This window comes from Urocitellus parryii, chromosome 2 (assembly GCF_045843805.1).
Source record: "Urocitellus parryii isolate mUroPar1 chromosome 2, mUroPar1.hap1, whole genome shotgun sequence".
Classification (NCBI taxonomy): Eukaryota; Metazoa; Chordata; class Mammalia; order Rodentia; family Sciuridae; genus Urocitellus; species Urocitellus parryii.
This window is the reverse complement of record NC_135532.1, coordinates 199,430,612-199,502,700: the sequence shown is the minus strand read 5'-3', so window position 1 is coordinate 199,502,700 and position 72,089 is coordinate 199,430,612. Positions and strand designations below refer to the sequence as shown.

At 32.9% G+C, this 72,089-nt stretch overlaps 1 protein-coding gene across 1 annotated transcript; it reads left to right on the top strand.

Annotated features, from left to right (window-relative positions):
• Positions 1 to 12,729: 12,729 nt before the first annotated feature.
• On the top strand, positions 12,730 to 39,700 carry Lipi (lipase I). The gene is made up of 9 exons (XM_077795546.1): positions 12,730 to 13,026; positions 14,978 to 15,086; positions 16,459 to 16,560; positions 20,339 to 20,428; positions 21,393 to 21,560; positions 23,495 to 23,599; positions 30,291 to 30,402; positions 37,124 to 37,300; positions 39,667 to 39,700. The coding sequence occupies exons 1-9, from the start codon at positions 12,730 to 12,732 to the stop codon at positions 39,698 to 39,700; spliced, it is 1,194 nt and encodes a 397-aa protein (XP_077651672.1).
• Positions 39,701 to 72,089: the final 32,389 nt, after the last annotated feature.

The window sequence follows — 72,089 nt, the reverse complement described above, 5'->3', positions numbered from 1 at the left end:
GGAAAGAGAAGTAAGGAGATTTTCAGGTACACTTTTTTGGGATGAGATTGTGGTTTAGGGGGATTATCATAGAATAATGGATGAAATTCAGGACATGTGTGAGGATTTGTAACTTTTTATGCAAGTGTTGGTCAACACTGAAAGTCACAAGATAAAATCATTTGTCTTAGTAGTTTACCAACCAGGAAAAATGTGTTTGGAGTCAAATAATATTATAGTAATAGAGGACATTTGTCTCAACTCCTTCCATTTAAAGATGAGGACATTATATTAAGTGAGTAAGTCAGAAAGATAAATGTCTCATGGCATGATCTTATTCATATGTAGAATCTTTAAAAAGTTATCTTGTAGAGGTTGAGAGTTGGATAGTGGTTACCAGAGAATTGGGAGGGGAAGTGGGAAAGGAAGATCAGGGAAAAGTAGTTCAACACATCCAAAGTTACAATTGGATAAGAATAAGCACTGGTGTTCTATCACCTGTTAGGGTGACAATATCTAATAATATATTGTATATTTCAAGATAGCTAGAAAAGAGGACCTAGACTTATCACCAGAAAGAGGTACTAACGATTGAGGTACTATATATGCCAATCTGATTCAGTTTTTTTTTTTTAAAGGTTTAGGCATTGAAACCAGGGGCACTCTTTGACTGACGAATATCAATAGACTTTTTATTTTTTATTTTGAGACAAGGTCTCAATAAGTTGTTCAGACTGACCTTGAATTTGTAATCCTTCTGCTTCAGCCTCTGTACGGGCATGTGCCAGTTATTCAGTGTATATATGTATTGAAATTTCATTCACACTGTACTCCATAGACATGCAATTATTATATGGTTGGTTATGCAAAGTAAGGCAATAAAATACTTCAAAAAGTGAAGAAACCCGGGCTCAGGGTTGAGAGGCATAAGAATTTGTTTAGAGCTGTAAGGGAAGTACGAGAGGGACTAGAGGCCCTTGGGTTTTAGATGTTCATGCCAAGGGCACTGTTCATTCTTTGGAATGTTGTGATCATTCTGTTCTCATTATTACAGCCATTGTAACTATAATGAGAATGTATTGTGAAGATACAGTTAAACAGTGTAGAACGATTTTCCCCAACTTCACCACGTATCTGACATTTTTTAACATTTTTCTGCTACTTTATATAAAATTTGAAACCTAAAATGATTTTCAGCATTCTTTATCAGTGTACCTCTCTTTTGAGCCAATTCCAGAATCATTATCTTCCTAAGAACTAGCAATAAAATCCTATATTGTTTCCTGGTTCTCAATTTTTAATCACAATAATGTTACATAATCTAGTCCTTAGACCCTCAGTTTGTTATTCAAAAATTAATATTTCTTTTTCTGCTTTGATTTCTTTGGCTTTTTTTTTCTAATAACATTACTTTGTGGTGTTTTCAATTTTAATTCAGTGGGGTCTATGGTTTAAACATTTTAAACATTTTTCCTCATGATAACAACAAAATGTGAATATTTTAGGTCCAAAAATCTAAGAAAATATAGAAATACAGGAAATAGAAAACACAAAAGTACAAATAAAGAGAAAAAAATTGCTGTAATATTAGCATCACCATAAACTATACTTTGTATCCTGGTTCTATTACAATAAATATGTATGGTTGTGTAAGTGCACATGTACATGTATATATTTATATTGTGCATACATATACACTAAGTATTACAGGTGAAATTAGGACTCTACCTATGTACTACATATAGAAATATATTTATGTGATTTATTTATATGTTTTTGTAATCTTGCTTTTAATTTTATTTTATATAAAAAGTTTCATAATTTATCTCTAGTTTTTATAAATGATTTTTAATTTGTCTCATAGCCTTCATCTTAAGGATCCACTATAACTTATTTTATTAGTCTCTCATTGCTATAATTTAGTTGGTTACTAAATACTGACCATTAAAATTATAATACACCTTGATGTATTAATACCAATTAGGTCAATTGGTATGATAGTAAAAATAATATGGTAACATTTTAGTTAAATTTTATTTCTTTGATCATATTTTAATAATTTTGTGAGTCCTTTACTTTGGATAATATCTGTTTTTCCCTTGCTTGCAAGTATCATTTTCCTTTACTCATTTATGGTTCTTATTTAAAATACATATATACATATATTTGTTTATACCTTATATTGAAAATATTTTTCCAATTTATTTTTTACATTTTAGCTAGTTTATAGTTTCTATATACAGACATGTTAAGTTTATGTGCTGTGGAATATGTTGGCTTGTATTTATATTTCCACCTTTGTTTTTATGCTTAAGATAATTTCTTAGTCTGTAATTGTATTAATTGTGTCCTTCTAGTTCACACAACTTGTCTTTTACATGGAATGATTTAGTATAGCTAGACTCGAATAATCATCTTAGCATTGTTTATTTAAAAATCTACTGCCTTTGACTGTTTTAATTGCCCTAGTTTTCATGGCTAATATGATATACTTATTGGTGTCCTCATTTTGTTTCATCTATCAGTTCTTTATTCAATTTTACAGGCCTCTTTATTTATAATATTGGGATAATTTTAACCATGCCCCTTATTATCTTCAAAAGGTCATTCTTTTTAAGTACATTTTCCCCTTCCTGTGACATCTCATTAACGTCTTAATTTTAGAATTGTATTGCACATGTAAATTAACTTGAATAAAAATTTTTTCATATTAAATCTTCCATTCTGGATTGTGGTATATCTTAGTGCTTATTTGAATCCATTCTATTTCTGTATAAAGTTTCTTTGGCTTCGTAGCTTTTTTTTTCATTTAAAAAAATGTTTATTGTATATATTTTTGTCTTTGTTTTTTTTTCCTTTCTTCCTCCTTTTCTTCCTCTTATTCTTTCTCCTGGTCTCCTTTCTCCTTACACTCTGCTTCCTCTTCTTTTTTTGAAAGAACTAGTTGACTTGTAAATTATAGAACCTTGTTCAAACTAGGTTAAACAAAAACAGGAGTTTATTATCTTCCATAACTTAAAGAGTTTTGCATCAAATACCACTGAATACAAGTACTCAGAAAATAATAGCTTCAGGATGTATTTCCTTCTAGCTTGAGCTCTCAAAAGAATAAAGACACTTTTTTACTTCAATGCCTCTCTCAAAAGGTTCCTAAGTGGGTCTGCTTAGATTTCACACACTCCTGTGGATCCAATCCTAGGTCTAGGCTGTTTGAATATTCAGAGATCTCTGAGATGGAGAGAGAATACACCTCTGCAAATTAGCTTAAAAAAATCATTTAGGATGGGGAGAAGTTTCCAAAAATGTAAGGCAGGAGAGCTGAAAAACAAATTATACAGATAGTAATATCAATATTTTTTGTGGTTCTGAATATTTTTAAAATTATATTTTATATTGACTACTGTTGCTGTGAGCTAAGTTATTGATTTTTATATATTAACACTAAAGTTTCTCACTGGATTACTTTTTCAGTTGCCATCTTCATATTTTTGGTAGAACATCGTGTCACATGCAATAATAAAGAATAATATCTGCATTCTTTTGATTACATCATATTTCTTTTTCTTATTGCTAACTTAAAAATATTAAAAATGCATAGTATAATAGTATTTATTTTTATATTTTTATTATTTTAATAGATATTTGCTATTATTATTTCCTCATTAATAGGATAATGACTCTTAGCATGAAATTCATAGAATTTTCTCATTTTTTTTTAAAGAGAGAGTGAGAGAGGAGAGAGAGAGAGAGAGAGAGAGAGAATTTTTAATATTTATTTATTTTTTTTAGTTCTCGGCGGACACAACATATTTGTTGGTATGTGGTGCTGAGGATCGAACCCAGGCCGCACGCATGCCAGGCAAGCACGCTACCGCTTGAGCCACATCCCCAGCCCAGAATTTTCTTATTTTAATAAATAATATATTTTTTAGCTTATGTAAAATACTTTGTAAAATTTATTTGTTCTAATTAGTTATGCATGACAGCAGAATGCATTTCAGTTCATAGTACACAAGTGGAGCACAACTTTTCATTTCTCTGGTTGTACAAAATGTAGAGTCAAACCATTTATGTCATCATACATGTATGTAGGGTAATGATGTCTATCTCATTCACCATCTTTCCTATCCCTATGCCTTCTCTCTTTCCCTTCTTTGCCTTTGCCCTATCTAAATTTCCTGGGTTCCTCACATGCCTCCCCCAGCCCCCATTAAGGATCAGCGTCTACTTATTAGAGAGAACATTTGGCCTTTGCTTTTTGGAATGGGCGTAATTCACTTAGCATGATATTCTCCAACTCCATCCGTTTACCTGTAAATGCCATGATTTTATTATCTTTTAATGCTGAGTAATATTCCATTGTGTATATAAATCACTGTTTATTTAACCATTCAACTGTTGAAGGGCATCTAGGTTGGTTCCACAATTTAGTTATTGTGATTGTGCTGCTATAAGCATTGATGTGGCTGTATCACTGTAGTATGCTGATTTTAAGTCCTTTGGGTATAAACTAACAAGCATCATTGTTGATCCATTACATTTTTTTTTTAATTTTGCCTAATGCCTTGTATTTTTGTCAATATGTTATTTTGGCATTTTGCTTTTAAGGGGTTGCATGGCTTAGAATGATTTCTAATTCATGTATCTGTGTATATGTGTGTGTGTGTGTGTGTGCATGCATGCGCTTTGTGCATGTGTGTCTTTGTCTTATTTTCATGTTTGATATTAAGGTTATTGAACTTTTTAAAGTGATTTTAAAAGTTTTTTTTCTATTTGCTGCAAAATATTGGGTACTTACTATGACATTTTTATAAAATTAAGGTTATTAGGTATAATTTAAATGCAATAAAATATATACTTTATTCATATTTTGATGAGCTTTGAATATATATGTGTACAGTTTTATAAGTCTTAGTAAAAACATATTAAGATTTAAACTTTTATTTTACCCTAAAAGTTAGCTCTTTGCAATTAATTCCCTTTTCTTTGATTCCTTATAAACTGGACATATTTTCTGACATTCTAGATTAAAGATCCTTTTCTAGAATTTCATATAAATGAAATATTCTTTTCTATAGTTTTTATAGCTATAGTTTTGCTTAAAATATATTTTTTGTGATTCATCAAAGTTGTTCATGAATAAATACTTTATTCCTTTATATTGCTGGTGGCCTTACATTATATAGATAATCACACTTTGTTTATTCATGCACTTCTTGATTAGCATATGGGTTCTTTCCAATTTAGAATTTATATGAAAAAATAGTACTGAGTGGTACATGCCTGTGATCCCAGCAACTCAGGAGGCTGTGGTGGGTGAATTGCATGTTCAAAGCCACCCTCAGCAACTTAGCCTCAACAACTTATTTTGAGTCCTGTCTCCAAATTAAAAATAAAAAGGGCGGGGATGTTGCTCAGTAGTTGAACATTCCTGAGTTCCATCCCCAGTACTGAAAAAGAAAAGAAAAAGTGCTACTATGAAGATGTACATGTTGTGGTGAGGACATGTTTTCACTTCTCAAGGGTTAATACCTAGATGTGAGCTTTTTGTAGTTTTTTATTTTAAGTTACATATTTAGCATTATAAAAAAGTTATCAACCTTTTTTCCCAAAGTATTGTATTATTTTGTCCTTTTTCTTCAGTAATGTAGAATGGTTTCAGCTTGCTTTTGCCAGTTTTTTAAAATTCTAGTGGGTGAGTAGTGGTGTATTATTTTGTTTTTGACTTGCATTTTTTGAATGACTAAGGACGTTGAGCATCATTTCTTGAGATTCTTGGCCATTATTACAATCTTCTGTTAAGTGTCTTCAGTTCTTTTGCCTATTAAAAAATTGATGTGTCTTATTATTATATGTATATTCTACACACACTCACACACACAAATCATTTGAGCCCAAGTATTTGTCAGATATACATATTGCAGGTCTGCATGTTTGTATCCTTGACACTGTTCTTTGAGGAGCAAATCTGTTTCATTATGAGAAGGTCCAATATATCACTTGTTTCTTTTTTGTTTCATTCTTACAGTTTCTTATATGAGAAATCCGGGCTTCACTCAAGATTGTTACTGTTTACTCTCAATTCATACACATATCCTGCTTCCTGCCATTAAATGAGACTGAATCAAAGCAAGTAGAGCTGAAAACATGAGAGGGAGAAAGGGCGTGTCTAAGTTCTCTTTTACTTTATATGTGGTTTAACAGCATGGCAACTAATGTGTGACTTTCTGGGGTCTCTAGAGGATGGACATGCCTTTCATTAATGTCCCTCTACTCTATCTAGTTGAGACATTAGTGTCTTCTTTCCCTGCATGACCTCTGGAGTTGTTCAGCTTGTAGCTCCTTGTGCTTTATTCTATGCATGCATAGGTTTGCATACAGCAACAGACACAAAGAAACTGCCCTATACATTTCAAAGCTCTTCTTCTTCATGGCTTCTTCCTCTCTAGAATTCTGCTCATCAAACTTCAATGGCCAAACTCCAGCTTTCTCCTATGTTAGCAGGATCGCCATGGCCATGCTCTAACTGGATTCACCCTTCCTACACTGCAGTCAAGAAAGGACCTCCTAGCAGAAAGATATTAGATTATAGGATTCAAATAATTTGTTTATCTTCTTTCAGGGAACACATTCCTGTGATTGTTGTTGTCCAATTTTAAACTTATTTGTTCCAATTCTTATCCAGTATTTTGTTTTTAGAGAAATATCTGCAATGGATATCCATCATGACAGGAATTGGATTCTGTTAAGCATTTACTTATCTATTTATTTTTGTTCTTAATTGAGGTAAAACACATAAAAATTTACATTTTAGCCATTTCAAGTGGCATTAAGTATAAAAATATTGTCATGTAACCATCATCACTAACCATCTCCAGAACTTTTTCTCCTTCCCAAACTGAAACAATGTTCCTTTGAAACATTAACTCCCCTTTACCTCTTTCTGTTCAGCCTCTGGAAACCACCATTCTACTTTCTCTCTGAAATCAACTATTTTGGTCATTGAAACTAAGTTGATCATGTAAGTGGAACCATAGAATATTTGATCTATTTTTGACTGTTGTATTTTCACTTTATCATATCTAGTCAAGGTTTTCCCATATTATAACATGTATAAAATTTTCTTCCTTTTTAAGGTTGAATAACATTCCATTGTATATTAGAGATTTTGCTAATCCATTAATTTATTGATGGATATGTAGGTTGTTTCCACTCTTTAGCTATTCTAAATAATATTGCCATGAACATGGGCATTGAAGTCTATCTTCAAGCCTCAGCCTTCAATTATTTGGTTATTTACCTAGGAATGGAATTACTAGATTTGTTTTTCTTCTTTCAGGGAACACATTGTGGTAATTCTATTTAAATTTTTTTTTGAGAAGACATCATGTTGTTTCCACAGTAGTGGTACCATTTTGCATTCTCATCATCAATGCAAAAGAATTCCATTTTTCCATATCTTTATCAATAGTTGTATTTTTTATGTTTAAAAAAAACAGTAGAGGTTCTAAAGAGTTGGAAGTGATATTCAATTATGGTTTTAATTTAATTTTCTTAAATTTAGTATTTTTTAAATCAGTTTATTGACCATTTACTTTTCCTTATTGATATGTCTATTCTAGTCCTCTGCCCGTTTATTTTTTTAAATTTGAGTGTTTGATTTTTATTTGTTACATTGTGGTATTAATCTGAAAATTATCTGTTTTTTTATGAATATATTTCCCCATTCTGTGGGTTGTCTTTTCATTTTGTTGATTCTGTCCTTTAATGCACAAAAGCTTTTAATTTTGATAAAACTAAACTTATCTACTTTTGCTTTCATTGCTAGTGCTTTTTAAAATCTTTTTGGTAGTCTTTGAGAAATCAGGGAATCAGTGCTAAATCCAATTTAATAAAGTTCTATTCTGTTTCTATTTCTGTTTTCTTTGGAGGTTTTATTGTTTAAGCTTTATAGTGTTTTTCCTAATCTTTTAACAATTTTTAATTTATAAAGTTATTTTGTCTGGTATTAGTGTAGCATTTCTACTCTCTTTTGAATTGAATATTTTTTTTTCATCTTTTGACAAAATGAGTCTGTTATAGATAGAATATAGTTGGAGGCTAGATTTTTTGTTTTGTTTTGTTTGTTTGTTTCCCATTCTGCCAATGTACATCTTTAGATTAGGGGTTTCAATACATCTACATTCATCTGCGGTGATCTACTCTTTTGTCATTAGTTTTCTACATGTCTTCAAGTCTTTTTTTGTTCCTCATTTCCTACATCAGTGCCTTTTGTTGTGTTTAGTTGGCTTTCATACTGACATGCTTTTAGTCTCATTCCCTTTCTTGTAAATCCTATAGATAGTTTCTATGAGGTTACGATGGAGACCACAAATAACATACTAAAATTATACCAATCCAACTTAAACTGATACTAAATTAAATTCAATCCCATAAAAATACTACCTCTCTAAAGTTCCACTCCACCCTACTTAATGTTACTGATGACAAAACTTTTGTCTTTATACATTGTCTACCCTTGAACATGCACTTACAGTTATTTCTATGCATTTGTCTTTTAAATCCTTTTTTGTTCTTCATTTCCTACATTATTACCTTTTGTTATGTTTAGTTGATTTTCATACTGACATGCTTTTACAGAAAAGTAAAGTTATAAACCAAAATTATGATAGTATTGTTTTCTGTATTTGTCATGTGTTTTGTCTTTACTGGAGAACTTTATATTTTCATGACTTCAAATTACTATCTAGTGGACTTTTATTTCAATTTGAAAGATGCATTAGCATTTCTTATAGGGCAAGTCTAGTAAGTAAAGGAGCTTCCAGCTTGTTTGGGAATATTTCAATTTATACCTAATTGTTAATGTTAATTTTATGAGGATTCTGATATATTTTTGATGCCTAGAATTTTATTCTTCTTTCTACTCCAAAGATCTAGAATTAAATCAATTTAATGCTCTTTAAGTCTAACAATACACTATGTTAACTCTTTTGTATTATTTGGTATCTCTTGTTTTCACTCTCTTTCCTACAATATTATAATCAGGCAAAAATAAAGCCAAAACAAAATAAAAGCTAACATCCTTAGTGGCACTTGATGTGAATCCATTATTCTCACCTGTGGACTCAGTGGAACATAATAAGGAACAATTATTATTCTTGCTTTTGGTTGTGATCACCAGCATGTCTGACTGTTGAGTGGCCATCATCTGGACTGACTAGTGCCTAGCACAACTGAGGAAATAAGCTTTTCCACACCTGTCTCATCTTCTAGCTGGACAGACCAGGGTTGTTTTCATGTGATGGCAGAGGTGTGGAAGTGTAAGTCGCCTGGTACAAGTCCATTTCAAGCCTCTGCTTCCTTCAAGTCTCTTAAGGTACTATTTGTCAAAGAAAGTCCTATTTTTGTTTCTTCATTGTGGGTTTGGGGCAAATCACCTCACTTAAATGAGAGAATACCTCAGTGACACAGTAAATGGCCCGGACTTGGGAAAGGGTGATGAATTGGAACCATCATTGTGCTCTAACAAAGCTGCCTATGCCCCTTTTGTGAGGAATATACTTATCTGTCCATTTATATTCTTATTTATTTTTAAAATATTTTTAGTTGTAGATGGACACAATATCTTTATTTTGTTTATTTAATTTTCTTATGTGGTGCTGGGGAACAAACCTAGCGCCTCATGCATGCTACGCCATGCATGCTAAGCAAGCACTCTTACCACTAAGCCACGACCCCAGCCCTGTGTTCTTATTCTAAATGTGTTATTCTTATTTATTTATTTATTTATTTTTACAAAAGCTGAAATTGATTGCTTTTTAATAGGTCAACTTTACAGTTACATGTCTATTTACATATCATATTTTTTTTTCTCTAGTGTAACTTTATCGTTGTCTTATGCTTTCTAGTTTCATTACTTCAGTTTTCAAATTTTCTTTTCTTTTGTATATATATATTGTTATACGAGTAAATATTTAATTTATATTCTAAATATTTTTATATTTAGAAATTTATGTGTTATGTTTTACATAGCATAGCAGTTGACATTTGGGTTTTCAATTTTTTTTTTAAAACCCTGTTTTTCTATTTCTACAGTTACAAATTTTGAAATTTTACAAATTCCTCTATTAAGGACTTTTTGCACCAAGCCCACTTCCTCTATACTCCTTTTAATATATTCTTCTATCTTATTAGTTTAATTTGGACATACAGAAATAACTCTTGGTATTGCTTTTCTGTTTTATCCAATTTTGTAACATTCAGCCTAAATCAGTGTTCACCTTATTTGCACATTCACTTTCAATCTTTTTTATACTATGAAATTCTGTCGATCTCATCTCCAATAAATCCAACATTTTTAAGTAACAGTGATGATTCAGAAAGTGTGCTGTATTATTCTTAGTAGAGTCCTCTAGAAAGACATAGACTTCTTAGGCCCCAAACTTTCCACTTATAACTTTTGTCTGTCTGATGTATTCATTTAAAGGAAAACATGAAGTCATCATTACTTCATTCCTCTGTTTGTAACCTATATTTTCTGCCTTACTATTTTTAGGATATTTCTCTCTTTCATGGAACTCCAAACGAATTTCTAGGAAACCTCTTGGTGAGTCTGATTAACTGGCTTTCTCTGCATTGTAGTGAACCTTCTCAGTTTGCAACTCCCGGTATGCAATTCCCTTAATTTTTGTAGTTTCTGCCTACCCCCTCCCCAATGCCCCAGCCCATGGAACAACAACATTTTAAGATTTGAATCATCTTTCTTTCTCTTGTATGTATGTTTCCCTTCATAATTTTAATTTTTCTTGTTTTATTTCTTGCTATAAGAGAGTTCCATGTTTGTTATAACATTTATAATATGAATTTTAATTCTGTAATTGCTTCTTTTTAATTTCATAAACTAGAATATTTCATTATTCTGTTCTCCATGTGATGCTGTGTTTTTTTTTTTTTAACCTCAGTTAATTCTCTCTTAATGGCTTCCTGCTTTGTGTTTCTGAAATGAGATTTTTCTTCGCATTCCAATGGGGATGCTATCTCTATAGAAATTATTTCTGCAATTATTTGTACATCTGGTAATAAATAATATATTTCTCTGCTGGTGGTTTTGGATGATAATTTCTTTCCTTTAATTTTTTTTCACAGTAATCCTACTGAATAATTCCCCATTATTCATTCTAGGGCCATGTAACAGCTACCTAGAGTTGGAGTGGGTCAGCAGTTTGGATTCATTGATTGCATTTGGCCCTTGTCCAAGTTCTGCTGATAAGATAAGGTGGAGGTACAGAATTTCTTACACAACTTGAACAGTGTAGCAAGCATTCATAGGCACTATGATTCAATCTATTCCTTGTCTTCCTCATTCTCTAGTACTTAAAACATATAAAGAATCAAAGTTTTAACTTTTCCAAGGATACCTTAGTATTTTTGCCTGGGAATTGAATGTATAACTTGCTTCTCCTTCAATGTCTTTCTCCTTTTATTGTACCTCAGTGATTATGACAATATTGTAAATATATATTCACAATTAAGATCATTATAAAATATATATGTCCAGTAATAAATTTGTTAGTTCATTTCTTTTTTTTTTCTGATAGATTCTTAGAAGTAGATTTGCTGAGATAAAATATACTAACACATTTGTGAATATTTCATATATGTTGACAAATTCTCTTCCGAATATTATAGAGTTAATGTTCAAGAAGGAATATAAGCACGCATTCTCATTAAAAGTTCATTTGGAAAAAAATTTTTGGGATTATGTTGTTATTATGAAAAGAGTTACAATTCTGAAAATCTATGAAAGAGAAAATAAAAAGCGGCTGTTGTTTTACTATGTGGCAATGAGCATTTTTAATCTTTCTTAGTTATTTTATTTTCTGCCTTGGTTTCTTCTGGGAATTATAAAGGGAGAGAGAAAGAAAGAGAAAGAGAGAGGGAGAGAGAGAGGGAGAGAACACATATAGTTTCATAATGACATTTAAAGTGATTTATAATTTTGTGCCAAGAATAAGTGTGTGGTGCACACATATGGAGATACACACATAAATATAAATTTTTTAAAGACTGTGTCATTTTATATGTTCTCACTGTTTGTGTTTATCAGTCATTTGGTATTTACCCTTATCAATGGTATAGGAAGATTTTACTATTTTTATTTGATAGGAAAATGTTATCTTGTTTTTATTCATATTCATTAGAGAACTGGTCAAGTAAAATGTCTTTTTACCTAAAGCTTATTATTCATATATAAGTACTATTCTATAAAGCTATTGTTAAAGTTCATAATTCAAAATCATTTTATCTGTCTTATTGGTGGTGGGCTCATCACTTCTTTATTAGCAATATTCATGACTTTAGTCACAAACATTGCTATAATTTCCTATTTTATACAGATAAACAACTCATGATTTTTAACCAATCATATTTATTTATATTTTTATTGTAACTTTTTAATTATTTCTAGTTTAGAAATTATAATTTTTTGCCTAATCAGTGCATTACTTTGAACAGTGCAGTTGATTAGTGAATTATATTTGATTGCTAATAAAATTTTGAAATCCCCCAACCCTCATATTCAATTCTGTTCTTTATAACAGCATCAAAAATCCAATAATATCTAAGTTCTCAGCTTGATTGACTTTTTTAATTTTAATTTCAGAGAATAAAAGACCATGCATTGAATTCTCTCATCTAAGTGTAAAGGATTCCTTAAAAGATTTGTTTATTCCCAGATTAAAGATAGTTCTGATGATGTATACAAGAAACAACCTGAACTGTGCTGAGCCACTTTTAGGGCTCAATAACTCACTCAATGTTAATTTCAACACACAAAAGAAAACAGTCTGGCTGATTCATGGATACAGACCAATGGGCTCCACTCCATCATGGCTTTCAAATTTTGTAAGGAGTTTATTGCATAAAGAAGATATTAATGTAATTGTAGTAGACTGGAACCATGGTGCTACAACTTTTATTTACAACAGAGCAGTTAAAAACACCAGAAAAGTTGCTGAGGCTTTGACTGAGTACATTCAATATCTTTTGGTAAGTCTGGAAATTTTATCATTAATCTTGCTATACAATATATAATGTGTTATGTAATACTACTTGTGATAATAAAAGTAATACTTTTTTCATAAGCATTTTAAATTATAGCTTTGAAATTCTAATTTGTGCAGTCTTATTATTTTGCATCAAAATATAATTGTATATCTAGATTTTACCTTATTTTAAAATAATTCTCATAAACACTTGTTATGATTAATTTAAAACATTGTAAGACTTTTTGACTCTAACTAAATTAACTTCAGAATAAAGTAGTGATCCTATGTGGGCAGAGGGGATAAAGTATATAATCTTTTCATTCTTTAGATATTCTCCCTAAAATATGTCTTAACATGTTTACATTAATCAAATATGAATTTGGTAAAAGACAGGAGAAAACAGTCTGAAAAGTAGATTAATTTTATCAATGTCAAGGGAAATTCCATTCAGGTTTGCTCAAAGTGAGGGTCAGGTAAATTTAGGCCAGTTCTGGGTCATCTATAGTTTGAATGATTTTTCTTAACCATGTCAACATTTATGGAGACTCATGTTTGTCCTGAGAGGTGGTGGTAATGGGTAATTGAAAGGCAGAAGGGTTAATTTGGTCTGTGGTACATTCTTGGGCTTGAAATTGCACATGTTGTGCTGAACTTCCAAGTCTTTGCTGAAATTAAACAAACATAGCAAATCCAAGAAGCAGCTACATCTAGTGGCTAGAAGTCAGACTCAGCGGTTCAAAGTCCAAATCCTTCACTAACCATCACAATTCGTTAGCCTCTCTATGTGCATTTCCTTATTTTTGCATTTAAGATAAAATTTTATAATAATGTTTATAGAAATATTAGAAGAATACATAGATATATAAAAAGTGTTAATGTGTATGTATGTGTTTAACCAATGAATAATATTTAGTAATCATTGAATACAATCAACTTTCATTATTATTTTTATGTTTCCTAATTTGGAGAAAACAATACCATCCCTGTGAAAGGCAGAGGAGATAATTGCCTTACTCATTGCTATCAGTAGGTTATAAAAGTGCACAATCAATTTTTTTTTGGTTATAGATTTTACATAATAGAAATGAACCTCAAAGTATGGAAAGGGTGAGAGATAAGTAGAGAAATTTGGGAAAATTTGAAGCATAGATAAATTTCTAGCAATACTTCAAAGTTCAGTAACTGTTTTAAAAAATAACATAAATCGTTCAGTAGCACTACACTTTGGAGAAATATTTCCTTCAAGTTTTGGGGCATTGCTCTGAAGTATTTGGAGACCTTTATTGCTTGTTGCTGGGAAAACCTGTCTAGTTTTCCCTTAGTGGCAATTTACATCTTTCTGTAAGCCTTCAGGCATGTCACCATTCTATTCAAGCCATTAATAGTCATTGATTTGATCCTCTACAATTTCCTTATGAATATGGTGGAAGAAATACACCCTCATGTAAGCTCCTAACACCTCCGTCCTCTCACCTCTACCCATTGACTAATAGGTTTTCAAACCCTGACCTTGGCAGATTAGATTCCATCACTATCCAGCTTGTGATAGGGGAAGCCACTTAAAATCCATAATCCTCATTTTATCATCTCTGAAGTAGAAATGATTATTACACTTTCACCAGCTTTTCTAGGATTTTTGATAGAATCTAACCAGAGAAAATGGAGAGACAGATTAGCATAAACTTTGGAGTCAGATTGATCTGGGGTATGTCTTAATTCATTTGAGCTGCTGTAACAAAAAGCAAGCTATACATAGTGACTTACCTTTAAAATAAGTTTAATGATAATTAAAGTTTAACTTGTTTCAGAAATTAAAAAAGTTATCTTCTCTATCTCCCAGAAATGAATTAAGCCATGAGAAAAAAAAGAATGAGTTTTAGAATATGGTTGTGTGAGACAAGATTTGTAAATACCCAAAATGAAAATTGTGACATTCTTATTTTCAATTGTAGACACATGGAGCATCTCTTGACAATTTTCACTTCATAGGCATGAGCTTGGGAGCTCATATTAGTGGTTTTGTTGGAAAGATATTTCATGGTGGACTTGGAAGAATAACAGGTAAAACTATTTTTAATAAATTATTATTTTAGCACACTTTTAAGTATCAGAAGTTATTTAAAATTTAGCAGGTACAAAAACAAAGCAATACAAATTATGTATGCACATTTATTTTTCTGTACTTGTCTTCAAATATTAGATATAAATAAGATTCTAAAATATTTTTTAGTTCTGAATACAGCTCATGTGACTTGAGATAGAAATGAGAGGAAAAGATCTATCCCTGTATTTCTATCTAAATTATTGTTGTAAGAATACACAGGAAAATTCGGCACATTAAATTAAACTTTATTGTACTTCATGTATGCTGAGATAAGAATGATAAGAATATGGAGATGTACTTAATTTTCACAAAACTGTATTTCAGTTTTTAAAGTGTTTTACTTGAGTGCTAGAAGAATCAAGAGTCGGTATCCAAGTTTGAGGAGTTCTGATTCCCAATTTCTCACATATTCCCATGACAGAGTTACTGTATCCACAGAACTCAGTAACCAAATAATGCCAACATAGACTTTCTTCCTTCCTCTAGAAGTGGTGGTGATTTTAGAAGAAGTATAATATCCTTCCTTGAACAATTTATGTTATTTTTAAAACAGTTATTTATATGTATGTCCATAGAATATTGATAACATTTTGAAGTATTAATAAAAGACAATAAACTTTTAGTTGAATTTTAGAAAAGAGGAAAAGGAGAAGTGAAAAAAACTGGATGGATGGATATATATTTCTACCTATTAGTCAAATTTAATGGCTACATATTGGGGCTATTTAAATAAAATAAAATACTAGAAGGGCCCAAGATGAGCAATATATTTTTCAAATAAATTTTTAAGATGGTACTTTCTTCCACTGCATAGATGCTTTCAAGGAAATTAATTTTATCTCCCCTGACTTTTGATACAATTCAGAAAGTCATGAGTCTAGAATTTTATGTAAAATTTAAGCTACTCTATAAGTAATATTTATATTATATAGAAATTTTAAATATTTTTTTTCTTAAGAGAATGTGAACACATACTATTTATTATCTTTTCCCCTCCAGGAGAAGTCATAGTTGTTATTAAACACAGAACTTCTAATTTGCTAACAATTGTTACCTAAACGAAAATTCTAGAAATGTTTCAAAATATTGTGTGTAGGTATCTTTAAGGTGGTTTAGTTTGACTGTCTTCAAATGTTGATATTAAATATTCAAATAATGAAGATTCATGCTATTTATCAAGTTTTACTTACCTTTAAATATGGTTTTGGGGCAGATTTCAACTTAAAGTGCTTAGTATGTTTCTAATGTAAAAATAATAATACAACCAAGCAATAAATGAGCATCAAAGTAAGACTTGATTAGATTAATCATTCCTTTCTTGAATTTCAGGTCTTGATCCTGCTGGGCCAAAATTTACTGGAAAGCCATCAAATAGTAGATTAGATTACACTGATGCAAAATTTGTAGATGTCATCCATTCTGATGCCAAAGGTAAAGCAGTGGCTTAATGATTTAAAAATGAAAAATTAAATGTAGATCCTGGAGAAGAGGAGATAATGAGAGGAAGAAGGGATGTGGACAAGATGTTTCATGTTAATGATTTCCTGCATTGTCGAATGCACTGCTCGCCTCAGTTTGCCTCATTCAGGTTTCAAGAAGTATCACATCATCCTAAAAATGAAAATTTTGGGAAACATAATTTGTTCTATTCAAGCCATTAATAGTCATTGATTTGATCCTCTTCCCCCCTTTTTTAAACCTAAATTCCATCTTTTAAAAAATAACTTCAGAATCTAAGTATTAAATTAATTTGGAGTAAAAAGGGCTAAGTATTGCTAAGGCAGTCTTGAAGAAAAAAGGTACATATTTTTAACAGATGTCAAATTTTATTATAAACTCATAGAAATGAAGACAGTGTGGCACTAACATAAGGAAGACAAAAAAATTCAATAAAATAAAATAAGTTTCTTGTAAAACTTCTGAGATTTATGGCAGGTGGGGCACAGCTGGGCAAAATGAAATGAAAATGAAATTTCAACAAGTATTTCTGTTTCAACCTGTTAATTGTTGAAGTTTGGAAAAAACCCTCTAACTCACATATAATTAAAATCCTTTCCACATTTTTCATATAGAATGGAAAAGGAAAAGCAAATAGTTTATGTAGTATCAATTTTAAAATATTCATAATATTGGAGTAGAGAATAGTATTTTTCCCAAATCACACAAAGTTCATAACCCAAGTGAGAAGACTTAAATATTTGTTTACATTAAGACTGATAACTTAATAAAAAAAACTTTCAGAAAGTAAAAAGCAAGGGGTTGGGGTTCTGGCTCAGTGGTACAACACTTGTCTAGCATGTATGAGGCACTAGGTTCAATCCTCAGCACCACATATAAATAAATAAAATAAATGTCCATTGACAACTAAAATATATGGAAAAAAAAAAAGAAAAGAAAGAGCAAACCAAAAATATGGGGACAAAGAGCTTTAAAACAAGAGTGCATTAATAATAAGGACAAAAATAATCAAATTTTAAAAATCAAGGCTTGGGCTGGGTTTGTGGCTCAGTGGTAGAACACTTGCCTGGCATGTGTGAGGCACTGGGTTCAATCCTCAGCACCACATAAAAATAAATAAATAAATAAATAAATACATAAATAAAGATATTGTGTTCATATACAACTAAAAAAATATTTTTTAAAAATCAAGGCTTGATCAGGCATTTTTATAAAGGAAAAATTCCAAATAAACAATAACCATATGGAACATTTTTAAAGTTAGTAAAAAGAAAAATGCAAATTAAAACTTGAATGAAATACCACATGCTTATAAAGAGACCCAAAATTCAAAACCCTAGCAAGACCATTTGTTAAAGAGGTTATAGAACAACAGAAATATTCAAATGTGGTTGATAGAGGCTTAAATTGGTGCTGCCATTTTGGAAACACTTTTGCATTATTTATTAAAACTGAAGATATTCATGGTCTATAAAACAGCAATTCCACTTCCAAGTGTACAGTCAACAGATTTGCGTTTGCATGTACATGAATATATGTTCAATACTATTCAGAGTATGAATGAATATTATCCCGAAAATAGAAACAACACAAATGTCTCCCAACTAGAGAGGACAAATAAAGCTGTGGAATGCTCATACACTGAAGGGCTACGTAGCAGTAAATAACCTTCATACCTGATCATGTGGAGTAACATCAAAAACAGACTGATCATTAGAAAAAAACAGACACAAAAGCATATGCATATGTTTTATGTATATGTAGTGTCTTGTATGTATTCATAGTGTATAAATTTATATAAAAATGATTTCATTAAAGGAAAGGATGTTTGTTATCTTTAGAGGATACATAAAAGCTTGTGATTGGATAAAGGCCAACTAGGTGCTGTTCCTTGACATGAGTAGGTACGAGGCTACTTGCCTCAGAATACTGTATTTGTAGCCCTTTATTTTATGTTACTTTCTTATGTTGTTATAATTTAAAATAAATAGAAAATGGAAAGGCCATATTTGTTCTCCCCATCATTCTTAAAATCAAGGGAATTAATGATCTAAACTGACCAAGCCACCCTGTTCCCTGCATCTGATAAGAAGAAAAATAACATGCCTGAATGAAGGGCTGTTTCTAAGTTTATAATAAGTATCTTTTGCTTCCCCTTGATCCTGGAGCTTTCCTGTTTGGGTCAAACCCAGTGGCAGATTGGAGAAATAGTGGTTCCAGAATTAGAACCCAATGTTGCACTTAGGTATTAGGAAACTTCAGAGAACTCCAAATTGTTGGATTTCATATTTGCTTAAATGCCATAAGCTGAGCATAAGATGAGATGTAAAGAGGGACTGACTCTTCTTTCAGTCATACAACGCATAAGCTGCCCTGGAATCTGGAGACGTTAATTAAAGTCATCTAAGTTGTCTTTTATATTTCCTTATATGCTAAAGGTCCTCACTTCCCCACCATTATGTATATCACCAGTGCTCTCATGTCCCTCTAATACTTCCCTAGCTGTTACTGTGTTCTCTTAGTATTATATACTAGTTAAATTTCCTGGATCTTAATCTTTGGCATTTTATTTTTTTGTACCAGAGATTGAACCCAGCTTAACCACTGAGCATATTACCATAGATATAGATATAGATAGATATGTTTTTTAATTTATAGAGAGGGTCTCATTAAGTTTCTTAGGACCTCACTGAATTGCTGAGGCTGAATCTTTGGCATCATAATAGTTAATGTCAGACTCAATTATTTTATTGTTATGCTAAACCTTTTGCCGATTTCTTCCAAGTGTTAACTGTGTTAATTTCTTGTGCCTTAAGCCAAAGCATTTCAATCTTACTTGGCAACAGGGTTTTATAATTGTAGTCCTGAATTTTCTGAGCTTGCTACCCTTTTTTCATTCTAGTGGCTCCCTGGGTATTAGACTGCATAAGATAATGGACTCAGAATTTCAACCTTCACCAGTGCCCCAAAGATCTACAGATCTACAGAATCCTGGGACTCATAGCTGTATGTTGCAAGCCACCCTGACCCAAGTCATACCAGCTGAGGCAGTGTGCTCTTTAGGTTTTACCAGTTAGCATCAGCTGTTCCCAGGCATGAAAACCCCAAATGAGAATAAATCCTCACCCTGACCAGAAGGGTCATATATGGTGTGAATTCTTGTCTTCTGATGATCCTTCTTACATGTTATGCTCCAGTCACCTGGCTTCCTTAAATACCCCAAGTCTACTGGCACACATATCACCCGCGGCTTACTGCTCACATCCTCCATATCTTTACTCACTTTCAGCCTCCTCAGTGGGAAGCACAAACTACTGAAAAGTTCAGCTACCACCCTAGCTAGGTGTGCTCTGCGCCCTGTTCCACTTGCTCCATAGCACTTATCTTGAATATTATATTTTTATTTGTCTCATATTTTTCTTCCACTAGAAAGTATATTCCACTACAAGGATTTTTGCTGTATTTTTAAAAAACTTATTTATGCACTAATAGCATAAAGAACTGTGATTGGCCCATAGTAAACTGGTGACTGGTAAATATATTGAATCAATAAAATATAATCTCACAAAGAATTAATTTGAAAAACTAACATGATAGAAACTCATATCTGAAAAAAATAGCTTTTATTTTATTTTCAATTTAAAAATTTAAAGAGTACTTTTCAATAGATTTTGTAAGTAATTTTGTTTTAAGTGATTGTTGCCTACCTGATTATATATACTTTGTGATTCTTGGGTACTTTTCTTCTTAGGTTTAGGTATCCAAGAGCCATTGGGACATATAGATTTTTATCCAAATGGAGGAAAAAAACAACCTGGATGTCCTAAGTCAATTTTTTCAGGTATATGAAATAGTATTTGCAAATGAACTGCACATGATTGGAAATGGTAAAAGAAAATAATTTATTTTTCCTTTTTAATCTTTGAGCAATAGTTTGATTTAATCTTCTTTTTCCCAAGATTCAGGATAGTTATTGATCATAAATACTTTAATTTGACCCTGAGTCATTCATAAAGATTGCCAGTAGTCATATCATTTGTTTATGAATGAGACCTATTATGTAATGGTTCCAGTGATTTTAGTTCATCATTTTAAATGTTAGGAAAATTTTTAAGTTATTGAGAAAGTACCATGTAGCTAAAGTATCGTGTAATACACATTTGATCTCAAAATTCAACATTCACCATCACCATTTTACTGTAAAAACAAACATTCTCAACTCTTGATTGTCTTATATATAGAGATAAATGAGCAGCTGCTACAGGTGTGGAATTTGGCTCATCTTAGAGCCATGGTGATAAATATTCTTAGGTCCACAGCAGTAATGAGTAAGACATAACAAAGGGGCAAAGGCTGCTGAAGATAGGTGAGTTTGACCAAAGGGAGAGGATGCTAGACCTTGGGAAAGGAAAGAGAGGTCATAAAGTTTCATTGTCATCTGCTTCCATAGGTATTTCTTAGGCTGGGTAGAAATCTTAGAGGTAGAGGATTAGAAGGGAGAGTTGTACACTAGTTACTAAATATGCTAGCTTTGTGTTTTTACAACCTGCTTCTATTGAAATTAAACATCCTTTCTGTATTAGTAATTACTTTATGAAAAATTTTATTAATTTTCTGCAAAAGACATGCTAAAGTTAAGTTTTTAATGGTACTCTGTTAAGGGGCTTGAGATATAACTATATTGTAGTCAAAAATTTCATATTTATGAGGTGCACAGAATTTAGTAGAACTTAATCTTCAGTTTTTCTCTAATTGATCTCAGTTTAATACATCTATAGTTCTTTTGCTTTTTTTTTTTCTTAAAGGATTGGAATACATTAAGTGTGACCACCAGCGAGCAATTCACTTGTTCATGGCAACTTTGGAAACAAACTGCATTTTTGTTTCATTTCCTTGTTCTTCATACAGAGATTACAAGGCTAGTTTATGTGTGGACTGTGGCAGCTTTAAGAAAAACTCATGTCCTAGGCTAGGTAAGAGGGATTGGTATAGTTACTGTAATTCCTTTTGAAAATGAATACCCAAATTGTTAGTATTTTCTGTTGAATTTAAATCATAAAATCAATTATTTATATTTATGTGTTAATTTGCTAACATTTTATGGAAAATGTATCTGTGGAGATGTGGTACTGTCAGAATAAATATTCACTACTAAATTTTAAAAGATAATTAATGAGAGAAATAGATCTGCCCTCTATACTTAATATACTCTTATGACCCATGTTCTTGATAGCCAAATGGATCTAACTATTTATCATCAAATTATATTTACATTTAAATAAAAAAATTTGCACATTCTTTGCATCCCTGAGAATTTGTTTTTAATGTGAAGTTTGAGGAGCAAGTGAAGAGGTGTGAACTACAGATAGGTTTCCATTTGGTATCAGCAAGTAGTCATGAATCCTACATGGTTCACACCTTCTAAATCAATAAAGCTTGGTAAGAGCATTTAAGCATTGCAGCTTCTGAAAATTAAAGCCTTCCAGTGGAAAATTATAAAGCAAAAAGAATGTATATGAAAATAGAATGTTAGAATTTCAGGTACTGTTCAGTGTTTTCCAAAGAAAATACTAGAGCCTAGCATATAAATGTCCAGTCAGTATCAAGGAAAAATATTCCAGAAATGTTTCTAAAACCAAAGGAGCTCTAGTAGTGTTTACAAAGGCTGAATCCAATCATATGCAACCAGTTTTCTTTAGCAGGACTAAGGTATATGGAGAATCTCTAGGCAGGCATGCATTATACCAAATTTTTATTATCCTAGTTCACGTCTGCCCACATGACATCATGTGGGTTCATTTTCTGCAGAGTTCTTTTGGGATTGGTTTTTTGGTCTCATTGTTTTTTCATATTTGACCCAGATTGGTTAAGAGCACAAGTGGGGGCTGGGGTTGTGGCTCAGCGGTAGAGCGCTCAGCTAGCACATGCGAGGCCCTGGGTTCGATCCTCAGCACAACATAAAAATAAATAAAAAAAGATATTGTGTCCAACCAAAAAATAAATGTTAAAAAAAGAGAGCATAAGTGGGAACTAAAGTTAAACTTGTGAAATCTCCATTAAGCATTCTTTCTACTTCATTCAAATCTCCAATGTTGGAGGTAGGAGTTGGGAACAAAGAAGCATTTGAAATATGTATGTGTATATATTATTAATAAATATTTAAATTTTATAAATATGGAAATCTGTTATATATAATACACATTCTATGTGCATATGTGTACATTTATTAAATATATGTTATCTACTATGTGACTGTGTATAGATGCCCTTTATGCTTATATTTATATTGTATATATTTATTTATATTGTATATCATATTTATATTGTATATCATATATATACATGCATATCATATGTGTATGTATGTATGCATGTGTATATAGGAAAACTGAGGGCTATACCCAAAGAACTAAATTATATGTTCATTTACTACATTGTATTCTGCAGAACTTACTAAAGAGTTACAAGTAAAATTATGAATTCATAATATAGTAGTAAAACCTATTATAAATAGACTATAAGTTTTGCGACGTGTTAAATTCTGATTAGACTTTTAGAGAGTGGATTTATTAATGAATCCTGAATTTGAATTATTATTGTAATTGAAATAAGTAGAATACTACACTTTTTTTTTAGTTGTCAGTGGACCTATTTATTTATTTATATGCAATGCTGAGGATCAAACCCAGGGCCTCACACATGCCAGGCAAGAACTGTACCACTGAGACCAGCTCCAGTTACCAATACCGCATCATTTGAAAATATTTTTAAATTATTAAATAAATCTATGACTGTGATTATCGCAATGATTATGTTTATTAATTCTTTAGTTATACTTTAGTGATTTGAAATATGCATGTTATTTGATAGAAGTTCAGTATCCAATGTTCTGTTTCTTAAATCTCAGGTTATGAAGCTGAGCTATGGAAAATTGGCATGAAAGGAAGAGTGGAAGGATGGCCTCATAGGACCATTGTGTATTTGGATACTAGTAGTGCAAGTCCATTTTGTAGTAAGTTGTTAACATTTTTAACAAATGAAAAAAATATTATTTTTTTGTATTCCTTTTTTAAAAAAAATTGTACCAAAGATTGAACTCAGGGGCATTAACCACTAAGCCACATCCCCAGTCCTTTTTTATATTTTATTTTGAGACAGGGTCTTCCTTAGTTGCTGAGGGCCTCCCTAAATTGCAGGGTCTGGCTTTGAATTTGAGATCCTCCTGCCTCAGCCTCCCAAGCTGCTGGGATTATAGGCAAGTGCCACCGTGCCTGCTGTAGTCCTTTTTATTTTATTGAAAATATGCTTTGCACTCTCCCAAATTCCATCACTTTAAAAAATTTGTTATAGATAGTTGAACAAATTTGACTAAGGACTTTATTTTTTTAGATAAGTTGATCAGATGCTTGTATAATATTTTCCCAAAGAAATCATCCTAGCCTCCTTCAAATTCACATGATTTTTTTTCCAGAAATCATTTCAGCATATAACATGTTAGTAAGCTTAAGACTTTTGTATATACTACTTATACCAAATTAAGACTTAAACTATATACATCTGAAAATGGCAAATGAATAATAATCTCCCTAATACATTTAGAGTTAAATGAGAGAAAATGTGTAGAACAGGAGAGAACGTTATGCTAGTTGTATTACATAATTAACATAAAGAGGACCTATGAAAGATAGCACAATTATTTTCTTTAGAGATGAAAAAAATGGAAGTGATTTATAAAGAAATCACTTTATGTGGATATTATGAGGTTAGTTTCTAGTTAGTGGCATTGACTTTGGTGTCTGAGGTATTTAGGTGGGCCAGTTACTGTTAAGGTTTTGAAGTTGTACTCACTGTCATTTCAAGATACTATAATCCTTTAAACCTTAATTGTATGTCCTGTTATACTGAATTGAGTCTGTCCATTAATGAATTAAAATTTTTATTTATTAATTTTAGATTTGCAAATAGAAGAATTAATACAGAGCTACACACCTTTTATCCAATTTCCCTCCATGGTAACATTTTATAATACTATAGGTAATATAATTTCATTAGCAGTGTATTGATGTTTGTACAGTCCATCTACTTTATTCAGATCTTTTCTTAAATTGTGTGTGTGTGTGTATGTGTGTGTGTGTATGTATAATCTGTATACAGATTAGTCACATGTATATGGTATGTCTCTACCACAACAGTTAAGATACTGAGCAGTTCCTCACCACAAGGATCCCTTATGTTGTGCTTTTATAACCATATATGCTATTTCCCAGCTGTCTCTGACTTCTGACATCCATTAAAATATATTTCTAAAATTTTGTCATTTCAAAAATGTTATATAAAAGGAATTATTTAGTATGTGATTTTGTTGTTGGCTCTTCTTCATGTAACATAACCTGAAAGGTCATTCATGTAACATGTATGAATAATTCATTCCTTTTCTTTAGTGAGTAGTATTCCAGAGTATGTATGCACTATGGTTTGACCTTTAAGCTATTAAAGAGCGTAAAGGATGAATTTAGTTTTTGGCTATTACAAATAATGCTATTAAGAATTTTGTGTACAAATTTTTGTGTGAATATGTTTTCATTTTTGTCACAAAGGCTCAGGAGTGCAATTTTTGAATCATAAACTAATTGCTTGCTTAGGTTTATAAGAGACTGACAAAATGGCTATATCATTTTGTATTCCCCTGAGCAAACTATGCGTGATCTATTTTCTCTGATTCCCACTTGGCTTTGTCATTATTTTTGAAATCTTACTGATTCTGATGAGTATATACTGACACCACATTTGACTTTAACTTGCGTTGCCTGATATGTGATTATATTGAATATCTCTTTATAAATCCTTTTTAGGTGAAGAGTGTGTTCACGCCTTTTTGGCATTTTCCAATTGGATTATTTTTTAACTATTGAGTTTGAGATTTCTTTACATATTGTAGAAAGTAGTACTCATTAGTTATTTGGTCTAAAAATATTTTCTCAGGTTCTGCAACTCGTCTTCACAGTTTTTTTTTTTTACTGTTTCATGTTAGTTATACACGACATTAAGATTCATTTTTACATAATTTAAAAAAAATGGAATGTAAGTTGCTTAAATTCTGTCCCCAGTATTTCCCCTTCCTCTTGCAGTTTCCTTTCCTCTACTCTATAGACTTTTCTGCTATTTATTTTTTAGGTTTCTTTTTGTTGTTGTTAGTGTTTTGTGGAGATACCTGATGGTGAGATTCATGGTGGTACATTCATATATATGCATAGGAAAGTTAGGTTAGATTCATTCCTTTATTCTTCATTTATCCTGCCCCTTCTCCCTCCCCCTTAGTCTCCTCCATATAGCTTACCCATCTTTCTTTTATTTGATGGAATCTCCCCACTGTTCCCCGCTTTCTTTCTCTCTCTCATTTTTTCCTGCTTACTTTGGGCTTGATTTCACATATGAGGGAAAACATTGGGCCTTTCACTTTCTGAGTGTAGCTTATTTCTCATAGCATCATAGTCTCCAGTTCCATCCATTTACCAGCAAATGCCGTAATTTTATTCATTTTTATGGCTGAGTAAAACTCCATCGTGTACGTGTACCACATTTTCTTTATCTGCTCATCTGTTGAAGCACACCTGGGTTGGTTCCATATTTCAGCTATTGTGAATTGTCCTTCTGTAAACATTCATGTGGCTGTGTCACTGTAGTACGCCGATTTTACTTCTTTTGGATATGTGCTGAGGAGTGGTGTAGCTGGATCATATGGTAAATCCATTCCTAGTTTTTTTGAGAAATCTCCATACTGCTTTCCATACTTGTTGCACTAGTTTGCAGTCCCATCAACAATGCATGAGTGTACTTTTTCTCTCATATCCTCACCAACACTTACTATCATTTGTATTCTTGATAATTGCTGTTCTGACTAGAGTGAGATGAAGTCTCACCATAGTTTTGATTTGCATTTCCTTGATTGCTAGCAATGTGGAACATTTTAAAAATAGATTTGTTGGCTAATGGTATTTTTTCTTTTCTGAGGTGTGTGTTCAGTTCGTCTGCCTAATTATTAATTGGGTTATTTGTTTTTGGTGTCAAGTTTTTGAGTTCTTTATATATATTCTTAATATTAATACCCTACCAGAGGTGTGGGTGGACAAAGATTTTTATTGTGTAGGAATTCTTAATTCTTTCCTCTGCTGTATAGAAGCTTTTTAATTCGATGAGATCTTACTTATTGGTTTTTAAGTTTATTTCTTACATTTTAGGGGCCTTGCTAAGCAAGCAGTTCCTGTGCCAACAGGTTACAGTGTTGGGTCTACATTTTCTTTGAACAGTTGGAGAGTTTCAGACCTAATTCTGAGGTCTTTGATCCACTTTGAATTAACTTATGTGTAGGGTGAGAGATAGAGGCTAAGTTTCATTCTTCTACATATAGGGTTCTAGTTTTCCCAGTTCCATTTGTTAAAAAGCATATCTTTTCTCCAGTGTGTACTTTTAGCAACTTTCTTTAGTGTAAGATAACTGTATCTATATGGATTTGTCTCTGTCTTCTATTCTGTTCCATTAATTTTCATGTCTGTCTGGGTTGTCAGTACCATGCTGTTTTGTTACTATAGCTCTCTTGTGTATTTCAAAGTCTGGTATTGTGATGTCTCCAGCATCATTTTTTTTTTTCAGGATTGCTTTGGCTATTCTACATCTCTTATTTTTCCAAATGGATTTTAGAATTGCTTTTTCTAATTCTGTGAAGAATATCATTGGCAATTCAATGGAGATTGCATTGAATCAATATAAAATGCTTTTGGTTATGGCGATTTTAATAATATTGATTCTCCAGATCCAAGAACAAGATGTAAAGTGTTCCTTTACATCTCTTGCATTAGAAATTTTCATATTCTAAGGTCTTCTTCAGTTTCTTTCTTCAGTGTTCTATAGTTTGCACTGTAGAGATTCTTGACATCTTTTGTTAGAATCATTCCCATGTATTTTATTTTATTTTCTGAGGTTAGAGTGAATGGGATAGTTTTCCCAATTTCTTTTTCAGTGGGTTTATTATTGGGTTTATTATGTGTGTTGATCTTGTATCCTGCTGCTTTACTAAAACTTTTTATTAGCTCTAGAAGTCTTCTGGCTGTAACTTGTCTTTTCAACCTTTTCACAGTCATTTGCAGAGCAAAATGTTTACTCTGATAAGGAATAAATTCTATATTGATGCTTGATATAAACTTATATTCTGCTTTTGCTGTTTGGAATGTATATAGTGCTGTTATGTTTCCCTGAATATATTATATATCATATTTGCTGCTTTTATTTTTGCTTTATATGTAAAAATTTATCTTACCCCCATGGACTATTTTATTAGATTATATTCACAGCAATAATTTACCTCACAGATTCTTTGAATCTTTTCTTTTTATCTATCTTTAATATTTTATTCTGTGGTATTTTGCTTCCATTTATTTAATACTCAATATTAATTATAAATATCATTATTGCATTAACTATTCAATTTTATTTCCAAATTTATTTTTTCTATATTTGTGTCTGGAGTTCTGATCCTGCATTTCTTCCTTTCAGTGTTGACTTCTTCCTGACATATACCCTATCAGTGACTTTTCACTAGTGGTCTCTACCTCTATTTTTTCCCCTTGAAAATATTCTTATCTTTTTCTCACTTAGAAATGAAAACATAGTTTGAGATAAGTTCTATATCAACATTTTTGTTCAGCTTATTGAAAATATTAATTCTTTTATGTTCATTCAAGCTTTTATTCCCCAGGTTTTATGAACCTAATTATTTCCTGAAGATAATCTGTCACTTTCCTCTTATTGTATTTATTAATTTATTTTGTTTTGGTGTTATTTTTCAATATTGACGCTCCCTTCAAGTCTGGATTAATTGTTAATGAAAAATCTGTGCTCTTTTAAATCAGAAATTCATGTGTTTCATATATATAGAAAATGTTCAGCAGCCAGCTGTTTTTCAAAATTCTCAGAGCACATTGGACTCCTTTTTTTCTAGAACTATATCATTACAATCCTAGAGGACTCTTATGTAAATTGTTTGGGGCTCTTCATTAAATGACTTGTCTTAATTTAAATTTCATGTTGTTATTATTTTCTTAACCTTAATACCTGCTGGGTTTGTACCTCGGTGGTACAATGCCTGTCTTGCCTTGGGTTCAATCCTTAGAACCTCAAAAAGAAGAAAAGAAATGATTTTTAAAAAGATTCATACAGGCACAGAACCAGGAGGAGTAATTTCCCCTTTGATCACTTCAATGATGAGGCAGGAAATTGAGGTTCCTGGATCTCTACAGGAACCTGCATTTCAGCTCTGTCACTTAGTACCAGGTCTCTTTTTCCTTTGTGGAGGTTGATACTTCAGCCTCACTTTCCTTCATTCACCCAGTTCTCAGGTCCCAGGGCTTCAACCCTTATGGCCTTGAATTTTTTTTCTTCATTTCTACTTCCTCCTTTTGGGCTTGATTTTGTATGAAAATATATATCGCTCACCTACCACTTCTACATAGTTATAGTAGGATGGTGGCTTATTCTGTAACATTTTAATATACGGTGCTGCCAGAAATTACCTGAGCCAATTTATGGGTGAGGGGGGTGAAAATACTCTGCCTGAAGCTGGGCATAAACTTCAGAATAAGAAGTGTTTCTTTATATCTCTTGCATTAGTAATTTACAAGATGCAGTCATAAATGCATTACATTATTTGAGGTAATTCTAAGCACAATGAATGATGTTACTTCTGACTGTTTAGTGGAAACGATTACCAGGAGCATTTATAACTTTTGTATATCTCACAGGAAAATTTACAGATTTCACATTGTGTTTGAATATGTATATTGTCTTCTAGGGAAGACTCAAAATAACTGGCAGAGTCAGGGCTTCCAGTGTAATCCTGAAACTGTTGAGAATAGGGGTGATTTCACTAGTTTTGCCTCTGGAAGGTATACTATACTAAATTTTCATGAGGGCATTTTGAATAGGAGCTACAGTGAACTTACTCTACTGGAGTTATTTAATTTAATAGAGTCATTTAATTTACTCTTTCAGCTGCCAAAAAATTAGGGATGATGGTAGTCAAGCAGATGTAGCTTGGACTATTAATCAGATAATTAAGAAACCTTATCATATTTACCTTAGATATCTTATTGAAAAGTACAAATTGTTTATTGGCCCAAATTTTGAATGTTGTTTATTTTCTGATTTGCAGATTAATTAGAATTTATTAGGTATTTGGCCAAATCCTAACCACAATCATGACTAGGTTCTTATTCTTTGTTTTTAAGACTAATCAAAAGTTGACAAACAAGCCAGGTGCAGTAGTACACACCTTAAATCCCAGCAGCTCAATAGGCTAAGACAGGAGGATTTTGAGTTCAAAGCCAGAGTCAGCAATGACAAGGCTCTAAGGAATTCATTGAGAGACTCTGGCTCTAAACAAAATACAAAATAGGACTAGGGATGTGACTCAGTGGTTGAGTGCCTCTGAGTTCAATTCCTGGTATTCCCTCCCTCAAAGAAAAAAAAAAAAGCTGACAAACAAGCAAAATATATTACTTAAGGACAAAAAGAGAGCTTCTAATGAATATCATTTAACATATATAATATAGGACTAAATTAAATAATATATACCTCTGTGTATTTGTATATGTACCAAAATTAAAGTTTAAAAAATAATGTGAATGGCCTTTTATATTTTTATTTCGTAGCTTATTATTTTGTTCTCAGTGTAGTTGCTGTGGGTGAAGCTATGAGTGATGGCTATATTTCATTTAGATTATTAAACCAACTTGGAACCATTGAAAATCCAAGGCTCTATGAGTAAGTACCATTTCATGTTTTCTTCTTTCATACATTAAATGTTTGCTATCTTGAGTATCCAGTTTAGAAGATAGTCCAAACAGAGTAAATTTCTATCCAAAGAGTATTAAAATGTTAGATATTACAAGGATCCATGTGTCACCTTTGGATTCTTTCATTTTAAAGAAGAAGATATTGACTGTGAGCCCGAATACCTAATTAATATTATAGAACTGGTTACTACCTCAGTTACAAGAGTACAAAAAGAAATGTTTTCTGTCTTTTCATTCTTTTTTTTAAATTTGGATGTGGGCATGATACCTTATTTATTTTTACGTAGTGCTGAGAATTGAACCCAGTGCCTCACACGTGGTAGGCAAGTACTCTACTGCTGAGCTATGACTTCAGCCTCATCTTTCCATTCTTAATTCCAGTATTTTTCCTAACAATCTTGCTTTCCCAGTTTCTCCAGTTTTCATGCAACGTCATGTTCACAGTGGCAGAAGTGAAGGTCCAGTGGCATCAGTTAATAACCAAGTGATGCCATTTTAGTATTTCAGAAATACATGCTCAGCCACAAAGTTCCTAAATAATAGGAGAGGGATGTTTTTCCTTAATCTTCTATTTAGCTTCGTATGCATGTGCATAATGTTATCTAATCATCTCAAAGCCAACTATCATGTGGGTTTCTTGAATGTCTGTGTGTTTAATAAATTCTTAAAGTAGGAAATTCATTTTCTCTCAAAAGTATGACAAATAGGTATCTGTTACAGTTGAAATTATGACTTCCAATATAGTGTGTTGGACTTCTAGAAAGCCATTAAATAACAGAGTTGCTTTCAAAAGACTCACAGTTACCATATCAGGTGATTAAATAAAAGATAAATTTTATTTTGCTATGACTGCACATAGGTTTAACTTTTGAATGGCTATTGATGATATTGGAGTTTCAGGAGGTTTAGTTGGTATCTCAAACATTTGCGCCTGTCACATTTTAGGTAGTCCTAGTACTTGAATTGGCAAATTGATTAAATTTAATGTGTGAGGGACCTCGGACCTGAGTATACAGTGACATATAGATTTATTCAGCCATTAACTATGAACTAGGAAAAAGTTCCTGCCTATTTTATTTGCAGAACAATAGCAGTGTCTTTAATATTATAGTATTATTAACATTTAATTAAAATAAGAATAACATTAAAATATAAAAGGAGACACACTTTACAACTGATACAGTGTTTAAGACAAAATATTTTAGACCATGCACTACACAAAGAAAATGATTTAAAAAAAGTTCATGTTGATAAAAATCACTGAAAACTTCTGTACTGAAGTAAAATAAAGACCTTCCAACATGGAAAGCAATGATCATCCTCAGGAATAATATTCTTGGTTGAGAGTCAGGCAATTTTTAAAAACTTATGAGAAAAATGCATTTTTAATATTAAAGACTCTAACATTAATTTTCTAAAGTTAGTAAAAGCATTGCAGATTATTTAATGGTAAAATGAATGTAGTAGGGCTGGGGATGTGGCTCAAGCGGTAGCGCGCTCGCTTGGCATGTTCGGGGCACTGGGTTCGATCCTCAGCACCACATACTAATAAAATAAAGATGTTGTGTCCACTGAAAACTAAAAAATAAATATTAAAAAATTCTCTCTCTCTAGAAAAAAATAAATGTAATAATAATGCAAGAGTACCAATTATTCTTGTTCTTTTCCTTTTTTAAACCTTCCTTTAGTCACTTAGAAAAGAAGATAAAAGAAATCAAATTAGAATTTCAATCCAGATATTTTTACTTTTATCAAGCCCCCGTCTTTTATTATAAAAAGGTTTAAAGCGTTATTTATCTAATTTTGAACATTGGTCAAATGTGTTGTCATTGTATATATTATTGCAAAATAGTTGACTACTTTTTGTAACATTGTATGTAATTCTAATTTGAGTATGTATATTTATGCATATTCATATAGTCAATTATTTAGTCTTATCAGAAATATGCTTTTTTAGCTTTTGTATGAATTTACTTATCTAACACATTATTCATCACAAATCTTATTCAGACATTTTACAGAGTACTAGAACTCAAACTGAAATAGTTTTATTGTTCACAAGGAAGGCACAGAATACTGGAAGACTAAGCTATAATTGCATCTCTGAGTAATCAGTTTTATGATAGAATATCACTAAATTACTGTTAAAGCACAGAGGAGAAGCAAGGGAGCATTTGAAAATAAGGTGATGGACTCCAAAAACAGGGAGAAGTTATTTTCAAACATAGGGAGATGGGAAAACACATAATTTAAGAATAGTGCACAGAGTAGAGTTCTCAAGCAGTTGCTTTGAATTTTTCTGGAAAGCAAACTTATGTCCTGATTTACTTTGCAAACATATGGAACACCATGGAGAAATGTAAAATATGGGAACATTCCGTGGTAAAATCTGCCCATCTAACCCTGGCTAATGGCTTTATTGTTTATATATTAATTATTTTGGGGATTTGAACTACATTTTAGATGCTCTGGGAGTCAGAGAATGTTAATGATCTTTTATTTGCCTTTCCAAAATTGAAACAGGAATATTTCCTCACTGTAGAAAATGTGTCATTTTATAGACTGGAGAATGAGAATTGCCTATAATTGTATCACCCAATTTAAAAAATAATCATTCCACCCCTTCTTTCACCTCTTTTTCCCCTTTCTTGTTCTTTTCCTTCTCTGTCCTCTTCTGAGCCTCTTTTTTGGTGGTTGTTGTTTTTGCACATGACCCAGTGGATAAATTTTTTTATTTAGCAAAATGTGTATCTTACTGAAAATGTGGTCTGCATCCTGATTGTTATACTTAGTGATATAGTGTGGACACACTTCCTTTGTAACTAAAAATCACTTAGATCTTGTGAGACCAAAAGTATGAATATGCCAATGCAGGACTTTAAACAGGAAATACCAGTATTACAAGTTCAGATTGTAACAATTCCCTAGATGGATGAGCAGTAGGTAGATTAGAGGGAACGAGATTGGTGCCAAGAGTCCACAGATAGAGCTACTGCCATATTCCTATAAAAGATGAGGGGGCGTGGATCAAGTCAGTGGGCATGAAAAAGAAGTGTGAGACTCTAGAGGTTTTAAGGCTTACAAATAGTTATGTGGTATGTTTTTATGATTAAATGAACGTGAAAATCAAAAAAAGAAATCAATCTAGAGTAACTTCATGTGTGGAGCTTGGTGGCTACTTAAAAAGTGTATAGTATTACATAGTAAGGTGAGACTTATTTAGGGATGATCCAATTTAATCATTAAATTAAAAAATTTTGAGAGTTTTCATAGCCCAGGAACAATGCTAGGAATGGGAAAGAAACTCTTCGACAAATTGCATCTCTGCCCTTATATGATTTCAGCATATAGGTTTTAAATTAATGATAGAAGGAACACAAGTATGTACATCATCCCTATTTTCAAACAGTTTTATGTACATTGAGTCAGGCCCTCTGCTAAGTGTTTAGAATATTGCAATGAGCAAAACAGACTTGGTCCTCTCCTCATTACGCTTGAAGCACAGTGAGGAATAAAAGGGTAGTCAAATTATAAATAAGTTAAAAGTAAAATCTGTCCAGGAAAAATATCTGGAGACAAATTTAAGTATGGAAACTTAAAGTGGGGAATATGAATTAGTGGGGTCATTAAAACATTTTTGTGGGTATTTTTTCATTAGTTGTGATCTAAATGATCAATGGGTCACTGCCCTGCTGCATTCTAGGCTGGGGACCCACAAATGCAAAGAACTTGATGCAGAAAGCAGCACAAGCCACTCTGGGACCTGACAGGAGCTCTGTGTTTCAGAATAGGGGCAGAACAAATGAGAGGGGCGGGGAGGGAGAAAGATGAGATAGAGATCTCCCAGATATCGCAGGAATAAGAATTCACAGGCATGCTCCAGAATTTGTAATCAATTCACTGGATAAATGAAAATCACCGAAATGTTTTCATTGGGAAGTTTGACTGGGGCCAAGACTGTATTTTTATTTTGGAAAAACAATAGACCACATTGGTTAGAGAGGAAATTGGAGAGGGGATTGAGTGCTATTGCAATTATATATATAGGCAAGATACAATGGTCTCCTGGGTAAGAGGATTTGCAAAGGAGATAGAAAAATGAGATTGGATTCAAAGATTCAAGATATTTTTTTAGGTAAGATTCATAATAAGAATTTATGATAAACTAGATGTGGGGATTGACTGGAGAGTGGTATTAGTGATGAGTCCTGATTTTTTGGATAAGGCAATAGAGGGTAGTATGAATTTACTTATCCAACACATTAATTTACTTATCCAACACCATAAAGATAATAATGCCTTTTAATATCATTAGGAAATTTATGTTTTTGTTTAGATTTTATTTTCTTTTTGTGGTCAGGGGAAGGTGTTGGGGAAAATGATTCGTTTAGATTTGAAACTTCTAAGCTTTAGGCATCCTTGTGATATTCAAATGTCAAAGTGAATACTGGTGGATATATGTTTCTGGACTCTCAATTTGAGGTAGCTACTTGGTGATCATGAGCAACCTGTTGGCTTTTAAAACCACTGGGGTGGATGCAAATTGGTGGGAAAGGTAACATGTTCCTATATGGATATGTTGAATTTGAAGTATTGAAATCCAGATAACTTCTTGGAAAAACATTAGGGAGATATCCAATGACATATTCTGTGAAAGAGGAGGAGGTGGCTCTGCTGGGAGGGAGCTGGGATAAACCTTAAGGATAATAATGGCATCCTTCTTTGGGCCTAGCTGTTGTGAAGGAATAAAACAGGAGGGCAATAAAAAATAAGATATGGTAGGAAATGTTTGTTCTTCAGTGTTTCTGTATGAGATTTTCACCTTGGTTTAAGCAAGTCTTTCTTCTCTCAAAAGAGAAGCTTCTTTCAATAAGATTTTCTTTCCTTCCTTCCTTCTTTCTTTCTTTCTTTATGTTTTTACAGATTTTATTTCAATAGACTTTAAAAAACAATTTTCTCCCTTCTCTCCTTTCCTTTCCTCTCCTTAACTTTGTTTCTTTTCTTTTCCTCTCCTTCCCTTCCTTCTCTCATTCTTCTCCCCTGTTCCTTTTTTCCTCCATTTTGATCCACCTCCCCCTCATATGCTGCCTCCACTTTTTCTTTTCTTTGCTCTTAGTTTTATCTAAAGAGACACAGTGCAGTGGAGTAGGTTGAGTCTGTTTGCAGACAGGTAAATCCATGTTGATACAACCAACTCCAGGGACATGGAAATGAAGAATTGGCAGAGAAGCACCAGTGAGGCTGTTGACATCCACGTGCTTGTCTGTCAGCTGTGTGACTTTAAGAAAGGCATCGGGATGCTCTGCTACTCACTTTTCTCATCTGTGTAATAGTAATGCTCAGAATTCCTAATAAAAAGAGTTGTTGAAATAGGTAAATGAGGTCTAATATGTGGAGTGTTGTTAGAATTCTGGGTACTTCATCAGTGCTGAGGAAATTGTATTCACTAACTATTACCCTTGATTTTTCTTTTGAATCTCTGGCTTTTATAGATTATCCCTTTAAGTATGGAATCTTTGATAAGATGGCACAGAACAGTGGAGTTATTATTTGAATTTCTAATCTATTTAAGGAATTGTGATATTGAAGTGTCCAAAGAAAGAAATGTAAAACAAATAATCTTAAACAAATGTATAATCTAGGCACTCACTCAGAAAAACAAGATAGCTCACATTTAAAAAATTTATTTATTTGCTCTTATCAGTTATACATGACAGCAGAATGCTCTTCCATTCATTATACACAAATGGAGCACAGTTTTTTACTTCTCTGGTTGTACCCAAAGTACATGTATGATTGCACCATTCGTGCAATCATACCTGCACGTAGGGTAATGATGTCCATCTCATCTCACCATCTTTCCTACCCCCATGTCCCTTTCCCTCCTCCTCTTTGCCCAATCTAAAGTTTCTCCATTCATCCCTGCCCCTGCACCCCATTATGTATAAGCATCTACTTATCAGAGAAAAACATTTAGTCTTTGTTTTTTTTGGGGGGGGGGTTGGCTTACTTGGCTTAGCATGATATTCTCTAACTCCACCATTTATCTGCAAATACCATCATTTTATTCTCTTTTATTGCTGAGTAATACTCCATTGTGTATATATACCACAGTTTCTTTATTAATTCATCTATTGAAGGACATCTAGGTTGGTTCCACAGTTTAGCTATTGTGAATTGGGCTACTATAAACATTGATTTGGCTATGTTACTGTAGTATGCTGCTGTTAAGTCCTTGGGGTATAGAACAAGGAGTGGGATAGCTGGGTCAAATGGTGGTTCCATTCCAAGGTTTTTAAGGAATCTCCATATTGCTTTCCAGATTGACTGCACCAGCAGATTGGCTGCACCAGCAATGTTTGAGTGTACCTTTTCCCCCACACCCTCGCCAACACTTATTGTTGTTTATATTCTTGATAACTGCCATTCTGACTAGAGTGAGACAGGATATCTCATTTTTTTTCCTCAAAAGTATTCCCCCAATATATCTGTGGAAATGTATGTATGTATTATTATTTTATTAGGTTTATAGTAAATTACTGTTTAGATTATTTTAATAAATATTTAACAAGTATTTTATTTGGCCTTTTCCATATCAAATTGTTTTCTAAATCTTGCCTCATTAGGATTATACTGATTTTAGACATAATGTATGTTTAAAATCATTAATATGCAAATTTTTTATTTAGGAAGAGCAAACCATTTTATAGACTTCAAGAAGTCAATATTCTTGCTCAATTTTTCACTGATATTATAAATATTTCAAGCATTGGTTTGACGTATTTCCAGACCTCAAATATACAATGTTCCACATGCAACTACAGGATCCAGAGTCTCATGTTAAAATCACTCACGTACCCAGAAAGGTAAGACCACTCAATTTTTATTTCAATGTGTCATCTTTAACTTGAAAATCCCTTGTTAAGTAATGTTGTAAATATTCATGTATAAATAGTCAAGTATCTGTTTATTGTTGATTTTAGACTATATTATACATAGATATTAGAGTGTTAAAAAGGTATGAAATACATTTTTTTGGCTTGGATAAAATTTATTTTGAAATTACATTACCTAAGCAAAGAAAATGCACAGACACAATCACTTCCTAAGACAAAACAAACATGAAAAAGTGAGACAATGTGTGCCTTAGAGGTTTATCTCTGGTTTCTTATTTATAATACATTTTCACGGAGTGGTTGAGAGCTGTTCTTTAGGTGGTGTCCAGTGGTTGAAAACTATGATGAAACACAGGGTCACAGCAGATGCAGGTCGCCATGACTTCTAGCCATTCATTCTTTCTCCCAATTTTATTACCCTTTGGTTGGGGAAGGAAGAAAGTCCATTTTCATCTGATGCCCCTAAGATTCTGGAGATAACTGGAGATTCAACACAAGAACAGAGTGAGACTCTGGGATGCGTACCACAACAGCATGAAGAGAAGCTGACTCTACACACTTTAGTTTTATAGTCATTATAGTCATCTGTCTTGTTTGTCACTTATGTCACTGTTGCCTCCATTCCTATTGAAATGTGACACCATCATGATCATCTGGGGTATATTGTCTTGGGGATCATCAGCTTAGCAGTAGTTTGCTTCAGCCCACTGACTGTTCTTGATTTCTTATACTCACAATCACAGAGGACTCCTTGTCCTCATGGTAGTGATGAACATGTTCACCAAAGAATTCATATCTCCATCAATAACACCCTTGTGAAGGTACTAGAAACACTGAGGAGCTCCTTTGTGAGTTGGTCACCTGTCATTTTCATGTGTGAGTGTTTCCAACAGTAAGCATCAACTGAGAGCCAGTAGAAAAGCCATGTGTGGATTGCTGGAAATCTTTCTTTACTTAACTATGATGCTTTCTCTTTATGTTCTTGTGCATTTATATATTTGATTTCCAAATTACCTTCCTATGAATGTTGATAATAGTAAATATGAATTTGTGGAGAGTAAAAATAAAAATGATAAGTGATAAGAATACAGACTTACATGAAGTCTATATCAATAGAGAGGAGTTGGGGAAATTCTCTGAAGTATAGGTCATTTTATAACTTTGGGGGCAATATTTAGACACTAAAATGTCAACAAAATTCCATTATAATTACAAAAAACTAAGGATTATTTTATTTTCATTTGTCTTGGATTAAAATGTCTACAAAAAATATATGGACATTTTTAGCATTCTCTACCAAAGTACAAGGTAATGATGGTGGTGAGGTCATGCCTTGAATGACTAAAACTGTAAATATTTCAATCTTCAGCCAACCTCCATATTTACTTTGTTAAAGATACAAGATCTCCATTAAACACATGCATAGAAATTGTATTTGCAGTCCCCAAAGCTGGGCTTAGAAGAGGTCAAAGTTGTTACAGCATCATATTGTCCTCATCTCCTCTGTCCATACCTTTCTGAGTGTAAAGATGGAGGATATTAATGCAGAAGTCTAGAGGTTGTAATTTTGCATCTTGTTTATAGACTTTAAGGGATTCATATTGTCCAGGAATAGTCTTTTTTTATATTTGGTATCATAAATGGAAAGAAAAATGAAGAATTTTCTTCTCAGTCCAGAAGAAGCACCCAATATAAACCCTAACAAGATACCAGGCATTTAACAAGAGTATTTGTATACAGAACAGCACACAAGCTCAAGATGAGCAAAAGAAGTTTTGTTGTAAGCATGAATACAGTGAAAGAAACCACTCAGACTCCATTCTTTGTGAGCATGGGTAAATATGGGGGTAGACACTCCACTTACTGTTTAAACTGAAATGAAATGAAAACACAACATAGGTAATAATACAGTGTTGAAAACAAAAGAAAATTTTACAATCAAGCTTTAGGAATAAGTTTACTTTAAAAATGTTTATCAAGGAAATTACATAAAGCATTGCTCAGGGTTCTCACTGATATTTAAGAAAACAAATTCAGAAAAGAACAAGTGAAGAATGATATGATGAAACAAATAATAGTGGTTAAAAGAGATTTGGCTGAGATAATTGAAATCAATATCAAAATTGGTATTGGTATTACAAACAATAAAGGAAGGTTCAATAATGTAGAAAATACATTATAACCTCCTGAATAAGGAGATATAAATATTTGAGAATATTGGATAATATAGACATGGGAAAATAATTGAAATGCAAAGTGGATATCTTATGTCACTAAAGAATAGACAGAAGAGAAGTACTCCATTTGTGATAAAATAAGTCTCCCTTTAATTGAAGAAAAGAAGATAAAGATCGCAAATGGAAAGGCTGAACTAAAAAGCAGGAAACCAAGAGGCCAACACTTAAGACTATTCTTTTAAAATTTATTTTAAAATTTTGATGATAAAGAGAATTTTTCAAATACTCAAAGAAATCTTTAGGGAGTGGAAAATTCAATGTTTTAGCAATGAGGGTTTTTATTAAATGCATGTGCAGGTTTAATGTGATGCCAATAAAAAATGTAATATTTGAATCTTCTAACCAATCTGAAATTAGAAATATCAGGATGAGCCAAGAAAGCTTGAGTAATTAGTATAATTTTTATAACTTTAAGTGTGAAGCAGTAAAGAGTTTATCATTGCTTCCATGCAGCAATAATTTAAAAAGTCTGAAATTGGCAGATAAATTTAAATGTAGTTTAATGAATAAATAGAAACCCCCCAAATCTTATGGATGTTGAGGATAGCAGTCAAATAATGACACTATACCAAATGGTTGACAAGTAAAAAGTTTGACATTTTCTTATCACACATCAAAATTAGTTCCAAATATAGTGAAGTATTAAATGTAAACTGGTAAACAAAGAACAGAAAGAAATTTAGAACATGTTTGTGTTTGCACTAAATTAAAGCTGAGATAAAAAATGTTAATCAGTTTGCTTATATAAAAATCTAAAAAACAAGTATGTATATGTCAAAGATACCATTAACAAAAATAAAATAAGCTTAGAAAATTTTATAATGTATATGATATTGGATGACTTTAAACTATATGTAAGTAATTTTTATAAAACCTATTAAAATGCATTTTAGTTGGAGTATGGAGTAAAGGACCTTCAAATTATGTAAAACCCAATTTCTGAGCCTATCTTCATTTATCATAGCCTAGATCTTTGTCTTACATTCCACATCCAGTTTTGATATTGCTTGTCTCTACCTTCTAATCATTCTCAGAATTCATCCATTCTTCCCATCTCCACTGCTACAAACTCTATTAACCTGGACTGTCCGCTGGAAACATTTTAATAGCCTCTTACCTGCTCTCTTTACCTTAGCCAAATATCCTATAATTTATTTTTTTCTTTTCCTCCCCCCAACATTTTTCTCCTTTTCTTGGGGGTTGGGTATTAGGGTTGAACTCAAGGATGTTTTACCACTGAGCTACATCCTCAGCCATTTTTTTTCATTTTGAAACAGGGTCTCATTAAGTTGCTAAGGTTTTCACTAAGATTGCTGAGGCTGGCCTTGAACTTGCTATCCTTGGGCTTCGTTCTCCCCAGTTTCTGGGGTTCTAGATGTGCATCACTGTGCCTGACCTAGAGTTTATTTTTAAAACAGTGCCCAGAGTGATCCTGTGAATGGTGGCTTTGGTCCTGTTAAACTGACTCACTTAGCTCTTCTCAAAGGCTTTCTTGATGTCCTTGGATACCCTGGACTGATACTCCTTATTGTAAGTTCTCCCTCCATGATATTCCCCTGGTTGGTTCCTCTACCTGGAAATTTCTGCTGCTTGATATGCCCCTGGCTAACTTTCTTGTCTCCAAAATTTTTCTCAAACATGGTTTTCTCAACGAAACCTACCTTACCATTCGGTTTACAGTGTACCCAGCAGTCTTACCACTCCTAACCTGCTTCTTTATCATTGTAGCACTTGTTATTTATGGTGAACTCTATACTTATTCCTTATTTTTGTTGTTTCTTTCTCCCCGGAAGACTGTAAGCATCTTGAGGGCACTGATTTTATCTCTTCTGCTCAAAATATTTCAAGTGCCTTAAAATGTGCTTGGGACATAATGGTCACTAAATGAATGGTTATTGGATGAAGAAATGCAGATGTATCTTGTCATAGAACAACTTTAAAAGTTGAAGTAACAAATGGTTAATAGAATCTTTAATCCTGATTGTATTCAAGTAAATTAAAATTAAGGCAAGGAAACATAGCATATTTTTCCCAAGTTGGCAAAACAGTCTGTTGTTGAATTCATACTGAAATTGCCTTCCTGTTTTACTGCTGGTAGGTATATAAGCTTTTACACATATTCCATAAAAAAATTAGTAAAATATATCAAGAACTCCCAAATGTTAATACAACATTTTGTTTTTAAGAATTTATATTTCAGAGACATGGGGTGGTGTTTAAGAGCATCAACTCTGCAGTCAGAGTGTCTGGATTTGATCAATTAATTACTGTTTTTGTCATCTTGAACAAATGAATTAATCATCTGTGCTTTAGTGTCCTTATCTGAAAATAGGAATAATAATAGTTTACTTTGTAGAATTAAGAAGGTTAAATAGTATAAAGGAAATCTATAATAGATACAATATTTTAGATATTTAAACTATTGCCTGGCATATAGTAAGTGCTATGTAAATGTTTGTTAAAGGAAATATCAGAAATATATATAAGTATTTCTATATAAGAAATGTATACACAGTTTGACTTACAATACTAAAATAGAAATAAATTAATTGCATTTAGTGGGATAATTGATACATTTATTATGGAATATCTATAGTATGAAATGTTAGATAGTCATCAAAATTGGCCAATTAACACAGCATATTGTTTAATGACTAATTTTTTCAAATATAATCAATGTATTCCACAATTAGGAAAAAAATTAATGAAATATATTTTTTCTCTTGGGGGGACTTGATGAAAATAATTTAAATATATACTAACATAATCTGTAAATTTAGTCTAAATATTTTCCTTATTTCATGTTAAATTCTCCGGTTACTTAAATGTAGTTACATATAGTTCAATAGTTTCAAGATTCTTTTGGAAATATATATAAGGCTTAAATTTAACGAAGGGCAAGCATTTGAAGAAGAGTCAAGAAGCTGTCTTTAATTTAGAAAATAGCCCCAGAAAGCCAATTTATAGTTACATACTTTGTGGTGAAATAGAGATTTCATTTTTGTCCTTTAAACTTCATGCCCAAAACACCAAAGTACTCTGAGAAATTGTGGGAATTGGTGCTCCAGATCTCTGAGGTGTATAAAAGTAGCAACTTTTGCAAAACCTCTGAAGTACATTTTTCCAAAATGTGTTCATACAATCTGAAGCTTTCTATCCTCACTATCCACTCCCTTGTCCCCACCCCCCCTTCTCAAATGATGTGATCCAGTTCCAGGGGATTGTGGAGAGGTGGCATAGATAAAGCACCCCAGTGTCAGTAGTGTGAGGCACATATGTATGTGTTTTAGTAAGCTTTTTGCTGCTGGGAATAAAAGCCCCAACCAATACCATTGTAGAAGAGGAAAACTTTGTGGGCTCAGGGTTTCAGGGATCTCAATCCATAGACAGCAGGCTCCAAATCTCAGGCTCAAGGTGAGGCAGAACATCATGGCAGACAATTTTGGCAGAGAGAAGCAGAACTCACTCACATGATGATCAGAAAGCAGAGAAAGGCTCCACTTGCCAGATACAAATATATACCCCAAGGCCCAATAGCCCCAAAGCCCAACCTTCTCCAGCCACACCCCATCTGCCTTCAGCCACCATTTAATCCCATCAGGTGATTAATTCACTGATTGGGTTAAGGCTCTCGTGACCCAATCATTTCTTCTTCGAACCATCTTGCAATGTCTCACGCAAGAGCTTTTGGGGGACACCTCACATCCAAACTATAACAGTGCATTTCTGTATGGAGTGTAAGGCACACGTCAACAAGAAGAATCTAACAGGTTTAGGAGGCGTGAAATGGATGCTCCTCACATGTACCAGTACAGTCATTACTAAATAAAAAGAAAATTAAGTCTATTTTTAGAAATACAATTTAATAATCATATTAAGGAAAGGGCGTTTTATTTATATTTTACTTCTAAAACTATTTGGTTTAAATCATTTTTTTCCTGTAGTTACATTACATAAGATTTTTTTTTTTTTTTTTTTTTTTTTTTTTTACACCAAGTGCATTGGCACTTGCCTGTCATCTGAACCACACAGCTGGTTGAGATGGGAAGACTGTGTGCCCAGGGCTAGCCTGGGCCACTGGTGAGACCCACATCTCAAAAAACAAAAACAAAGAAACTAAAAAACCAAAAATAAAACGAATGATTTTTAAAATTATGAATAATTGCATAAAATGATGGAAAAGAAGTTTCACTGAACTATTGCACAGCAGGGTGACTATAAATAATGACAGTATTTTATATATTTCAAAAATCTAGAAGAAATGATTTTGAATATTTCTATCATAAAGAAATGATGCTTGAGAGCTGGGCACAGGTGCATACCTGTAATCCCAGCAACTGGGGAGCTGAGGCAGGAGGTCCTCAAGTTTGAGACCAGCTTCAGCAACTTATTGAGACCCTATTTAACTTAGTGAGACACTGTCTCCAAAAATAATCAATAAAAAGGGTTGGGGGATATGGCTCAGTGGTTAAACACCCCTGGGTTCAATCTCCTTTACCTTGAAGAAATGATGTTTGTGGAGACAGACATGTTTAACCTGATTTAAACATTACATAGCTTACATATGTTTATATACGGTAGTCCATGAAACAATTTTCATCGTTTTGTTCCTGTTAAAAGGACTTAATTTAAATCTAAAAAATAAAATAAACAAGTCTCTCCTTAATTTGCCTGGAAGTTATTATGAAATAATTTATGGTAGTAATTGTGTAATTGCACAGTGTAATCAACAATTTTAAGGTGGTAATCCTGAAAACTGAAGCATGTATATTTTAACTAACTATTTTAAAACAATTATATTATTGCATACATATTCAATCCTCAATTAAAATCTCAATAAAATTTGATTAAAAGTATATTACATATGTAGATAAGTGTGTTTAATGATCAGTCCTTCTGATTCATAAAATAATTGCTTTTCTTACTATATTTGTCTTGTAATTTGTTTCATACATTTTCAGCTACATAATATGTGTAAAGTATATATTTTGTCCATAGTGGATACTCCATCTTTTCTTCTAATTTTTCTTCCTTTAACTGTTTAGTCCCCAATTTACCATTCCATACACGTCCTTGCATCTGTAAATACATAGTTCAATCAGCAGACAGACCAAGATAATAATTAAATGAAACATATTTTCCCATTGTTAAAATTATCAATAAAATGATTTCCAACCTTATTCCCAATACTTCTGTGAATAGGTTTTATTTCATAACCATATAAATTCTCCTAGCTTCTTGTAAATATTGCAATTATTAGAACACTCTCGACTTCTTATCAAGGCTCTATTCTCACTTCTACCACTCTGGTAACTGCAGTGCTAAGCATTCTAATCCAAGAGAGTTTGGGGTGATATAGGAAGACTGAGCAAAACTAAGAAATTTGGAAAAAGAAATCTTTCAATGATTGAAATTGCATCTCATACGGTAGAATTTATCTTCAGAGTTATTTATCCCAACTTTAGTTTAACCTCTTCCTGCAGAGAATTGAAGGGACTTTTAGTTTTATCCAAGGTGCAGGTTTTAGACAACACACGTGATTTAAATGCAATATATTGTGTACCAAGGATGGATAATTTTAAATATTTGAGCACTAAAGATACATTTTTTTGAGAATTTTTATGTGATTGAACTGCTTTATAGGTAAATAATCATGTGAACCTTTGTATATAATACGCTAAGTTGCAGATGCTATTTTTTTGTGATATTTAACACAAGCCTTTGAGATATTTTGTTTTATTTAGCAAGGAGAAAGAAATTCACTAGTGGAAAGAACATATCTAAGCTTTATTAGCTACTTAATATATTCTAATATTCACTGCAGAACTTTTGAAAGTTTTAATTATTATATCATCCTTCAAATAAAAGATAACAAATATTAATATTTTGTCATATTAAGCATATAAGTATAAGCATGCATGCTACAATTAAACCATGCATTTAATTTTTTATATCATGGTAGAAGCAGGGTCTATTTGTGAAATCATGCAGTTCTATTTATTGACTGCAATAAAGTCAGGTATTCACTGTTCCTGTGGACATCTACATGAACACAGTGTATCCAACCTGCACTGCACTGTGGACCAGGCTATCAGCCATTTTTTTTCCTTCTAACTATAAGTTAATGGCTACATTGTATTTCACCTTTTGTGGAATATTTAACCTTATATTTCATGATTTTCAGATCGTTCATTTTTTTTACAATGTGCTATTATGATAAACAATGAATATATGTACATATATGACTATTTGCATTTTAAGCAGTTTTCTTCTTAAGTATTCATAGTTGAGAGATTAAGGAGAAACATTTTCAAATTTTTCATTTCACCCCATAATGCTCATACCTTTATTCAGACTGTTGGAGAACCTACAGGTAGTCCCTGTTCTCCCAGTGTATTTCCTTCTTTAAGGTCACTTATTATAGTTGGTAAAGGAAACAGAAGAGGCAACACAGATAACCACCATTATATTTGATTCATTATCAAATAGTGTGTAAAATTTATTCACAGGTTAAGAAGTAGTGTGAAGTTATTGGGATATGCCCCAGTGTAAAAAAAAATGCTCTGGTTTGTAATTTTAAATTTAATGTGAAATCTAAACCATGGATAGAATATGAAAATTCACTACGTTTATGAAACTTGGAAGCAGTTGTTTCTACTCAGGAAAAAGATACCTAAAATACATTTTGTGGGTGTGTAGCAAAACTTAACATTCCCTGCTGGCTGGAGATGCTAACAGATGCTTAGATGAAAGTATGCTGTAAGTTTAATTACCTAGATAATTGCTATAACCATCTAGTGGATTTTCCTATTTAGATCTGTCCATACAGATAATGTGCAATTAATGAGAATTAGCACTGCCAAATTATTGTAAATGTGAGTTATAAAAATGTGATGCCTTATGGTCTAGATTAAACTGCAGGCACTCAACAATAATTATTTCTGTAATGAGTGTGATAGAGACTACAAGCACTCTTTTCCTTCCAGACAGTTAAGTAGGACCTTAGAATTTAGGGAGTGAAGAATATGCATGGCAGATGTGACCTGGGATGTCTTCTGGAGAATAATTGGGCTACGTGTCCCCCAAAACTCATGCTCCCAAAAGAGAGTACAGAAATCTTCAGAAGTGAAACGATAAGATCCCAAGAGTCATAACCTAATTGGTAGATTAATACATTTGATGGATTAATGAGAAGTAACTGTAGGCAGATAGTGAAGGAAGTAGGTCATTGGGGGCATTCCTTTATAGTTTATGTTTTTTCCCCTGGCACCTCTCCCCCTCAGGACCCCTGACCTTTCCTGACTCTACTTTCTGTCTTGAACTGAGCTGCTTTCCTCTGTCACACCCTTCTGCTATGATTTCTGCCTCAACTTGGGCCCAGAGCTATGGAGTAGGCCAACCATGAACTGAGGCTTTGAAACTAAGCCAAAATAAACTTTTCCTCCCCTAAGTTGTTCTTGTCAGGTGTATTGGTCACAGAAATACAAAGTTGACTAAAACAGTCACAAAAATTCCCTGGTACTGCCCCTTGGTTTTCCACACCATTCGCCATCCCCACCCACTGACAACCAGTCTGGTTTTGCCTTTTCCAGATATAAACAAAATATGTTATATTATGTAAATGGAATTGTATAATATGTTATCTTTTAGGTGTGGCTTCTTTCATTTAGCTGCTTAAAATTTATCCATATTGCTGCTCCCATCAATGGAATGTGTAGATGAACAGTGTTCCATTGGTGCAAATAGACCACAGTTCATTTATCCATTTACCAGGTAGAGGTCATATGGCTTCCTTGAAGTTTTTGTTGTCTATTAATAAAACTGTCATAAATATTTGCATGTAAATTTTTATGTGAACATAGTTTTTGTTTCTCTTGGATAGATATCTCAAAAAGGGATTGCTGGGTGATATGTAAGTGTATATTTAACTTTATAAAACTCAGTGATTTTCCAAAGTGACTATATATACAGAAGTTTTATTCCTCTCCTGCACCCAAACTGTATTTTATCAGTTTGTTGTGTTGTTTTGCTTGCTTGTTGGTTTCATTTTAGCTCTGCTAATGGGTATCTACAGGCATGTTGTCATTTTAAATTTGCATTTCTCAAATGAAAAAATGACTTTGGTGATGTCTGACATTTAATTGAGGGTATTTACATATTAATTTAATGCAATAAGTGATATGGCTGGTTTTAATTCTATTATCTTGCTGTTTTGTTGTTTCATTTTTCCTTATTATCCGTCTTCCTTTGGATAAATTGAGTAGTTTTATGGTACCATTTTATCTCTTTGTGGGTTGTTAGATATGTATCTTTGTTTTATCATTTTGATATTTTTAGGGGTTTGCATTATAATATTTTGTTTATTATAGTTCATCTTCAAGTGGATTTTATCATTTCTCATATACACAGTAGCATACTTCAAATCTCTCACCCAGCTTTTATGCTGTTGTTGGAAAACATTTTCCTATACATATGCTAAAAACTTCCATAATACATTGTATCATTGTTGTTTGAATAATCAATTGAAGAGATATAAGTAGTTGGGAAAAATCACATATGGTTACCCACAGAGTTTCCATATCTGGTCAGACCCCTATGTAAGTACACGCTTTTATCTGGTATAATTCTTCTTCCAATTTGAAGTAGCTTCTTTAACATACTTTTATACTACAGGTGTCCAGGTGGTAAGTGATTTAAGTTTGGGGTATCTGAAAATATCTTGATGTTGCCTTCATTCTGAAAAATAATTTGAGTACAGAATTTACATTCATTATTTTAACATTTCTATACAATGCAGCATCTACCAAACATTGATCCTAATGAGAAACCTATTGCTCTCCTTTCTTTTGTTTCCCCTGGTGCTAAGGATTAAACTCAGATCCTTGTGCATGCTAAACAAATGCTCTCCCACTGAGATACATGCTCATCCCTGCTTGCTAATTCTTGATTAACTGTCAGACATTGTGCATTTAATCATGTGGATTTTCTATATTTGTGTTCCTATACATTTTCTTGAGGTTTATTTTCAAGCTGCTGTTAAGTTATCTGTAGTCAAGTATTCATTTCTGGTCCTCTTTTCAACATGTAATTAGGCAGCCAGGTCTGGCCAAGTGCTCAGTCTAGGCTCAATAACTTGGACTACTTAAAAAAGACTTCTTTGTGTGCTTTATCTTGTGCCCTTGGATCATTGGTTTTTCCCACTTGGCAGGTAGGAACTGGCACCATTTTTGTTCCTGTCTTGGTGTTTAGAATCTTATCTTAAGTAAAACAAAAAAGTCTCAAAAAGAGATTTTTTAACTAAAAAAAAAACATTCCTTTTTTATAATTTAGTATGATATATATGGATTAAAATATATGGATTAAAATTTAAAACTATGGTGTATTTAAATTTTAGGGGCTATTTATTTCAGGACTTCTTCCATTACATTCATTAAAGTTTATACTCTGTCAAGGTAATGTGCTCATTTCTGTCTATTTATGGTCAGCAAAACATTGGAAATGTAATAGTTAGTATTCTTTTTGAGATTAAAAAAGTAAACACAATATTCTTCTCAAAGTAGTTTCACATAGATCATACATTATCTTCTAAATTATGGCATTTTCACTTCATATTGTTTGGAGAGAAGGAACTATTGATAATAAAATAAAAAGGTGGTTATAAGTTTTGGTGAAATTTAACTTTGGCAGGCATTGCAAACCTGCTTAAGCTTTTTTTTTAATGCTTCCAGAGGCTTTATGAAGTGTGGAATCTTTAATAATGGTGTGTATTTACTATGTTAACGATAGAATACATATCAGTGGTCATAAGGTGTGCATTTTCATTCTATTGTAAAAAAGAGACAAAAACATACTTGCCTTCATATTATATTATAGATATGAAACAGAAAAATTACCAAATGACAAAGGTAATGTTTCTAATGACATGTTTACTGAACTTGATAAATTTAAAATGAGATGAGTCTAGGAAAGTCAGTGCATTGAAAGTACATTCAGTGATAAGAACAGATGACAAGTTATCATAATTGTATACATTTGTATGGGGAATAAAAAAATAATTCATCTACTTATTTCTTAATGGAGAAGGATAACATCAGATTTCTTAATCATATGCAATTATTCTATAGATAGATGTGCACATTTTACTCTCTGATAGCTTAACAAAAAACTGCTTTGCCAACATCCAAAAGATCTTCCATATTGAAACATTATTATTTCAAATTTACTGTTAGAGTATTAAAATGGAATTTCAAATTGCCTTTATTAGTCCAAATGGAAAATACTGTGCTATCCTTTATCAACTTCCATAAATGAAGATGAATGTCTATCTTTTATGACTTTTGTGACTTGTAAGCATGTGTAGAAATTTAATTTTATTTTTTAAAAAATGAATGATTTAAACTTAAAATGCTCTTGAGTGTTTACAAAATGTGTTCAGTGGTATCTTAACCAAGCTGGGAGGACCCTGGGAGCCATGAACCTTCTGAATGAGAGTTCTCCATGTCACATTAAGGTGAGCTGCCACCACCTCTGCAGTCCCTTTTCTTTAACTGGTGATGGTTGCTGATACAGATTTTTTAAAATTTATTTTTACTATTTTACTTTGTCTTTTATTGAGATTTTACCACCTTTTTTCATTTTAGCTGATCACTTTTTTGAGAGTTTTTCAAGACATTAAAAGGAAAATTTATAGTTTGACAAGATGCCTTATCTTGCATTTGAAGATACACTCTTCACGTAGTATACATATAATCTCTCCAAGAGAGATTGTATTGTTATGTCCATTTTAATGGGTGGCAAAGAAACCAAAAGGACTGACTGAAGATTTTAGGCAAAATTTGCCTATACAATTCACTCTTCTTTTGAGGTAGTCATGAGAGTGACCTGGCCACTTAGTGAATACAGGTTAAGCTATTTCAGTGTCCAACTATGTCTCCCATAAACTTTCTAGTAAAGCAAAAAGTACATATGCTGAAATGGAGAATTTCTTCATCATCAGTGTTATATCTTCTTCATCCCTACATGACTAAATGAGATGTAATGTCTTTGAGCCTGTAGGTTTGTTGGAAATCCCTGCATTTGGAGAACTAGTTAGTTACAGGCATAGACTATCCTAATACTTCTAAAAAAGGGAAATAAAATTTGTTCTTTTACTAATCAATATCTTTCTCTCTTTTTTTCTATTTTACAGACCACCACTCTGCAGGTATAATTTTACACTTAAAGAGGGAAAAGAAATATTTCTTAAACTACGTGCATGTACAGCAAAGAATATTTAAACTCCTTCTCCCATCAACTGTAAACTTATTTGTGAATTAAAGAACTTTTAAATTAGAAAAAATACCATCATTCTTTCTTTTAGAATGCATTGTTCAGTCAGATGCATTGAGTTCTTAAGTAAAATTTTAAGAATCAAGAATATTAAAAATAAAAATGCATGTGAAAAAATGTTCTGAATAGATTCTAAAGCAGTTTATTTCTCTTTACCTCATCTACTTCCTGAATCATAGACTTACCATTGAATGTTTACCTCATATGTTAAAACATTTTCTAAAGGAAAAATGGTGAAGAACTTAGTGGGTCCCTTCTAATCAATATCATTGTACAACTCTGACTGCAGTAATAAATTAATTTTTTTAAAAATTATAAATTTGGGCTAATGTAATCTTTGTAAATATAAATACTTGGTACTTTTGGTAAAGTTTTGTAAATAAAGTATTTGCTAGTATGGAACATAGTAAATAAATAACATATAGGCCTCTAAAATTATGTTTAAATCCTGTGTTCATTATTTATTAATGTTGAAATCCTGAGTAAGTTAATTTATTTAACATGTCTCAATCATCTAAGGAAATTTTGTGAAGATTGACTCAATAAAGCACTTTGAATAGTGTATGTCTATAATAATGATAATAAGAATGATGATAGCTATTACATATATTTATCATTGTGTTCTTGGAAAATATTAATTTGTTTAATATTACAAAAACTCATGAAGTTAGTCTTGTTTTCTCCATAGATGAAGAAACTAAGGCCTAGAAATGTTCACTGACTTACTGAGGATCACACATAGAACCAGAATTCAAACCTAAGAAGTTTGGGTTCATAGTTTTTTTTTTGTTTCTTCAAAGTTTGATGTGTGTTAACCATATTAGTAGCCATATTTATTAATGATCACATTCAAAATAATAATATGAACACGGTTGAAATTTTCCAACTTATCTGTTCAGTTCAAGAATTTCTGGGCAAGGATCCCTCTGACTTATGTTTCAATGCCCTGTCTTTTATGTTTTCCTCTGAAGCAGACTATCAACAATAGTCAGTATCTATGGTATTTATTGTCTGCTGTTATGGTTTGCATATGAAGTGTCCTCCAAAAACCTCAGGTAATAAACAATGAGGAATGGCCAGAGGTGAAAGGATTTGATTATGTGAAGAGTAACCTAATCAGTGGATTAATCCATTTGATGGATTAGTACTTTGAAAGGACTACTTACTGGGTGATAACTGGGGCATGACAGGAGGAAGCAGGGCTCTGAGGCATGCTATTAGAGATTATATCTAGTCCCTTGAGTTCAAGTTTCTCTGTCTGCTTCCTGGCTGCTATGAGGTAAGCAGCTTTCTTTCACCAATCCCTTCTGCCATGATGCTCTGCCTTACCTGGGCCACAGAGTAATAAAAGTTGGTCATCCATAGACTTAACCTCTGTAACTGTGAACACAAAACTAACTTTTCATCCTCTAATTTGTTATTGTCTCGTGTCTTAGATACAGCAATGAAAAGTTAACTAACATACCTCCTGTGTTAGTTTTTCATAGATTCCAGAACAAACTACCATATATTGAGGGGTTGAAGCAACAGAAATGTATTTTCTCAGCATTCTGGAGCCTAGGAGTGCAGGATCAAGAGTTGGCAGGTTTGGTTTCTTGTGAGGCCTCTCTCCTTGAAATGCAGATGGCTTCCTTCTTGGTGTGTCTTTTAAAGGCCTTTCTTATGTGCATATTTATCCCGTGTCTCTGTATCCAGATTTTCTCTTGTTGTAAGGTTGCTTGCCAGAATGGATTAGGGTCTATCCCAATGGCCTCAGTTTAAATTAATCCTTACTGTAAAGGTCCTATCCCTAAATATAGTCACATTTGGAAGTAGTGAGAACTAGGGTTTTAACATGAATTGTAAGGGTACACATTTGAGTATGTAACACTTGCCATGAACCCTTAACTTAATTACCCACTTGAAGATGAACTGGGGCCATTGTGGGGTGCCCACCTGGAAAATACTGACTGTGAAGTCCTTGAGGTATCAGTTGCATGCTCTAGGTAGAAACACAAAGATGCTTCACTGTTTACCTAAGGATTTAAGAAGTGTTGCCTGCACCTCTACTAAATGACTATACTTCAGGAAAACAGCTCCTTTGATTTTTGCTGTCGTCCTTCACTCCATAGGCCCATGACTATAGTCCACAGAGATAACTTCTCTCTCCTTTCTGCCACTGACATGTCTACTCATAGGCTTTCCACATTCTTAAGCAAACCCACAAACTCTTATGTAATTTCATTTTTTATAATGATACTCTCCATTAACTTTTGAGATATTCCTAGAAGCTTTTGAATCTCCCAATGATATTAGAATAATTTAAAATAAAATACAAATACTATAGATATGCTTCTAGGGACACCAGAAGTGTTCCTGATTGCTTACAGTCTCTGGGCATTAGGAAAAACAGTAGCCTACTTTTCTCATAGGATATTGGACCACTTTACATTCATAATGAAACTTCCATCCACAAGTGATTCAATCTTCCAAGGATAACTCAAAGATGAAGATGTTTACAGGTTTTCACAATGCCATGCCTTCCAACTTTTTTCAGGGTAAAAATTGGCCTGAATAAAGAGCCTTTGGAGTTTGCATTTATGGTAGTGAGGGAAATAAATTCCTGTGACCCTTAAGTTTATAGCACCCAAACAAATAATGTACTCGCATCCCCCCCCAAAAAAATTTGCAAAACCTGTAGATTATAAAATGAATGTAAGGAGGAAAAAATTGCACTTTTGGGGGGACCATAGTGAAGCACAGGTATTCTAAAAAAATTATCTGGAACAACAAATGAACAAGTGGCCATTATGTACAAAACATCTTATTCCAGATTGCCTTGATGACATGATGCTCTAGGTCAGACCCAGAAACATGCAAAGAGACTAGGTGATTTAATTCTTTATTCCGTAGATGCCTGCTCAGCCCAGGTCACAGAACATGACTAAATACTACCTTTCAAAAACTCTCAAGAAGGCAGTTTGATTATATTTTTGTTAATGTTTTAATATAAAGTTATTTAATCTAATTAAATAAGACCTATTTTATTAATAGGACTTATTGAATTATAAACTTCATATAAAAATGTCATCGATAAAGCAATCTTTGTTACTTTGGCTTTGAGGCTTTGATTTTTGCTCTTTTAAAAAACAACACTTCAAAACATTTTAAAAAATTATGTTACCTAGATGGCTATGTAAGGTTTCTAAGTTACTGAAAAATCACTTAAATGTGTGTTGCCAGTATATACTAGGTATAATTATATTCATGTATGTATAATTATAGTAATAGAAGTGTCATGGCTTATAATATTTTTGGCTTTTTCATTAATCCTGTTCTTTCACATTATTACAACAATAATAGCAAAAACACAATGAGTATTTACTGTGTTAATTTTCCATTGCTGTGACAAAATACCTGAGAAAATAAAAGGAGGAAAGACTTATTGTAGCTCGTGTCAGAGGTTTCAGTATACTGTCAGCTGGCTCTGTTGCTTTTGAGCCTGATGGAAGGCAGAACATCATGATGAGCATATGTAGTTGGAAAGTTCTAAACATCTCATGGTGACTGGGAAGCAAGAAAAGAGAGGAGAGGAGGAGACTGGATCCCAATATCCCCTTTGAAAACATGCACCAATGACCTAATTTCCTTGCATTAGTCCTTATATCTTGAAAACTTCCACCACCTCTCAATGGGGCCATCAACTTGGGACCAAGCCTAAAACACATGATCCTTTGGGGGACATTGAAGATTCAAACCAAAACACTTTCTGTGTACCAATTTGTATGTTAAGTCCTTACTTGGAACATCTCATGGATCCTTATAAATGCCCTATAGAGCATCTTCAGGTACTCAGAGGAGACAAAAAGGAAAAAAAAATCCTTTGAATGATTGAAAATACTGAAAAAAAAACTGTTGTGTTTTGATTGTTATATATTAAGTAAATAATGAGCATTGTGTAAATTCATGAATGAATAAATTAACGAATGGATGAACAAAAAGTCAAATCCTCTACAAACGACATATAGGATAACAGGGAGTTTTAAGTAATAGTGATGTGGCTGGTGTTTGCCAAGTGACAAGAATTTGCTGAATGTGACCATTTTGGCAAATTGACCGTCACTCATGCTGTTTTTCTGTTTGTGCTTTTAGGTTCTTAGGATTAAGACACTGCTAAAAATTCCCCAGTACTTGAGTCCTGCCCAAGACAAATATGACTTGCTTTTTCAAGTGACCTAATCATTGTTAGAGAACATTAGGGAATGGTACTGGAGTTTTGAGATGTAGGACTGCAAAGCATAGATAACATTTTCATTCATAATTTTTTCCCTGTGAACATGTGGGATATGAAAAAAGAAGACAATCTGGTAGGTGAACAGCTGGTCATGCAGATGGTGTTGACGAACTGAATTTGGATTTCTGTATCATGGTTTAAGTTTTTGGAATGCTAGACTCTTGGCTTAAGGTAGAATTTTATCTCACAAGGACATGAAAGAATGTATTTGCATTCAGGCTAGCAGTCATGATTAAAGTGCTTTAAATGGAACACAACATTGCAGAAAGTGTTGGAAGATTCAAAGCAACCAATCACTCACCCAGATTCACTAGGATTCTATTGAATACTCTTCTATGTTTCTTTGGTCCTCATTAGCACATTCCATTTCTTAGCTTGGATTTGTCCTAACATCTTTCTTCTCAGTTGGGACCTTTCCTTTGCTTTCTTTGTGGTTAATTTATCTGTCCCAAGCCTAATACTACATTTACCTTTGCTTCCTGCCCTATTTACTAGATATTTTTGTCCATGTCTGTGTTCTAGCCTGGATATTACAAATCTCTGCTAACTTGTCTGTATCCATCATGAGAATGTGAGCTTCCTGAGAGTAGGAAGTTTTAGATTGTATATCTTTGTATTGTTAGGTCTCAGTGAATGGCTGGCTTATTATAAAGGCACCATAAATATTTGTTCAATGACAAATGCAAAATGAAATAAACGAAGCAGGAAGTTTTTCTTTCTTTCTTTTTAATTTAGTAGGAGTGGGCAGACACTAGCCATTAGAGGGTATTTAAAAGAACAAGATGTTAAAAGTAGTTCTGGTTGGAGGTCAGAGAGCTCTCATTGTACAGCAAATTGAAGATAATCTGTCTTAAAGACTTTTCTAAGATTGTAGTAAAACCAGATTTCAGTATGAGTTGATCTTAGTCAGAACAAATATAATATTTAATAATAATTTGCATGTAGAACTGAAAACTTAGAAATTCTCCTGCATATATTGGTTAAGTAGTAAAGCACCAGTTAACATCCAAACACATAAAGAATGATAAACATCAGGTATCTCCTTCATAGTATTTTAGGAATAGAGATGATTGAAAGCAAGTACACAAAATTTACTGCAGATAAAAATTCTGAAATCACAGGACCTTTATCAGTTGAACTTTTCATACTGCAACATAATTTGTACTTTCCAATATTTAGTAAAGTTGTTTTTCTCTTTATGACTTGGTAGAAGAAAGGTTCAATTGGAAAAATGTCTGTGGAAAAAGTTTTCAAGATGAAAATTGTTGAAGTGAATGAAGAATGGGGACTAGGGACAGACTTAGCAGTAGAGCATGTGCCCTGGGTTCCAACACCAGCACCTCAGAAAGAAAGAGAGGAAGAAAGATGAATAAAGACTAGAAAATGGGCTTGTTCTTAGCAGAACATTCTTTGAGACAGGGGCATGGGGGACAAAAAAGAGAATATTAGAATTCTTTAAAAATATATTGTATTTTAAAAATATTTTTTTAAGTTGTTGATGGGCCTTTATTTCATTTGCTTATTTATATGTGGTGCTGGGAATTGAACCCAGTTCCTCACACAAATGAGGCAAGTGCTCTACCACTGAGTTACAACTCCAGTCCCTAGAATATATTGTATTTTAATGATCTTAGTAAATATATTCTTCCAACTACATGACCCAGGAAAATGCACCCAGCTCAGAAGAAACTTTATTACAAAAGATAAGATTCAGTTTCACAAAATTAATGTAGTACCTATCTTATTTCACCCTCATTTCCCCATAACTGCCCTAAAAGTAACATTTAATTGATATTTGTAGATTTTATTATAGATAGTTTTTAATATAAGGTAAAAAAAATTGAAAGCATTTCAAGGTTACAAAATGCTCCATTCACCCTTCTCTCCCTTCTCATAGAACAAGTCAAGAGAAGACAGAATCTAGATTTAAAAATCTCTGCAATCCAGGAAAATTAATCATAATCTTCCAAATTTCAAGAGAAGAATTTTAGCAATCAAACAAAAATAGGACTTTAAGATGAACAATATTGCCAGCAGTGTAAGCAGAGTAAGAGACTGACAAACTACCTTCTGATTTCTTTTCCAGGCAAAGGAATGTTGTTATTTATCTACCAGCAAACAGTTGCTTTATGACATCAAGATAATTTCCACCGTGCATCACATTCACCCTGTTTACTTTACTTTGTACTCATTCTAAAGCCACAAATCTAGGAAAATAGATTTAGGACAGTGTTTAAGATGATTTGGTATGAAGTAAAAGTTAAGTAGTATATCTTCTGAACTCTAAAGGAAGAAGTGTATGAAATGTGGCAAAAAAATTTGGGCCAACTCTGGGAGGATGTGACATAGAATGAGTAACGGGGGAGCCTTTAAACAGGCACTCATTCCTTCATTCTTTCATCAAATATATATTAAATGCTTATTATGTATTTGATGGCTGGCTGGAGACATACCCATGAACAAAAGACACTAAATTCTTCACCTATGGAACTTGGGTTTTAGTAAATAAAGCAGAGAATGAATAAAATAACAAAAATACAATTTCAGAGGCTGATAGAGCAATGAGAAAAAAACTGTTAGTAAATTTGTGATATTAGAGGAATAGAGTGGAGATGGTGTGGGAAAGTCTTTTTGAGAAGGTAGTTTGAGGACAGAAGTTTGGAGGCCATGACAGAGCCACCGGAGTGAAGATCAAGGGCATAACACTTCAGACAGGGGGTATAGCAAGTATAAGCAGAGGAGATAAGAAAGTGTTTTGGGGGGACAAGATCAGCAGAGTCGGAATCTTAGCAACCCAGAAACATGGTTGTAGCAGTTGAGTCTGGTAACATACTGGTCATGTTAGCAGTTTGGATTTTATCCTAAGTAGACTGAGGCAGGATGGTATCACATTAATGAAAATGTCCTTGGTAGCCAGGTAAGGTTGGAAGCAGGCAGCCACTGAGAATGGCTCCTAATGTCATAATCTGGATTTAATTTTAAATAATTGGGCAAAGTGGGAAACAGGAAGATTTTGTGGGGAGATAGTGGGCTAGGAATAATAATTCAATTTTTTAAATTTAAGATTTGAGATGACTAACAAAAAAAGATCCAATGGAGATATCAAGTGGGTCTTTAGAAATATCAGGTGTGGTATAAGACAAGCAAAGTTAAATAATCACGATTTTCTTCAGCTCATCTCATCTACACTAAAAAGTACAAAATATTTGGCATGCAGTGGACATTTTCAACATTGGTTCCTGACAACTTGAAACAAAGACATGAACTAAAGAAGTTGAACACTGAGGGTGAGCAAGAAGAAACCATTTTCTTATATAGTTGACAACAGCCATACTAGAGATTTAGTAAATATGAAAATCAAAACAAATCTATACTCTTGTGTAAGTATTCTGAAACAAAAAAGGGTAAAACCATATTAAAATGCAGTTATGAAGGAAAAATGCTTTCTGGGAGAAATAGATGAAAATTTTATATATGAAATATTTATTTATGAAAAACCAATAATATTTTAAAGAGTATCTATAGTGAGTTTTCCAAAACAAGAACACACAGAGGGTAAGGAATGGATGAAAAATAGGGGGAAAAATCCAATGCCCTAATATGAAAATGGAAAGTGACAGAGATGTTAAAAGATTTGGAGAGTTACGGAAATATGTTAAGGAAGTTAAAAATCAATAGCAGTTTTAGTCGAAAAGTAAGAGGTACTACAAAATATATCATGAATGATATTTCAGAAATTTGAGACATGCTTTTAAAATGAAAAGGAAATATTGAAATGATAAATGATAAGTAGGAATGACAAAGACTAAAATTCCAATTTAAAGATAATTGATATTTCTGAACACAGCCAGAGTAGAATAGAAAACCATATATTTAAAATATAATTAAAATACTAAAATATAAAGTAGTTTGACATAAAACATTAAGTGGTGTGATAAAATTAATTAAACTGGAACAATTAACCATAGCCATGCCATTCCTTTAAATATTAAGGGTAAAGAAAATAAACAGAAATTAAGTCAATAATTACTAAAAACATAATTGTGGCTAGCAAATTTTCCACTACAGTCCATATCCAAAGATAACCAGAAACAACTGAAGTTGAAGAAGGGAATTAGATGTAAATATTGTTCTGTGGGAATGAAATATATAAGACAAACATGTCATATTTATATATAAAATATAAATATATAAATATATGATGGAGGTGCAACACGAGACAATCTCAATTCTGAAGAATGAAAGGATTTCAGAATATGGAGATCACTGTCAGAAAAAAAGTGCAGGTGGTGAGGGTTTCCTCCAATTAAATATGCATTTACCTAATTTTAAGTAAACATAAAATTAAAAAATGTACTTGAGCAAACGGTAGAATTAGTGACATAGCATAAAAATTAATTTAAATCTGGTTTTATAATTTCAGATGCTGTCAAGAAAGAAGGCTAATTGTTGAGAAATGAAGAAGGGGAATTAACAGAGGAAAAAAAAAAAAAACCTTAAAGCCAAATTGTTCACAAGGAAGCAGATTTTGTCTACCACTTGTCACAAACTTATGGTGAAGCAAAGGAACTCTAAACCCCAGCTACTTGCTTATAATTCTCAGAAGAATAGGCAGAAAAACAAAACCAAACAAATCATGAAGTGTTAACTCACTCCCCTGAAACCAAACAAAAACCATAGCCCATTTAGTAATAAATAGTAAACAAGAGAAACTGTTGGAAAACATAATACAAGATAGTTTAAAACAATATGACAACAGTAAGAACAAACATGTTTGGGAAAGAAGTAAAAACAGATCCAATTTAATGATGAAGAATCAATGCTTAAACAAGTAGCATGTAAATGACCCAAAGTCATGGGATGTGAAATGATGAATGAAATTACTAGAAATGGATAAATAAATGACCCATAATCATAGAGGCATAAAATACTCTTTTCAGAAATTTTCAGATCCAAGGGTCCCCAAATACATATAATGCATTTGGATATAGTGAACATCTCTTTCTCTCTCTCTCTCTCTCTCTCTCTCTCTCTCTCTCTCTCTCTCTCTCTCTCTATATATATATATATATATATATATATATATATATATACATACATACACACACACACACACATATACTTCGTACTTTAAAACACATAACAAACTTTTTCTAGTATTTTAGGAAGTTTTACAACATTACCTTCCTGGTCAATTGGTGGTTATTAGGCTATAGGAGAAAAGTCTTGATAAATATTCCAAAGATAAAATATTCACAATGAATTTTTAAACTATGATGCCATGAACTAAAAATCTGTAATGTAGAAAGATGCTGGCACTTAGAAATTTAAAAGTGTTCTACCAAGGAACTAAATGTCAAAGAAGATATTGGAAAAGTTAGTAGCATTATTAGAAAGTAATATAAATAAGAATATTATATAACTGAAGTGTCCAGTGGTTCTCAATCAATTTCAACTCTAAAATTCATTAAGATAAAAATATAAATAATCCCATAAAAAAGAAAAAGAATAGCAACAAATAAAACTATCAAATTATTTGGCAATACTCAAGGAGGATAAGAACACACATATGCTAGATACTTTTAAAACTGGAGAAAAGGCATAATAAAATAAATGAGATATATTTTGATAAAAATATTTTCAACACAAATGAAACAGATGCCTTTCTACTGATAAAAATTACTAAATTTTTATGTAAAAAATATCACAATTAGGCAGATGAATCACTTTGTAAGAAATTCAGATACTTATTAATATTTGACTCAAAAAAGCCTTTGATCTAGAATTCTTTCCAACACTGAAGGAAGAAAAAAAGTTACACATTGCATAAAGAGCTCTAGAATATGATCAGGTGAAATGTTTCACAAGTGAATCAAGCATATTTATATCAAAGGCTAACCAAGGGAAAACACATTTTCATTTTATTAGGAAGTCTGTATTGATGATAGAAAATCAAATGATTATTTTGTTTGATTATACCACAAAATGTATTTTATAAAATCTGTATTGGTATGATATGGTTGTTGTAACAAAGTACCACAAAGTAGTACAATTGAAATTTATTCCTTCAAAGTTCTGGAGGCTGGGCTTCCAAAACCAAGTGTGGTGGAGGTTGGTTCCTTCCAGAGGGTTGGATGGAGAGTCTATACCATGCCTGTGTCCTGGCTGTTGGTGTTTTAAAGAAATCATGGTGTTTCTTGGCTTGTAGGTGTATCATTCCACTGTCTGCCTGTCTTACATGGTGCTTTCTCTGTACGTCTGCCTATGTCTGTGTGTGTTCTTTTTTTAAGGGCCCTGTCTGGGATTTAGGGCCCCAAAATAATCCAGTTGTGACCCCATTCGAACAAATTACATCTAGAAATAAATAAGTCCAAATAAGATTTTTGGTGAACAAGATTTTATACAGACATTATTCAATTCAGTAATGAAAAAAGAAAAAAATCAAAACTTCCATTTCTCAGAAAATGGAAGAAGATACAATTTTATTAAACGAGGATTTTAATATTTTTACTGAAAATATTAAATATTTTTATTAAAAAGTTTCTTAGGATGATAAAATATATACCTTTAACATTTTCCACCTTAATTAAGCCTCAGTTATCCTTGAAATCAGAATCAAGGTAAGGAATCTTATTATCACTGTAGTTTATTTTTATCTTGGTAATTTTTCCCAAAGCAATACACGTGAAATAAATACGTACAAATTCAATATACTTTAATAATGTGTATACATAACTATCCTTTGCAAACAATGCTAACACTGTGTCCTCCTTTTTCAAGTGATTTTTGTTTTCAGATGATAATACTCAATAGAACCAGTTTAAAAATTAATATTTGCTCTATAGAATTAGTTAGAAAACTATACATAGTAAGAGAGATATAATTTATATTATAAATAAATCATAGCATACCTGATATATTATTTTTATGTAATATTAGTCGTTTTTTCTGTTTATAAAAAATAATCATAGTGAATGAGTAAAAATAAAGCTCAAAAATCACAAAGTCCTTTACTACCAGCATTTATCTTTCTCTCTGTTCACAGAATATTTCCAAACAGTGTCTAGATTCAAAATTATGCATTAATTTTTTTGTATCAGCTTTGCTGATAATTTTGAAGAATCTAAAACTTTGTTGTCCTTGCAAACTAGCAAGTTAGTCTGCTACATTCTCATGGAAGAAGAGATTTTCGTTCAGAGAGAAAAAAAAAAAAAAAAAAGACTATGCTACTCAGAGCAATTGTGCAGCCAGACTGCCCAACTCCCAGAAATCCTGTTCTCCCAGGGCAACACAGAGCTGCCAGCATGTTGGTTGTATCATAGCAGAGCCATTCCAAGCTTAGGAAACCAAAACCATTGTTTATGGGCAGTTAGTTCACTTGGCTGAACTTTTTCCCAGAGGGAGAATTCATCTATAATACACTGGACAATGAACAATATTTTCCTTTGCTCCAGAAGGAGGCACTTAAAAAATACATATATAATATATATGTATATGTAGAGAAATATATACATATATATACACACACATATGTATGTATGTGTATATGTATATATATATACACATACATACATATACATATATATATTATGTGTATACCTCAAACGCTTGTAAACAAACCTCTAGAATAAGGAGTCACTGTCAAATTTGCAAAATGCACAGAAATTCAAGAGACACAAGAATTGCTGTTCTACGAAATCCTGTTGTTTATTTAAAAAAGCATTTTTTTCCCTGCATAGTATACCTTCAGTATACTATCATATTCTGAAATAATAATAAGAATTATCCCAGATTTGAGATTCAGAAGGATATGGTGAATTTAATTTTATTTAGTACCACTTTAAATAGTAGTAATAACTACAAATAAAGTTATAAAAATAATGCTAGTAATATTGCTATTATTAAGGAGACAAGCACAAATTATTTTATTCTGCAATCCTAGTGTCATAATGAGCACAGGGATTATTTTCTACTGTAAAATTAATAGACAACAAAGAATGACATGAGAATAAATGGATTTAAATAACAAATCTGAATTTAAATGGTAAGTTTCAAATGTATGTGGAATAAGTGGAATTGTTTTCCTTTAATTGCTAGAATCCCAACAACATTAGAATCCTGAAATCAGCCAGGGGAGCTCTATAGCAGGAGGTACCTACCAACTGTTCTGGTGTAGGGAGCACTCAAGATTAAAGTCAATCCATCAACAAGGATACAAAGCAAAGGACAAGAAACCTAATCCATGATCATTTTTGCATCTGGCCTGAAGAACCAAAGTCTCCAGAAACAGAACTGTTTTAAACACATCATTAAGATAGATCATAAGAACTCTATCCACTTCCTCAGTTCAAATCTTGGCTCCACCCCGTACCATCCTGTACCTTTGTTCTGACTACTTAAACCTTCTGTGCCTTAATTTTCCCATCCAGAAATGGTGATATCAATCATGGCTTCTTCACTGGGTTGGTGTAAAAGTTAAATAATTGAAAGTCTGTCATGTACTCAAAGAATACACAGAAATATAATAACTATTAAAATAATTAAAACCAAGGCAAAGTATTTCCTTAAATATTACTTTGTTATTCAAAGTAACAACAACAACAGCAAACACCCATCACGGGAAGACTTGTGAATATTCAAGTATAGAGAGGACAATTTTTCTGAGGGATAATTCTGGAAGAAATTTCACGTTGATTTGAACATGTATGGTAATATCCTTATTTACTAATATCCTATGTTCACTCTGTTCTCTTCCTATGTATCCCAGCCAGTCCAATATTATTCTCCAAATGGTGAGTGCCTCTCCAGAGTCTAGTTTATCTACATACCCCATTTTACCATAAGTTCATTTCTCTTTTAAAATGCATTGACATCAGTTCAAGGTGATGTAATTTATACACAGTGCAAATATATACTGCATGAGCATTCTTAGAGATCATGTATGTTTCAATCCATAAATTCAGAAGGGCATGTAATGTCCATTTTCTTCAAGCCCTTTAAAACCCCTTAATATCTATTTTAAGACACTGTTCACCTGAACTATCAGGAAAACTAGCCTTGGTCTGTTTTTAGATGCTCTCTCCTGGGTTGTTCCACAGGTATTGGGGTGTCATCAATCGGGTGTTTCAGAAAGTGTCTTAAAGGACGCTTATTGGGATATTCCCAGCCTGTGTAAGAGCGAAGCCCACAGGACTGGACAGAGCCAGAGATTAACTGCAGCCAGTCATACAATGGCCTCAGCCAACTCTATGGGGATTTATTTCAGTAGATCCCAAAACCTCTCAAATTGGGGCAAAGAGTCCGGGCCTTTATAGCTCCATGGTGATCAGTTCTTGGATGTGGGATGTCCTTGGAAAAACTTAGATGGGGAATTTACTCAAACTTGAGTTTTATTGCCAATACCCATCTGTCAAAACTCCCAAGAACTGAGGAAGGATGTTTCAATCACTTAGAATCCATCCAGTTGCAGACCACAGCCTTGTAAATAGAGGCCAAGCATGGAGGATGAATGGTGTGGCTGGCACTTGGTGCTTGATTACCTGTCACACAAGCTGCTGCTGGCCTCCTTTGTCCATTTCTTCCTGGCCCGTTTTGTCCACTAGTTCACTGCTGCTTTTTATTATACTTGGAAATGCAAAAATCTCATGAGTCTGTTTGTGGCTCCTTCTAGCTAGACAAATTCTTGTGGCTGCTTTTTCTGGTATCTTTATACCTTGTAGGATGTTTTTAGGAAACTGTGCTCAGGTCCCACTGCTCACCAAGGGGACTTTCTGTTTACTTTTCCTCTGAACCATGGGAAAGGAATGTAGGGATAGAGGGGTGGGATTTTTTTTCCAGTTCAGGGAAAATCTTTTCCCCTTTACATTTGTGTACTTTTAATCCTTTCTAACTGAGCCACCATCCTTCTCATTCTCTCAAAGAATTAGGATTTTAGAAAATATAAGCAAGCAAGTTGCAAGTTACTATTCTTTTCCAACAAACCTTTCCTTTCTATCCTAACAAGCAATGAGCCCAGAAGAGATTTTCTTCTGGAACTGGGAAGAGGGTCTCGGGGAAATACTGGGAGAAAAAAAATTCTTAAAAGTTAAGATTGAAAAAAGATTGCCACTGTATTTTTACTATGGAGTATAAAAATGTAAAGAAGGAAACAGTTTCAAGACAGCTGAAGGAAAGACAGACCACAGAACATTATAGCCCTATCATGCAATCCATTTAGTTACCATTTCTGCTTTAAAATTCAGTTCCTTATAGAAAGGGACCAAGTGTTTTCATTAATACATACACACAATCTAAGAAGTACTTAGCATATAAAAAACTCCTGTTTATCTAATTCAAATAACATTATCATCCCCTGGTAAGTTTCACTGGTTGTCTAAATCAAAACTAAGTTCTTTCTCATTTTCAGGTATAATAACATATATATGTATATGTATATATGTATATATGTGTGTGTATATACACACACACATACATAATAACACTTGCAATTGTACTTTGAAATTATTTTTTATATCATTTACCTCCTGAGTTAGATCTCATGCATTAGCTCTTTAAACCCACAGGATATGTGCCATTCCATTAGAGATATCTGCTGATGAATTAATTTATTCTTTAATCTGGGGGTGACATTCATAGGTACTCTAATATAGATGGTGGTCTAGGTTACCACATTTTGTGATGTGTGCCACTTCCATTTCAATCTGTAATTAATTTTTACTTTTTTAAACAAGAAAAGTGATTTTTATATTTTTTTAAAATATGTCCATTTAGCTAGGTAAATAATGAGCTGGATTAAAACCTTTACTTCCATGAAGCATCTACCTAGACTGAACTATACATTATCAAAATCTGGCATATTATCAAGATAGTTTTACTATGTTAAGACTTTCTTTTTTCATACTATTTTGAGTTGGATTCTAGTGGGTATATGGTAAGGTTAAGATTTGACCAGTTAAAAAACATAATATTTTGCCACAAGAGGGCAGCCTTTCAACATAAATTGTTTCTGAATTTGTAGGCATTTCTTGGTATTTTGAGGAAGTATTTTTTTTTAAATCTGCAAACTAAATTATGATAAAACGATACAAGATGTTTAGGCAAATAATTTATGTATGTTGAACCTTTTTTATTATGTCTAGTTGACATAATAAAACCAAAAGTTTTCTTATGACATAAGAAAAAGTTGACACAAGAAAACCAAAGTTGATGTAGAAGATGAATTTCCTTAGCTTTTCCCGTTTTAAATACCAAGGGAGCAAGTTGCTGTCTGAGGCTGAGTATGCCAAAATTCTCACATAGCTATATTCAAACCTACATCTGATCTACTCAAAATTCCAATCAAGTGAAGAAAACTTGGAAGAACCAGAACAATGTATGAACCCAGAGAAAATGAATGACTCTGAATTACACAGTTCTAATTTCCAAACTCACAAGTATAAGAAATACATTAATGCTATTTGAAGCTGTTTGTAAAGAGTAAATCACAAGATGTCTTGATCTTTAGGACATCTTGATCTTTAGTACTCTTAGATCTGCAGATCTGATCCTCTTTCCACTGGTGATTGCTCACAGCAGAGCTGAGCCACCTGTATAAGGTTATACCCACATCCCAGGAACACCTCACAGTACTGTAATGCCTGATCCCCACCTTTCCCCAATTTAGTTTTCTGTAGCTACTGAATTGGAAAGTGCTCATGTGGTGCTCAGGTTTCAGAAGTCCACAAGGTGATTTGATGTAAATTAAGCCATAAGAACTACTAGCAGCTGCTGGCAGAGAACATTGAAAAGCCCATAGCCTCTGTGAGGTTTGAAAATGAGTGTTCAGCCTTACTAAGGTTCCAATCTGCAACTGGGTTCACCTGTAGGCTCTTCTCTCCTCCCCGTGTCCCGGGTTGGTCATGACCCAAGGCAGTATTTAAGGAGGTCTACTGTTCAAGCCTTAGTTCCTCAACATGTCCGATGAACTCAGTCTAGTTGTGTTTATGGGGCTGCCCCCTTGTGGGTGTGTGTTTTTAGAAATCTATCATATTCTATCCAGAAATTACTTCCATCTTCTGGTAAGTAAGCTTCTTGTCAAATCTATGTTTCTGAGTTTGTTTTGGTTCTTGTTTTACTAGTCCAGTTATTCTCAATGTCTAAATGCCCCAGCATGCATCTCTCTCTGTTTCTTCTGAGTTTCAAAACATAAACTTTCTTAATTCCACCTTTCTTTCTTAAATGAGAACTCTGCTTTCTTTTTGCCATTTGTACTGTACCAGGAGTACCAATCTCTGCCTGGATTTCCCAGTGGTGACTACTCTAAATGTCCTTTTGTGGGACTTTGATTCCTGTAACATAAATTTTCATCTTACACATCACCAACCATCCTTTTCTCTTGCTCTGTTATTTCCTCTTAGCAAGGATAATCTTTATAGGACACAGAAGGTAAGTCAGTTTCAGCATGTGTCCACAATATGCTAGAGCCAAACTCTTCCCTGTTGACCCATCTGGGTTGATTTGTTCCACCAGTTTCTGATGCTCCTGTCCCAGGAGCTGAGCAATTGGTCCTAGAAGTGATACAAGCTGTGCAACAGACCTGCCTTATACATGGTGTTGCAAGGAAATGGGGCAGGGCCTAATATTTTCATTTCTGAAAGAATTTCAATAGTGGATGGAGTTTGAAGGCATTATACTTGTTTTTCTTTTTGTATAGTATTTTAAGATTAGGAAAATATTTTCTTAATTGTTGCAAGTGAAAATGTAGCTGTCTTTAGTCTTCTAGACCAAGTAAGGGCTCCCAAGAGAGTTTGGAAATCTGCTGAGAACTCTAAGGAACATATTTTCTTTTTCCTAGAAAGAAAACTAAATTACATGGCTTTCTATCCTGTTTTAATTTAATCATGTATTTTAATATATATTGCAGCTTCAAAGCAGCATGTTATTTCAAAATAAGATACTGAGAAAATAAAAAGATTTTATTCTGACTTCTTATTCTAAAGGAAACTAAGAATAAAGCAAAATTAAGAAGACTAAAAAGACCATTGTCTGCTGATGAAGCAGAATTACAATTACATGTGTTCTTAATTTGGGTATGAATTGAATGATAATACCTGAGGTAAAAAAAAAAATGGTCATTTTTTTTTTTTAACCAGACACTTGAGGTTTAAAGCCTTGGTCAGGAGCTGATGCATTTTGGAATTGTATATGAGTAGAAATTGTCCTGCTCATTGATTCTGAGTTAAATTACTAGGGAGAGCAAAAATACAGGGGAATGGCTTAGCTATCAGGTGATGCCTGATCTCACCTCAGACTAAGCTTTGAATTGGGGGAGTGCGTTGTTGGCTGGGGGTTCTGGGAATCCAAGAATACTGATGAAAAGTAAGGTCCTAATGGACCCCTAGGCCAGCTTGTGTAGAAGCCAGAGAAATGGTTATGAGCTCTTGGAAGCTCATTGGTGACAGAGGATCTCTTTGCAAGTCCAGAATGACATATGTGCATTATCAAGATTCTGTGGACTGGAACCAGTAAGGTGTGTTCCACAGAGCTGAAGAGGCCTTGTGTGGGGCTGCAGATAAGATTTCTGTTATCAGCTAATAATTGAAAACTCAGATTAGTCCCTTTTGGTTATTAACATGGTTTTGGCATCCCACCCATTATGACAGCTTAACAATGTAGAACAGCCCCTCCCTAACCCCTGAAATCTGGAGTCAATACTGGGAAGAGGGCAGGGGAAGACCTTAATTCACAATTTAATTTTGCCACCAACTGGCTACATGAGACATAAATGCACCAACCACTGTCATCCAATTGTTGGCAACTTAAAATTGCAGCTTTTTAAGTATGGTGAATAATTTTGCAATAAAGTAATTCTTGCCTTTATAAACTTACAAAATAACTGGAAACACCACAGCATATCAAAACAGGTATAAATGTTCAGCACATTATGTTATTTATACCAATGATTGTTATCATATAAAGCTAATCTTCATGTGAGATTGGAATTTAAACTAGTGAGATTTAAGAGTCTATATTTTACCTCCTTTAATAATGATCATAGTAATTCACCAGTTTTTGTTCTAAAATTTAAATATTTTAATGCATTTTTGAGGTTCATTAAATTCACTTTATTCTAAGAGAGAAGCTTATTAAATGCTTCATTGCAAGAACTAAAAGGTTAAAGTATAAATTAATAGGGATTTGGGTAGTTTATCTGTATGATAATATACAATGGTATTGAAATTTTTTTTTGTACAATGGAAAACACTCAAATCTAGTTACCATAGACCATTTTTGAATCAAACTAGAAAAAAAACTGATTGAAGCCAAAAGGACAATATTTTAAAAGGTCTATTAATACATGATAATACAAAAGATTATACCTCCTTAATTAGCATTTCATAAATTGAACATAACTAGATAAATTTAGCATCTTATTACTGAAGGACTTTTTAGTAGAGCAGAGTCCCAAAGAAGTATCTGTGAACCTGATATTTTTGACATTTAGTTTTTAATATCTGAAGATTGTTAAATTAAAAATTAAACCATTCTTAAATGGCATGAGATAGTTATCCCTTCCTACATTGTAACAGGATTTATTTCTAAGTGATTAAGTTCTAAGTGGTTGAGAGTTTTGTGGAATAATGTAGTTTTATTGTTGGAACTGTATTTCTTTGGTTTCTCGACTACTTTTGTTTCTAACTTAGAGCAAATTACCATATTGTTTGCTGCTGTGTATCTGGATCTAGAACATTACTGAAAACAATCAACAGTTACATGTTGGTCAAATAAATAGATATCTTGTACTGCACTACTAATAGAGTGGTCAGGTTTAAAGTCAAGACTGGCTTTTACATAGACAATGAGTTTGGAAAAATCAAACATGGTGCCTATGATTGGGTAGGTACAAGTTCAAAAGCCAGATTCACCTTCAACATTAATGATGAATAGAAGTCATGAATGTGAATACTCTTTTCTTGACCTAATCTGTGGGGTTTAAATATTAAGGGTTTTATATTAAATATAGTATTATTCATAAGTTTGATGTGTACACATTCATTCTGAGGACAGAATATTTTTATTCCTGTTTTACTAAGCGTTTTATTAGCAACGGATGCTGAATTATGCCAATGACTTTTTCTGTGCCGATGTGTCACTGTAACAGAGCCTGACACTGGGTAACAGAAAAGAGGTTCATTTGGCTCATAAATCTGGTAGTTGAAAAGTCCAAAATGCATAGAAATATTATCCTGCTGTACCACAGCGTGGCAGATGGCACAAGGCAGCAGCAGGTGAGAGAGGGAGAAAGGGAAGGAGTGGGAGAGTCGTGTTACATGATGAGAGAGGAAGCAAGAGAGCAGGGAGGAGCATACATATCCCTGTTTTATAACAATCTGATCTCACAGGAGCTAATCAATTCCTGGGAGTGCTAATCAAACTTGAGGAAAGTAACCCAGTTTCTCAAGGAAGACATCAATTCTTTCTTGAAAGGATATCCATCATTACCATAAATATCCCTTTAAAGCCCTCACCCATTCAATGCTGGGTATTTAGGCCTTGATATGAGTTTTAGTAGCATCCTACCAGTGTGTGGCTATGGAGCTGATCATGTGGTTTCCTTGATTGTATTGATATAATGAATCTTATGGATAGCTTTTAAAATAAAAGATTTAACTCAAGTTATCCAAACTATTAACATTTTGATATATTCAATTTATTATTTTTAAAGTAAAAATTTATCATGAGATCTAACACCACATTTGAAAATATAGAGTATTTTTTCCTGTAAGCATGTTAAACAGAGGTTTGCTATGCCTGTCGTATGGTGACTCTACATTTCCCCCACCCCCAGATTCTGGAAATCAGCCTTCTATTCTGACCATGACATTGGTCTTGACAATGATTTCTTAAATATCACACCAACAGCACAGCAATAAAATCAAAGAAAAAGAAATGGGGCAACATTAAACTAACAAGCTTCTTCCTGGGAAAGGGAATAATGAAGACTGAAAAGGCAACCTACAAAATGGGAAGAAAATATTTACAAACTGTATATCTGATAAAGGGGTAATATCCAAAATCTACAAGAAATTCCTATAATTTAAAAAGAAAAAATAAGCTGATTATACAGTAGGCAAAGGAATTGAATAGACAATCCAAATGAGGCAAATAGATGGTAAACAATTATATGAACAGATGCTCAACATCACTATCTCTACTCAGGTAAATGCAAATGAAAACTGCAGTAAGTGAACACTTCCCACCTGTTAGAAGACACACACCTGAGATAAGGGTTAGAAAGGATGTGGAAAAAAAATGGGATACTTGAAGGTACAAATATAAATGGTTCAGTGCCATGGAAAATAGTGTGAATATTCATTGAAAAGCTAAAAATTGAACAAGAGTATGATCTATCAATCACACATCTGGGTACTTATCTGAAAGAATTGGAAATAGTATTTTAGTGCCACATGTACCTCTAAATATCTTGCCATATTATTCATAATGGCAGAAAATGTAGAAATAATCTAGATGTCTTCTGGCAAATGAACAAATAAAGGAAACATGATATGAACACTCAATGGACTATTGTCTAGCTTTAAAAATGGAGAAAGCCAGACAACGTGTAACAATGTATATGAACCTGGAGGACAACTGTACTAAAGTGATCCAGTGCTGCCTGTTTTCATTTATGTGGGGTTTATACATCTAAAGAAGCAGACAATGGAATGGTGATAGTTTTTTTTTTCCCCTCACTGGGGGATTGAACTCGGGGACACTTAACGACTGAGTCATATCCCCAACCTTATTTTGTATTTCATTTAAAGACACAGTCTTACTGAGTTGCTTAGCACCCTCCCTATTGCTGAGGCTGACTTTGAACTTGTGATCCTTCTGCCTCAGCCTCCCAAGCCTCTGGGATTACAGACATGCACCACTGCTCTGG

Bases quoted from the DNA above. Each gene is read 5' to 3' on its own strand.
- Lipi (XM_077795546.1), top strand. From the start codon at position 12,730: ATGATGTATACAAGAAACAACCTGAACTGTGCTGAGCCACTTTTAGGG. The intron at 16,561-20,338 runs GTAAAGCAGTGG...TTTTCTTCTTAG, and splicing joins CATCCATTCTGATGCCAAAG to GTTTAGGTATCCAAGAGCCA. The intron at 30,403-37,123 runs GTAAGTACCATT...TTTTTTATTTAG, and splicing joins GAAAATCCAAGGCTCTATGA to GAAGAGCAAACCATTTTATA.